The 56,086-nt window shown below is 38.1% G+C and overlaps 1 protein-coding gene, 3 long non-coding RNA genes and 1 pseudogene across 7 annotated transcripts; 3 read left to right on the forward strand and 2 right to left on the reverse strand.

Moving 5' to 3' along the window:
* The first annotated feature begins 2,547 nt into the window (after positions 1-2,547).
* LOC125480051 lies at positions 2,548-4,620 on the forward strand. The gene is made up of 2 exons (XR_007260457.1): positions 2,548-4,085; positions 4,192-4,620. It is a non-coding gene; the product is annotated as an uncharacterized LOC125480051 (long non-coding RNA).
* A 2,928-nt stretch (positions 4,621-7,548) lies between these two features.
* On the forward strand, positions 7,549-16,010 carry LOC103962111 (LRR receptor-like serine/threonine-protein kinase EFR). 2 transcript variants are annotated; one of them, XM_048590284.1, is made up of 9 exons: positions 7,549-7,850; positions 8,002-8,067; positions 8,993-10,301; positions 10,503-10,844; positions 11,876-12,373; positions 12,552-12,623; positions 12,904-13,263; positions 13,367-15,367; positions 15,464-16,010. In XM_048590284.1, the coding sequence occupies exons 4-9, from the start codon at positions 10,721-10,723 to the stop codon at positions 15,829-15,831; spliced, it is 3,423 nt and encodes a 1,140-aa protein (XP_048446241.1). In that variant the 5' UTR covers positions 7,549-7,850; positions 8,002-8,067; positions 8,993-10,301; positions 10,503-10,720; the 3' UTR covers positions 15,832-16,010. The 2 variants fall into 2 exon arrangements, with proteins under 2 accessions (XP_048446241.1, XP_048446243.1); XM_048590286.1 differs by lacking the exons at positions 7,549-7,850; positions 8,002-8,067; positions 8,993-10,301 and having other exon boundaries at positions 10,503-10,816.
* Positions 16,011-16,103: 93 nt separating this feature from the next.
* Positions 16,104-20,406, reverse strand: LOC103962129 (annotated as a pseudogene).
* Positions 20,407-21,103: 697 nt separating this feature from the next.
* On the reverse strand, positions 21,104-25,669 carry LOC103962110. 3 transcript variants are annotated; one of them, XR_007260455.1, is made up of 6 exons: positions 23,261-25,669; positions 23,087-23,224; positions 22,679-22,901; positions 22,331-22,396; positions 22,104-22,147; positions 21,104-21,634 (listed from the first exon to the last, which is right to left on the reverse strand). It is a non-coding gene; the product is annotated as an uncharacterized LOC103962110 (long non-coding RNA). The 3 variants fall into 3 exon arrangements; XR_007260456.1 differs by having other exon boundaries at positions 23,138-23,165; positions 23,267-25,668; XR_007260454.1 differs by having other exon boundaries at positions 23,087-23,165; positions 23,267-25,668.
* Positions 25,670-32,088: 6,419 nt separating this feature from the next.
* On the forward strand, positions 32,089-35,407 carry LOC125480052. The gene is made up of 3 exons (XR_007260458.1): positions 32,089-32,424; positions 32,976-34,359; positions 35,273-35,407. It is a non-coding gene; the product is annotated as an uncharacterized LOC125480052 (long non-coding RNA).
* Positions 35,408-56,086: the final 20,679 nt, after the last annotated feature.

Raw genomic sequence — 56,086 nt, forward strand, 5'->3', positions numbered from 1 at the left:
GACTCTTGTGAAGAATTTGGACACTGAAGTTCTGTCTAGATTGTACCGAGGCAAGGAAGGTGGTGGAGTGTCCCCTCCAAGTGGCGTGGCGGCATTGGTGGTGGAGGCAGCATGCATTGGGCACCCAATTATCCTCATGCCAATCTAAAGTAGTACGACATTGATATACGATAGTGATGCAATTCTATATTTGTTGTTTGGTAATATCAAATTATCAATTGTAATCCAAATTTCAATAAAACGGAAAATGATTATTGATCAACATGTCATATGTTTCTTCTTTATTATCTGGGTAAGACAACCCAAATAAAACTAAAGATATACCTCAGAATGAATTATAAAGGGATACTTTGGATGAGGTACCTAGTCCATAACACTCTTTAACTAAAACTTTTTGGTATTCAAAGTTTGATTAAAGTCCCTTTGTGACAACCCATCCCAAAATTTATGTTTTTATTTATTTTAGGATGTGCTATCCACACACCCTTGATAATTTATGTCTTGATCTTCTTCAATTCATCCGATCCGACGGTTGAAAATTAAAAAGGTGTGTGAGAAGTAAAATGGGGTGTGTGGATATCACACCCCTTTATTTTAATTGAGAGAATTGACGAAAATGCCCTAGAGGCAAAGACTTTGACTTCCGTTGACTATCGTCTAGAGAAACGTATGACTTATTCTTTCAGCGTATTTGAGTAGCACTTGTTGGTATGAACGCATAGGTGCCGTTTTGCAAGTTCGGATTATAAAGGTATAGTTATGGACGTTCGAAGTTGTTTTTCCTTATTTTTTTTATCTTAATCCTTTATTTAAATGAATTCCCACCAGGTGGGAATTCGGCCCAATCACAAAGGAAAGGTAAGGGAACCAATGAGAAGGTGAGTTAGTGACCAATCAAATAAAAAGGTTAAGGGACTAATTAGAAGAGGAGTGAGAAATGGTTATCTCCCTTTCAACCCGTGCATACCATGAACCCAATTTCGATTCAGCCAAAATTCCAGCCAATCTCCATCATTTTTTAGTTGAAATTCACACATCCATCATCTGCAACCTACTCCACCACCTCCCATCTACCATCTCCTCCTAATTTGAGGGTTTTTAAGTCCTAACCTGCAGGGAACTTCACTGGAGCACTGGAGGTGCTTGACGACGATTCCTCCATTCCAGCGAGTTGCACCACCCACCACCACCTTAATCAACTTCCCTTGGACCCAAGAACAAGACCCAACCAGTGGTAGGGGTGTTGGAACACCGAGGAAAGAGAATCACAGAACACCTACCTTAGGGTTTCTGGCGGGTTCGAGCTAAATTGGGGCTTTTCCCGGCCAAATTGGACTTGGTCATAGGCATAAAATTTTCTCTACTCATTGAGATCTTCATTTCTATAAAATTTGAGAATTTTTAGAAATAATTGATTTTTTCTGGCAAGTTGGGGCGGCCGAATGCTGTGTGCGGCAGCGCGTGTGGGTCGAGACCACACCTGGCCATCCTAGGCTAATTTGGATTCCCTAATTCCATATGTGAAGTCCGATTAACGAAATTTCATTGTTTGGGTACAATTTCGCTAAGGTCTGCCACTTGGTCATTATTTGAATCGACGATCCAACTGTTGGATCATCACCAAACTTTAGTAGGTTATTATTCATAATATTGGTGATGAGTGTTCATGAATATTTATGCTTTACTATTGCTGTTACAGGAGCAAGTTGTTTAACTAAAATCCTAAGAAGATTAGGGTAGAGTATGGAGGACAAACGAATAAAGAACATCTTGGTTGTCTCATTATTGATTATCTGAATCTCTACAATCTTTGAGATATATTTGGGATAATTTTACAGTGATATTTGTCAGGGTTCAAGAAAAACTTAGCTGCACTGCTATATAAGAGTATTTGGTTAAAGAATTTTTTCTGATTTAAGCACTTAGCTCTTGGATTGCATGAAATCAGTATTTAAAGAAATTTTTTGTATGAGAATGCATTACTAGAATATTTTTTGCCCAAAAAATTAACTCATAAAGCTTCTTGTGAGTTAGGGCTGGTTTGATATTGTTGTGATTTGAAAAAAAAACTATTTTTGCTGTGCTATGAGAATAAGCAGTTGTGAAATAAAGCAGCAGAGTGTTTGGTAAACTTTTTTGTAAAACTGATTTTGGAAAAATAAGCAGTATTATAATGTTTGGTAAACTTTTATGTAAAACGGCTGTGACTGTGTGAAATGACCAAAAATGATATAATACTAGATGTGTCATGAATTTAATTTTCTTAACAAATAAAGGTGAATTACTAAATATACTTTATTTTTAAAAGAAAAATATTTATAAATTTTATCTTAAACATATAATCCAACTTTTAACAAGAAATCATAATCTAACATTCAACATATAATCCAACATTTATAATATCTATTTACTATACAACTATTACTCTTTATCTTAAGCGTCTCCAACACTAATGGTTATTTTATAAAAAAATTAAACTAGTTTATTATTTAAAATCCCTATCTTTTTATGTTTTATTATCATAATTAAAATCAATCCACATTTTTCTAGAAGCATCTCTCAAACCCTCTTTCTCTCACATGGCTCTCTTTTCTTTCCTGTTCTCGTCCTTTCCTTCGCTCCAACCCATTTCACATTTTCTTTCTCAAACCCTCGTCCTTCCCGTTCTCGTCCTTTCTGCCGCTTCAACCCATTTCACATTTTCTTTCCTGTTAATCTTCCTCTCTCCATGCGATATCTTTCTTTCTCAATTGAAATCTTAAAATAAATTTCCTCTATGCTAGATGGTTCGTTGGCGGGTCAGATCGCAGGTTCAAAAACCAGTTCGATAATGGAGGAAGGGCTTGGGATAGCTTTGCTTGGTCCAAAAGCTCAAGGTCCACCGCTCCAAGTCTTAAAGTATGGCCTCATGATCTTGAACAACCTCAAAAAATATCTAGTCTCAGCATGGAAGGTGAGTGTTTGAGCTTCGGATTGTTGGTAATTCCACCTGGGATTTTGTTAGTTCAATTGGGTTGTGGGGATATTACCATCGGAGGTAGACTGGATATCATCATCGAGAGAGGCATCTGGCACCGCCGTGGACAGAGAGGGTTGGTGCAATCTTGCCTGCTGCATCACCGCCTCGACTCTCACGGATTTCGAAACAGCTTAGCTAAAAAAAATGGAAGATGATAAAAGCATCTTGTGTGATTGTAAATGGGGGTCATTTTAGGTCATGAAAGTTTCATTAAAGCCCTAAACGCCTCTTAGAAAAGAGGTTTGCACAGAAGTTGAAAAGTCAATTTTTCAGAGCTACCTTTTGCTGCTTCTGTTTTTTGGCTTTTTTTCATTCAAATCTGTGGAAAAAAATTGAAGTTGAAAGTTTACCACACATAAAAAAGTTCCCAACTCTTTTTGATACCCACTTTTTTTAAAATCACCTTAATACCAAACCAGGGATTAGTCTTAAGCGTTTGATTTAAATTTCTTTAGAATTATTGTCATTGTTTTTTATCCCTGCTGTTGTTTTTTATTTTTGATTTTTATGCGTTGTTCATCTGTGTAGGCACTCCAATTAGTTTTTGGAGTGCATCTTGATCAGACCACCACAAAAGAGAAAACGGAAACAAAATTCAGAGCCATCAAAACAAACAAATGCTAGTCTGTCCTAAAAAAGGTTGGTTTGTGTACTTTTGAAGAATATATGGAAAAAGAGAGTATTGATAATGGTGTAGAATCTGATGGTGATGTGGTTGAAAAAGATAAAATGTTGCATGAAAAGATCTCGGAACTCATTGACGAAATATGCAGCGTGAGCTGAGTTGATAAGGAGAAACAAGGAGAAGTGTGAAACAATTGAGTGGCCTTTGTCCCATGTGCATAAGCGAACGGATGAGAACAAAATTTTGAGGATTCATCTGGGAATCCATAAGGATACTACTGATCATACAATTCCAATCCATAAGAATGCTACTGAACATACAATTACAAGGCAAAACAAGCCTCAGTTTTCAAGGTCTAAGTCCACGGGGCCATCTTTCCTTGGAAGGCTCACTGGATGCACTGGCACCTGATCTTAATTAGCAACTTTTCAACTTAATTAGGTAGCTTTATAAGTTTTCAAATGTATCTGTTTATATGCTTTCATAATACAAATGAAGATTCCGAGTAAATTATAACATATTTCAATTTTCAATTTGCTGTGCGTAGAAATGGAACTGAATGCTTCGTTATTTTGATCTTGCATCTGAAGCCGAGTCTGGATTAAGAGAAAGATCTCATGGCAGGAATCATGGACTTGAGGAAGGTGAGGTTAACGAAGTGTGCTTTAGCACCAAGATTGAGTTTTGTTTTTTTACGATTTTTCTATAATCTAGATGCTGAAATACTTGGAGTTGGAATTAATAAGAATCGATTGAAACATGGATTTTTTATTAGATTGGTATGGCTGACATAGTAGTTTAAGATGCACTGCAGTGATTAGGGAATTTCTTTAACTGAACATATTTGTTTTCATGAGGTAGGTAGAATCCTCTGTAATTTAATTAATTAGATTGAAATTTGGAGCCATGTCTGGAGTCTTACACTATGGTGGTTAATGTGGTTTTTAGGTGATTTTTTCAAGTGGGGAAAAAGAGGTGGGTGTGGGATTTATATTGTTATTCTCAGTTGGTATATAAGTACTTGAATGTGCAAGACATGGATACCATACAAGAAATGCAAGAATTGAAATTAGAAGGTATGAAGGCATTTTGCAGAGGGTGGGTTCGAGTATGGTAAAACTCGCCTAGGTGGCGAGATTAATGGTGATGGTTTCGTGACAGTGTAGTTCGCCGTGAAAAATGGCTACGGTGGTCGCCTTGCTGTTTCTGTGCAGCGAGCACAGTATCGAGAGAAAGAGGTGAGGGAAATAGGGAGAGTGGTAGAGAGGGAGTGAGACATGAGGGTGGTGGCAAGGTGGTGCCTCGCCGGAGTGGTGAGTGAGGTGGTGATGGCTGCTCGAACGGGAGATTGATGGTGCACTGGAGAACTTGACTCCTCTCTCAGTCTAGTCTATGGGGAAGAAAACCAAACAGAGCTGTGCATTAGCAAAGTTTGAAATGAAGGGTTTTAATCTTTGGCATGCTCTTTATTTAATCTTCTTTGAATAAATTCCGATGGACAAGTGAAATAAACTGAATGAAAACTTGGAGAAGAAGTACTGATTTTTAATATCTTCAGTCGGGGATTATTGCGATGCCTTTGACAATTGAAATGTGAATACATTATGTTGCTTAGAACACAAGTCAAAAATTTTTAAACTGGAACAAAAGTCCATTATCTAGACTCGAGTTTTTCTAAAATTGTTTTATAAATTCCAGTGTAGTTAACAAAAAGAATAAACTTATGAAAAATGTTAGCTTGAGGTTGGATTGTAGGTAAATACGTGCTATCCCAGACAATGGAATTGCATCATGAGTTTCTATATTTTCTTGAACAAATTTACTAAAAATGTTTCCAACACCTAGGGGTTCAAAGATATTCAACTAGAATTTTAATCTTCAGACTTTCTCATTGTTGCAGTCTCTAATGGTTTAGTTAATCCTATTAGGCTATTGTTAGATCAATTAAAAGAGTGTTTTAGCCTATTGATAGTGTATTGTCTTATATACTTTCTCATTGTTAGATCAGTTGTGATTCTGTGTAGTTTATGTTTCTGGGTGTAAATTGTTCATACAATCTCACTTTTTCATCTAATTAGTGAGCCAAAAAGAAAATTTTTAACATTTTAAATCCTAATTATCTCCATTTCAGCCAATGCACATTTTTTCTACCTAAAAGTCTTTGATGCATGTCCTTTTTTTTTTTTTTTTAAGCATTGAAACATACATTGTTCGAAATTTGTTGAGCACTTGAAACTTTAGAAGTTAAGTTTTTCATTCCTTCCTCCTCCACCTCTTCATCCTTGCTCCACCACGAATTGAAACTAAAAGTTGCTCATCCAAATCAATTTCGGTTAACTCAAATCCTTGGAACCCTAAAACCCAAATTTCTCCAGATCATTCCAAAATTCAACGGCAAACACAAAACCCAGATCCTTAAACTCACTTGATAACGTGTCAAAGGCTGGGCATCCAGTTCTCATACGTGGCTCCCGTTGGATCCAGTATGCTTTTGCTGCTGCCGATCTACAGGTAAAGCTTAAATTTACATACAATTTTTTTTATTTTTCTTGATTGGAATTTGGGCATTTTGTTCGTCCCTAATCCCAAAGTTCTGTAATTTATGCAACTTCAATCAAAAGACATGTTTTTTATTGTTGAAAATTTTTAACCCCAGTTTAGATATCCATTTGCTCATTAAAATAGTGTTTTGGGTTCAGTAACCGAACCTCCTTGCTCGGAGGCAGATTGTCTACCCTCCTAGTTGTGGTGCCCTTCCATGCCCTCTTATTTTGTACGGTCACGGTTAAGCCACGTTAATATTTTATATTTTTATTACTTTGTGTCTTATTATCTCTATTAAAAAATTAATATAAAATGTTGATGTGGCTTAATCGTGATCGCACAAATAGGAGGGCATGAAAGGGCACCACAACTAAGAGGGCAGACAATCTGCCTCCCTCCTTGCTCCTCTTTTAACTCTAGAAGGTTTTGCTTTGAATTTGATAAACCTGACACGCCCCAACCCCGATATCCCTAAATATCAGGGTAGGCATATGTTGGCTGACACTCGAGGGTGACGAAGTCATTTTAAACATGCATACAATTAAAACAAATATGCAATTAGAACAATTATACCAAAGCAGAAACGTATTCAGAGCGTACATCTATTAAGAATAATGTGGGAAAATTACTAGGAAATTGTGCCAACCCAAAAATGATACATATACTGAGAAGACTCGAGAATAACTACGCCAAAGTGTCCTAATGCCGGGATCCTGTGCCTCGAATCTAAATCCTAAGGGGGCACAAAACAGAAAAGGTGAGTGGACCATAATCTATATTAATACTAGTAATACCAAAAACCATTTTAATGTGAACATAATAACCCCTTGTTTTGAAAACATATATAATACTACATAGTAGATTTCCTAAAAACCCTAGCATGTTGTGCATTCATTAGGAAAACATATATGTGTAAAATGATATTCGAAGATGGTAGTAAAACCACCCGAAGGCAAATCTGTAAAACCTCTGCCCAAAGGCAAATCCATACCTCTCAATAAAATTATACTCTTTACAGGTATCATGGTCGCCCGAAGGCAATACTTGTCCATCATCCAAAGGTGAAGTTGTACGTTACTGGGTTACGCCAGTGAAGAAACATGGTAGGCCTCATCACCCGAAGATGAAGTTGTACGACTCCGAGTTATGCCGGAGAAGAAACTCTATAACATCTCACACCAACACTAGCAGTGGCTAGTGAAGCTGTCCGACACTGCTTTCAGTAGTGAAGCTTAACAAAGCCCAAGAATTTGGGCCGAGTGAACAAACCCATTTCTATGGCAAACTTGTAAATTATCCTAAAATTTTAAAACGGGCTATGTAAAACCTCTCTGTGTTCGTGAGCTGATACAGTTTTTGGGTGCTAAGTCGAAATTTTGTTGGATAGGAACCCATAAACAAATACGAGGAAGTATGCGAATCATCACTCAGCAAGGGTGATTGGCGGTAGAAATTGGGTTATTCCATTCATTACTGGCTTTATCATATTCATTACCCTCTTTTTCTTAAAAGGGTTTTGGCTTTGGAAGGCGATGGAGATCAGTGACAATGATCAGAGTTCGTCACTGTGTGGATGATCCCAGTGTAGCGCTGGTTTTCAACTCTGGTGCTTTGTATGGTTTTGGGGGCGTGAATTTTTGGGGATTTCGTTTGGATTTCTGGGTAGGCAACACCTCTATTCAACTTAAATTTATTTCCCTCTTTTTGTTTCTCAAGTTTGTTTGATGGAAAGTTTGTTTTATCCTTTACTAAACAGTTGTTAGGATTAATAGTTTTGATTTCTTTTGAATTTATTTTTTATTTTATTTTGAAGCCCTGATTTTTTTCAAGAACTGTCTACCCTGTATGTACACCAGATGCTCCTGACATTTCAAATAAGGTAACTTCCCAAACACTGATGTTTCGCTTTTTTACTGGTATATGTAATCCATTGAGTTCTGTAACTTTACTAATATTCGTTTACTATGCAAGTTAAATTCTTATTTTTCGGTTTGTCAATAATTTTGCTTTTCTACTCTACATCCTGGATTAAGAGGTTGCCACATCAAGGAGTTCAAGTTTTGCTTAATAGATAACAGTTGTTTTTAAGCTAGTCTGTAATCTGTATGGTCTTGATCATGTCTTCTATTTTGGTGGCAATTAGGTGTCACTAGATGGTCTACTAAAGCAGCTAAGGGTATTGAAATCAGTTATTGTTGATTGGTGGTGGGGAATTGTAGAGGGATATGGTAGACATAAGTATAATTGGAATGGATACAAGAGGCTCTTTCAGATGGTACATGCCTGTTTTTTCACTTGCAGAAGCTTTTTTCTCTCAGTGGGCATATAAACACCACCTGTGGTTAATTGTTTTGCAATCTTTGTGGTCATTTTTATTCTTTCCATGGTTTCCTGTAATGCTTGGCAAAGTTTTGAGATTTAGTCTCTACAATGTGGGAACCAAGGAACTCACTTCCCTTTCATGCTCTGAATTCACACTCAGTCTGGAGATTATATAATCATTTGGGCATGGTTTCTCTCTAGGATAAAGCTTCTGTCTGGCTATATATATGGAATTGGGTTTGTGTAATTAATGTCAAATAATTGAGTTCAATATAGTTATATTCCTTGGCTTAAGCTTTCATCTTTCTTCCTTCATTTTTCAAAAGAGGTTAATTTTATACTCATTTTTTAAAAATTATGCATAGTAGTTGTTAAATAATTGGGGCATTTGAAAGTCCTTGCTTCTGTAATTGTGAGATGATTATTGTGCTTTGATTTATTTAATTATACTATAGGAGTGATGGAAAATTTAATTTATGCAGGTGTTTTCATTTTTTCTTCCTAGCTATCAATTTGGTTTTGCACATTATGCCAAAAAGAACTAGGAATAGCAAAAGAAATCAGATGGTACAAGATCATACTTCTAGAAGTCCCCGCAACGGAACACGGGCATTTTTGCTAGTGTACTCGAAAAGGCTTATAAGGTAAGACCACCTTATCCTTGGAAACAAATTTCTTTTTTAATTTAAGATCTGGTTTTCATGCATTTTATTTTCATGTTGTTTTTGCTGTTGTGTTTAGTTGCTTCATTATACTTGTTCCTACTTTTCCTTCCAAGGACGTTGAAAACCTGTTTGTTGTGGTTTAGGAAAAAACAATTTCTGATTAGATACATTCTCTATATGTCTTGAGGGTGCAAGTGTAGTTTTTTTTCTCGTCCTCCATTATGAAGTTGCTCTCCTCATATTGTTCTGGTTATTTCATACTATCCCCTATGCTACCACCATACATTATGTTAGTGTTCCGTATGATAACAAGTTATGCACTTCATTCCTGACCAGTAAAACGCTCTGCCTCGGTTCAATCAACGTTTAGGTTCTTAACATAAAACTAAATGCAATCTATGTCATTGGGTATGGAGGATGTTCTTCCTGCATATATTGGGAATGAACATGCAACTATTATTTCATAGTTGGAATCTGTCTCGTATGACCCTTTGGTTCTGGACAATTGATGGCTGTATGCACCTTGTCCATGTCACCAAGCCGTACTCGCCAAGTTTTAAATCCCCATTTCTTGTCGATGACAGCTCTCATTGAAGGAGAGTTCTCTTTACCCGAACTCCTTGTCCATGTCTAATAATTGTTTCTTCCTTTTCGGGGTTTTTGTTCTTTCCTAAATTAAAAGCTGAACAGATGGTACCTAATTCATGAAGGTTGATACGTTTCTTAGTATTTGACACTTCGTTGGTGTCTGGACGTTTATGGACGTGTTTGATCCCTGCCAGTGAAAACAGTTGTTTTTGATGAAACAGGGACTCTGACAGTTGGGAAACCCGTAGTAGTCAATGCTGTGCTCTTTACTCAATGGAGGAGTTGACAACTCATTGTTGTTATGCTATTGTAAAATTATTTTGTCAATCATGCTAACATGTCTCTATTTGAGAAATATGTAGGTAAATGGTGATTGGTGAGGTTCATGTGGGAAAATAATGTCCAGGTTGGTCCTGAGGTTGACTAGCATGTTTCAGAACCTGATAATCTGGCTCGAACATGTGTGTTGGTTTCCATTGATGGAAAGATCGCTGGGTCTTTTGCTGTAACTGATCCAGTGAAGCCAAAGGCTGCACAGGTCATCTCTTATCTTCACTCGATAAACATTACAAGCATCGTGGTTCTGGTTTTGAACGCAGATTGATTATATTTCAAATGACTTATCTAGGGTAAAATAATGTCTTATAGAAATCTTCAAACTCATTTTTCTATATTAAGTTTGTTTCTGACTTGATATGTGAGTCATCTATCTTACATAGTGTTTTCTGACTTGTTAAAGTGGATTTGGATGCGGATGAAAGGAATGGCGGTGGCAATGATGGGAGATGGAATTAATGACTCTCCAGCTATGGTTGCAGGAGATGTTGGCATGGCCATTGGTGCTGGCACCGACGTGGCTATGGAAGCTGCTTATAGTTCTGATGAAGAGCAACTTGGAAGATGTAGTTACTGCCATTGATCTCTCTAGAAAGACCATTTCTCGAATTCGATTGAATTATGTCTAGGCCCTGGGCTACAATATCCTCAGCATGCCGGTGGCGGCTGGAGTTTTGTTCCCTTTCACTGGAATTCGTTTACCACCGTGGCTTGCAGGTGCATTCCTGCTTCATCTCTAATCGTGGTATGTTCTCTCTTGTTGCAGTCATATAAGAAGCCTTTGCATATTCAGAGCGTCACCAATGGCAAGTCTGCATGATAGTGTATGTACATATCTGTACTAGTTTTCAACTTCTGGTTGTTACTTCCCTTCTTCGTATTGCTGCAATGAATTTGTACATGCGATCGTGATTAATAATTGAGAAGCATAAGACCGTAACTCTTGGACCGTTTGCATATCATCTTTGCTTTGTTCTGTTCAGAAAAACTGATTAGCCAAGTTTAGATGATTTTCGAATCTGAAGAGTGTTCAACTAGAGCTTGATTATATGTAAACGTCGTCAAAAACATTTCATCCGGAAGAATGCAACTGTTATGTGTTTGGTCGCATTTGCATTTGCATTTGCATTTGAATCAAAATGTATGTCATCATTAAATATCAATCTTGAAATTTATGGTGTTGTTTGTTTTGATGGTGAACTGAAGACTAAAATTCCACATTTGGGCATCTCCAGCTGTGCCCACAAAATGGACAGAACTCGTCGGCTAGCAGCACCAATTACCAAATATCACCATCAAGCTATTAGCAAAAAATGAATGGTGATAGTTACGGCGAACGTCACCATCAAGCTATCAGCAAAAAATGAATGGTGTGTGTTTGATATGTAAAAAATCCAAATCACAAGCCTTCGTTCCACTACTCTAAGTCTCCTCACTTCGACAACAAAGTTGGACTTAGACTATACCTCCTCACCTAGCTAAGCTATCAGCGAAAAATGAATGGTGTGTGTTTGATATGTAAAAAAAATCCGAATCACACGTCATCGTTCGACTAGTCTAAGTCTCCTCACCCTGACATAGAAGCCGGGCAAGTCTTGGTTTGTTTCCCTATTTATGTGAAAGTAATGAGTTCTAGTTTTCGATCGGATTTAAACCGAAAGACAAAAACTACTACAATTAAGGAGAGAAGTCGTTTCCTACTGCTGAGAATGTTTTCGATGATACACTGCTTGTGTTATATCTATATGATGATTATGGCTAATTACTTAACTGCAGGTGCATTAGCAATAGCTCATACCAATTTCAGCACAGATCAGTCTGCGCTTCTTGCTCTCAAAGCTTACATCACTAGTGACCCTCAAAACATCTTGACCGCCAACTGGTCGTCTGCCTCCAATTCCAACATTTGCAACTGGGTTGGTGTTACCTGCAGTGCTCGCCACCACAGAGTCACGGCCTTAAATCTCTCGTACATGGGTCTTGCCGGAGTTATTCCTCCGCATCTTGGCAACCTCTCATTTCTCGTTGCGTTGGGCCTTCAGAATAATAGTTTTCATGGTCCCCTACCGCAAGAATTGTCTCATTTGCGCCGGTTGAAGGCGATTAACTTTGGAAACAACAACTTTATGGGAACCATTCCTTCGTGGTTTGGGTCCTTTGCTAAACTTCAAGCCATCAAATTGTACGGTAATGGCTTCTCGGGTTTCATACCGGCTGCTATCTTCAACTTATCTGCACTCGAAACAATTAATCTGAAAAGGAACCAACTATCAGGTGCGTACGTACAACACCATTACCAAACACGTAGGAATATAAATTAATATTGCTTACTTCATCATTACATTTTAACATCTTTGTTACATTTTAACATCTATATATAAGATGTATAACAATCATCTCTTTTGGATCTTTTTTCCTTCATTTTGTTGCCATGCGTGCACATATTTAACAGGTAGCATACCCAGAGAAATAGGCAACTTAACAATGGTGAAGAGCATATACCTTGACTACAACAAGTTCGAAGGTATACTACATGACTTAGGTTTTGTTACATCTATACATACAAGACCCTTCTTAGCAGGGATCTCGTTCCACTTTAGCAAAAATGAGACGAGAGGACTATCGTAGGATCGTATATTTACTGTGTAAGACCCTTGTATTCGGAAGCAAAAAAGGGGTCCTATATAGTGAGTACATGATCCTTATAATGTTATCCCTCTTTTGCTACAGTACAACAAGATTTCTACTAATAAGCTGCTCCTATATGTCTACATGATTTTAATATATACGGATTGATTTTATAGAACTTCCAAACGAGATAGGCAGTTTAGGTCAGCTGGAGGAGTTGTTTGTGCAAAACAATGCCCTAAAAGGCTCGGCTTTTGTGCCTGTCCTCAACATATCTTCTTTGACTACTTTGACTCTATCCGGAAACAACATGAGTGGCAGTCTTCCGGACAATATATGTGAGCATCTTTCGAGTATTCGACGATTGAATTTGGCTCAAAACCAGCTTGATGGTCTGATTCCCTTCAAACTGTGGCAATGCAAAGAGCTTCGTCAATTGGTATTAGCGGTTAATGATTTCCGTGGAAGCATACCCAAAAGTCTTGGCAATTTCACCTACTTAACCGACATTATTCTTTTTGACAATAATTTAACAGGTAATAAATTTAGGACCGTTTGATAATCATTTCGTTTATTGTTTTTAGTTTTTAGTTAAACTGAAGTTTCAAATTTAATGCAAATGTGCTAAAATTGTGACAGGTACAATACCGGATGAGATTTGTGATCTTCCACAGTTAGAGAGATTAGACCTGTTTAGTAATAATCTCAATGGCGTCATCCCATCCAAACTCTTCAATAACTCCATGATAAGACAAATAGGGCTTTCTTTTAATCAGCTCTCAGGTAGCCTCCCAGCAAACATAGGTCTTAACGTTCCAAACCTAGAAATCCTTGATGTAGCCAAAAATAACCTCGTGTCCGAACTACTCCCTAACCTCTCCAATGCTTCCAAGCTCAGGGTGCTAGACATGAACACAAACTCATTTACCGGGTTTCTTCCTAGCACGCTCTGTTCCTTGAAAAACCTCGAGCGTCTTTACTTGTACTTGAATCATTTGACGATTGATGCTTCTACTCCACAAGCAGCAAGCACTCTCCCTTGCTTGTTTAATCTTAGAAATTTGAAAGACTTCGACTTGGGAGACAATCCACTAAACACCACGATTCCAGCTTCTCGCAGGAATCTCTCTACGTCACTCCTATATTTTGATTTAATGCGTTCCAACATCAGGGGCAACATTCCAGTTGATATTGCCAACTTTAGCAGCTTGATAGAGATAAACTTGGGAAACAATCAGTTGAGCGGAGCAATTCCAACTTCAATACAAAGGCTACAAAATCTCCAAGCTTTGTATTTGAATGATAACGAACTGCAAGGACATGTTCCGTATGAACTCTGTCAACTAAACAACCTAGTCGAGTTACTTTTGGCTGGTAATCGTCTCTCTGGTTCTATTCCTTCCTGCTTGGGTACTTTGGCAGGAGCTCTAAGAGATTTATCGTTAGACTCCAATTTGTTAACTTCAAAAATACCATCTTCCTTGTGGGAACTCAAGTATATATTGTTCCTAAACTTGTCATCCAATTCTCTAGTTGGACCACTCTCAGAAGACATCGGAAAGTTGGAAGATGTGGTGGAGATTGATTTATCAAATAACCATTTCTCCGGAAACATTCCCGATAGCATTGGGGGTCTTCTAAATATGATTAATTTGTCCTTGGCAAACAATTATTTAGAAGGCCATATTCCCAGTTCATTTAAAACCTTGCTAAGCCTAGAATTCTTGGATTTGTCCAAAAACAATCTATCCGGAGTGATCCCAAAGTCATTGGAAGCACTCTTGTCTCTCAAGCATCTGAATTTGTCTTTCAACAAACTCCAAGGAGAAATTCCAACCGGTGGGCCTTTCGGAAACTTCTTTGCTGATTCATTTGTATCAAACGATGCACTCTGCGGTGCTCCCCGATTCCATGTTCCACTGTGCAAAAATAGAACAAAAGTTAAGCCAAATTGGAGGAAAGCTAAATATATCATCTCAGGGGTCACATCAGTAATACTCCTAGTGGCCGCTGCATTGATTCTGATACTACGCAAGAAAAGGAATGTCGAAGTTGTACGAGAAACTGCCTCGCTACATCAAGTTCTTTGGAGAAGAGTTTCGCACCTAGAACTTGTAAAGGCAACAAATGGATTTCATGAGAGTAACTTACTAGGCACGGGGGGTTTTGGCTCAGTATACAAAGGAACACTTTCAGATGGGATAGATATCGCCGTCAAGGTCTTCAATTTACAGCTAGAAGGGGCATTCAAGAGTTTTGATAAGGAATGTGAAATACTAAGCAATATCCGTCACCGGAATCTTATTAAAATCATAAGTTGTTGCGATGAACTTGATTTCAAAGCCCTGATACTTCAATTGATGCCTAATGGAAGCCTCGACAACTGGTTGTATTCTCCAACCCGCTCCATGACTATCCTGCAGAGGTTAGACATAATGAAAGATGTTGCATTGGCACTAGAATATCTTCATCATGGTTACTCGATACCTATCGTTCATTGTGATGTGAAACCAAGCAATATACTACTAGATGATGATATGGTTGCACATGTTGCTGATTTTGGCATTGCAAGACTCATCGGCAGTGGAGATTCGATGACAGAAACCATGACCCTAGCCACAGTTGGATATATGGCTCCAGGTGATGTATTTCCTCAATTTTGTATATGTTGGCCTTATTAGGAGTTATAATTTTCTTTTTATCATGTATAACTAAATTCACATACAAATTTTGCAGAGTATGGGATGGAAGGAAGCGTTTCAACAAGAGGGGATGTGTATAGTTTTGGTATTGTACTCATGGAGACATTCACAAAAAGGAAGCCAACAGACGAGATGTTTGTTGGGGAATTGGATTTAAAGCAATGGATTGCGGATTCATTATTTCCAGATGCTGCAATAGGTGAAGTTGTGGATGCCGATATACTAGGGGCGGAGGAAGATGGTGATTTCGTGAGCAGAAGGGATTGCTTATCATCCGTTATGAGATTAGCTTTAGCTTGCTCTGCAGCATTGCCGAGAGAGAGGATTAACATGAAAGATGCCGCAATCACACTCACCAAAATCAAGACCAAGTATTTGAAGGACTGTGGAGGAATGAATTAGTTCTTTTTGTTCTCTATATTTTGGGATCCATTTTCTTATTGTTGTTTTGAATCTGCAAAGACTACATTATCTTCTCATAGTAGACGGATTTGAGAATATGACGATATTCCTCAAATTAAAATGTCGTAGCTGGATTTGTCAATGCAATGAGGCCAATAGTACCAAAATTGCAATTCAAATTATTCTTCCCATATTTGGTAGTAAAGCATTCAGTTTCTACAGCCAACCAAATCCATTTCAAAAAATTTACACTTCCAGCTCAAGAACGCCTGTCATGGGAACACAAGGTTATTTCAGTCAAAATATCAAGAAGTTACAAACTTCTACACATGCCCTTGACAAAAAATTATAGGGCAGCGAGGCTGCTCCTCTAGGTAGTTCAATAAACTTATTGGTAAGTTGGACAACGAAGTTACTCCAATTTTCAGCCCTAAAGATCTTATCATTCATTTTGAAATACGTAAATGATCTTACTGCTTCGGCCTGGGAATGGTAACAGTTAGCATGTATTTTCCATAAACCAAACTACAGGAGAAAAGCAAACACGTGAATACGCAGGACATAATGGGCAAAAGAAAAAGTGGTAACTATTAAACGCTATCAGAAGCCATGTGTTTCTAGTTATATGACATTTGCAATGTCCAATATATGTGAAACAGAAATAAATGGTACCTGAAATTTGCTTTGTTATTGAGCAAAGGATGAATTTACCCTGACAAATCGTTCATCGGTATTTCTCCCGATCAAATGTACCATTTTCTTTGAAACACTCCATATCTGGTGCAAATCGAATCATGTTAGATTACATTGGAATTGTATAATTTTTAAATATACAATAAACAAAGCATAAGGCCAGACATTTTATAGAAGAAAGCCATCAGCAAGCCACCACTACCACCACCCAGCAGTGTAAATGGACAGACCCTGCCAATCCAAAGTAGTACGATACAGATATACGGTATAGTGATGCAATTCTATATTTGTTTTCTATTAATATCAAAATCGTATTCCAAATTTCAATAAAACAGAAAATGATTATTGATGAACTCGTCATATGTTTCTTGTTTATTATCTCACAATGAATTATAAAATACTAAAGATTTACCTCACAATGAATTATAAAATACTAAAAGAAACCTAAAAAATTGATCAATAATACCCAATATCTGTAATACTAAAAAAGCTCATATTGGCCCGTTCCAAGCCCATGTTGAACACAGATACCCTGCAATACCTGCTGTGCCAAGCACAGCTGCATGGGCTAGTCCTACCTAACTTAAAAGCTTGAATTTACAAAAAATATCTAAAGTAAGTCCAAAATAAGTGCCAACAAAGCAACAACCTAAGGAAGCATTATTTATCAACAGGCCTCGTACCTGTTGGAGTAATCCTTCTGGGCTACAAAGACAGGATGCTGGGTTATCACCATCCATCATTTCTCAGCAGCTGCAATAAGATATTTATTATGTGAACTTGGTAGAAAAGATAAATTTGAAATCAAGCGGATGTCTAAGAAACCCTAATTATCAAGTTGGACAATGAACAAAATTCCAGTCAGAACCTTAAAACTTAGAATCTTAATGAACATGCAAAGCAGCTCCATGATGAGACAAAAGTGAAGCAATAGGATCGTAACCATCTCTAACAGCAGTGTTGTAGTATCCTGCTGTAAGTTCAGCAGGGTGTGCTATCACCTGATACCACCAATATATTCCACCAAATTTAGCCGCCAATATAATTGAGGTTTGCTTGTTTTCTTGATATTTCTTCAAAATGTTAGCTGCTTTGCAAGAATATCATCTGCATGATGAAGCAACCTACCACTGTACCATTCCTACAACGAGTCAAGCCACTGTCAGATTTCCAAAGCTCCACAGTGTTTTCCAATAAGTTTAATCATGTTATGCCAAGTATTGCATGACAAAGAACCATAATATAATTCAATTTTCCACTCATACTCCATAATTGTCCTTAGGTTACTAACCAGTACATCCTATGATGATTTTTTTTTTCTCTCTCTAGAAGACAAGCATCAATGCATTTTCATTCTTAATCAAATTGTATTAACTTAGTGCAGTTTCTTAAAAACCCATTCCCTTGTCATGACTTCATATTATATCATTAAAACATATCTACTTTTTAATCATGTTGCGTAAGAGTAGTTAAGACTTAAGCAGCAAACACTGCAAGTACAACCCCTAGAAGCAAATAGAGATAGTTATAAGAAAAGTTCCAGTAAAGATTGAAAATATATATTGCAGGCCCATGTTGTTTACATGCACCTACACAGAAATGTTGCATGGCTAAAGAAACACAACTTCAATTCAGCATTTGCAGTTTATTTTAAGTGGTAGTTCGAGGATGAAATGTGCATGAACAGAATGATAAAAGCAATATGTCATGCAAGTTACACTAGGCTTTAGCTATGCAGAAATTTTTCATGGGAAATAATTAAGCAAGCCGCTTTCATCAGTTTCATACAAGGAAAAAACACCCATAATCAGAAAGAAAGCTTTCCTCTCCCTCTCCAAAGAAAGGAACTTCAGATGGGAGACTGTTGTAACAGCCAGCCTTTTGTGGTCCCTTCTCTTCCCGCTGAGGTTTTCCTTCCGTGCGTGCAGCCATCTTTAGGTCACCCATCCTAAAAGGAACAAGGTTGTAAATAGTAAAAATTCAATAGCAACCAAATTTCCGTCAGAGGAATGAAAGATTTTTAACATACATGTACTTGTCATAGCACTGGAATTCACCAATTACAGGAAACTTCCATCTACCATCACCAAAAGGATGTGCAGGATATCTGTGTGAGCAATGTAACAATGTTGCATAAGAAATCATTGGACTGGCTTCCTACTCGTAGTTCTAGTGTAACTATAACATACTTAAGTTCACCAGAAGGACCAAGACCAACACTAATTTCTTCTATTACAGTTCCGATTAAGAATTCAAATTTCTTAGCAAAACTTGACATGAAATCTTCATAACATTGGAGGGCAGTCCATCCGCAAAAGAGAGGAACATGGTCAACTCCCACTGTAAGATAATCATCATTGGAAAATCCATTTTGGTCCCAATAATATATATGTTTATTCTGATCACCAATCTGGGAGGAAAAAAAGAAGAGGTCAACTTCTTTATCTAGATTCAAGATTCAAACTGATAGGTGTGTAATGACGGCCAAAATATAGTTTTTCTTTCACATCCCTTTGCATTGATAAACTTTTTAAGCATATCAAAGCTAAAATCAAGTATGCCACTAGGGAACACAGTACCATAGCACGTTGCAGAGCACGAAACTGAAGAAACATTGATATTATCTCTAGTCATCCAAATGGGTTATGTTTCTTAAAGTATGACCGGCTAAATTAAGTGTTCCAATACAGCCATGTGCATTGTACCAGACTAATAACTTCAAATGGGATTTCAATATATCAAAGAAGACAAACCTCTATGATCCAAAGTGGAAGAGTTACACCCCCTTTTCTGCTAGAAGAGTTAACATTTGAGTGAAAAGACAAGGCAACATGCAACTTCAAACCTAACCTGTGTCAGATATCAGTTTGAAAAGCTCTTCATATAGAGACCAATCATATGCAAGAGGAGAGAAATGCTCTATGATTCCCCACCAAACCTCAACTGCAATTCGGTGGACACATGCCAACTTGAGGGCTTTTAGAGCTACAGTTAAGGCCTTGATTCTGAAACAACAGTGAATCCAGCAACATATAAGGAGTTTCTGTCTCACTTGAAAGGAAACTAAATTAAAAAAATAAATTTAGAAACATTTTGAAACGTACATTTATAAAACTTGAATTGGGAAGAGACCAAAATAGTTAGCTGCAACCTTGTTGCTAACCATACTCCGTCATTTAAAAGTGTGTAACAATTAAATTAAGAATGAAAATGCATCATAGCCTCATCAACAAAAAGTCATAGACTCATAATAAAACTTACTTCCTAATCCTTGGATGCCCCGTACCATCACTGCAGAAGGCATCGACAGGCATCATCACATATATCTCGGGAAGATGGCAATATCGAGGACCTCGAATTCTCTCGTGTATCCATGCTGCAAGCAACAAATCATCTAATTATCACACAGACACGTTTATACGATCCAATTTGAACATTCAAAAGCAATAAACTAGCTCAAAAACTTCTCGTCAAATCGATTAAAAGCATTCGCGTCTAAATTTCATTGTTTTGAATTTATCAGCAACCCAACTGAACCTAGTCAAGTATTCACTTCAGTAAACTCTACAGAAGCTCAAAATTTTTATAAATTTTCCTACGTTTTCTCGTGAACCAAACAGACCGTGCAACTCACAAGAAAACGGAAAAAAACCGTAATTGTGTGAGATAAACCTAATAATACTGTTTCCGGCAGGGGATGGGCTGCAGCGAGTGAAGAGGCCTTTTTTAAAGACAGGAAGGGTCGAAACGTTTCGGAGGAGGTTTCGGCGGTCGGGCTTGTCGTCGAAACTGACTTCTCTGAAGCAGAAGAAGCTCCTCCTCGCTGTTGTGCATTTGCAGACGACTGCCATTGTCCGCCATTGCCATCGCTCACAGAGAATCTCTCAGCGATAGAGAGAGCAAATCCTAGTGTATGTAATTTTCATTTGCAACTGAAATGTACTGACTGACTGTGTTGTGGTATTTTTGGGTATCTATTTAGTTTTGTACCCCTTTATATACTTATTTTTACTTTTCATATATCACTTATTAATTTATGCCATTTGACTGTTTCAACTGATTGACAGCCGGTAAATAATAAAGGTATGTGAAAGGTAAAAAGAAGTGTGTGGATATTATCACCCAAAATGATCTTTGTATGTATTTTTTATTTGTCAATTTGGGACAAGGAGATTTTATTGACAGAGCTGTTTGCTGTCACTTTGTTCTAACAAAATCTGGTTGATAACTATTATCCTCTTGATACTTGATACAATTGTGAGCAGATGCAAAAAATCGATGAGTCAATTGGTTAGATGTGAGCTGAGCTGAAGTATGTTTTCAGGGAGCAGAATTGTACTGCTCATCAGTTGCCAAATTGGAGTTTTAATATGGATCTCGGCAGTTTTGTCTTCAATAACCATGCGGCCTGTCTGAATTGGATCAACTCTCGTAGATGATTTTCTTGGCGTTGCTAAGCTGTGTTTTGCTTGTACAGATGTTTTACGTTAGGTTCTTCGATGTCTTCATTATTAGCTAGTTTGAATGGAATTAAGGTTAAAATGGAATGACACCAAAATACAATTGGAAAGTAAAGACAGTTGGAACAAAAAATAAGTATTACACACTTATTCATTCCAAGGTACATTTCCATGAGCGAAACACTACTAGTTTTCAACGCTGGGACGCTACATTGTATTCAAACAAATCCACGATTTCCTCAGGTCTTACTTGTGCATATAATCGCCAACTTACAAAAGTAAGACTGTCTAATAGATTCCTAATCTCGGGTTTAGCAGACTGATGATGGTAGTCATAAGTAGCAGCTCCATGGGACAACATAAAAACCTAGGAAACTGGAAATTACGAGAATGAATCACTCCGAGAAACAGTTAGCACGCAATGTTTACCATTCATTTCCCCCATCTTGAGAGGATAAGCAAGCCAGCAACTGGCAAACATGGTGCAGCCACGACAGAGACAAGCAGCGCAAATGCATTAACAAGACTGGGAAAGTTGAAATATTTTTGGATCTTTTTAAACCCTTGTCAATCAGGGGTGCCAATGCAGCTTCTCCAGCCACTCAAAATGGCCTTGTTACGTTATTTCCTCTCCACATCTAGATAGCAATCTGCAGAAGGCAAGAAACAAAACATATTAGCAAAAACATGACCTTCTTTCAGAGTAGCTAAAACCTACTTCTTTGTTTTCTTAAAAGAACAATCAAAGTGTAAAATTTGAAATTTGATCGATTTCCTTCTCTCATTTACTTCTTAGTAACCACAAAAAATTGACAACCACTCCCTCATCGGATACAAAGATAAGCTATATTCTCAATGTGTATGCAGCTATCAACAACTCATACACATCATGTAAAACCTAACACCCTTGTGTTTTTAGCATGCGAGAGCCTCAACCTAAGGAGTTTGACCCCTCCCGAACTTTCTTAGTAGCTTAACGAAACCTTTCAGATATGTTTTTGCAGTTAAGCTTTTATACCAAAACCAGACCTTTTCTGGTGTAACAAGTAACATCACCTAACCATTCCCATCCAAATGAAATTCATAAAAGAGAGCAAAAGAAAATTAAGCATTTGTTACCCCTAAAATTGCTTTCATATAGCATGTATTTGGCATAAACCAACCTGCAAGAGAAAAGCAAAAGCGTGAATACACAGTACAGAATGGGCAAAAGAAAAAGTGTTAACTATTAAACGCTATCAGAAGCCATGTGTTTCTAGTTACTAGACATTTGCAATATCCTATGTCTAGTAGAAATAAATGGTAGCTGAAATTTGCTTTTGTTCTTGACCAAAGGATGAATTTACCCTGTCAAATCGTTCATTGGTATTTGTCCCGATCAAACGTACCCTTTTCTTTCAAACACTCCATATCTAGTGCAAATCGAATCATGTTAGACAACATTGGAATTGTATAATTTATAAATATCCAATAAACAAAGCATAAGGCCACACATTTTATAGAAGAAACTAATTGACTGATAGAATTATAGATAGCAGCACGCCACCACTACCACCACCCAGCGGTGTAAATGGACAGACCATGCCAATTCAAATTTGAGCATATGATGTATTTTCTATCACATTTTATAGCAGTACAAATTACCAAGTAACAACATATGCACTTCCTTAGATAATGTCCAATGATGACAATACCTGAGAACTCCCAAGGAGAAGCTTGACGTCAGTTCTTCTTTGTTCTGCACAAAACAATAAGTTGGTTGTACCACAGTACTTTTTTTGCTTTGAAACAAAAAACAATTCCTAATACATGTTCTTCTTCTTTACGAGCGGTTGTAAATCCTTCCTCCCACAGATCAACCACAAAACCGCAAATCTTGCATACTGTCTTCTGATGGTGAAGCACTAATCCCCGGTGCTGAAAACACAATTCAGAGTCTAAAGTAAAAAGTAAACTGCATAAAATCCTATAAAGATAAAACCCCAACAAAATTAGCATATTTATATTACATCTAAAGCCTAAAAACAACTATCAAACAAATTTTAAGCATAATTTCAAATTCAAGCTCCAAATATTTAGTGCGAAGAAAGTAAAGCACATACCATTTCAAATTATATCTCCAAATTTGGTGGGAAAAAGAGTGAATCACTCACCAGGTTCACCGAGAAGACACTGAGTTTCCTGCGGGATCAAATACAGAAAAGAAAAAAATGTTAAAAAAATTACAGAAAAAAAAAAAACTAAAATTGTTAAAAAAAATTACATAAAAAAAAAACAATTACCCAGTTGGAAAAAGATGAGGACGACGAGATCGATGAGGACAATGGCAATGAAATCGATGAGGATAATGGTGATGAAATCGATGAGGACGATGGTGTGATAAGATCCAAATCTCTAAGCCCTCAATCAACCTGCAAGTAACATAGAGGCTAGAGAGGAAGAGGGAAGGAAGAGAGAGAGAGCAGAGCTCCTGAATTGTTTTTGTGTTTTTGTATTTCTTTTGTAAATTCTGATATGCTTACAAACCAAAGAGCAAGTGCTCTTATACACGAAGTAAAACCCTCAATTACAACTAACTTGACTCTTAATTTGTGATTAAGATAATCACAATCCTAAGTTCATAATATTGCCCTTCCCTTGAAGAACAACCTTGTCCTCAAGGTTAGGATTAGAACTTGAAATCTGGAACCGTTTGCAGTGAAATTCAACTAAGGAGTCTTGCAACCGAAGTGTGAATTTGTTGTTCTTGGAAGGAATGTGAGAATTTTGCCGAGTCAATGCTGCTTGTGGGGAGACTTTCTGCACTAGACCTTCCTCTCTGCTCAGTAGCAAGGTGGTGGAAGGCTCAACTTTGGGAGCTAAGGAAGAAACATAAGACCACCAATTATGAAGCATAAGAACTTGCAGCAACACACTTGTGATAGGACATGTTTTCAATTCAATTGCTATGTTTCCAAAATCTGAGTGATGGATGAATTGCTGGTAACTTTTTTCCCACGAGGACTGCAGTATCTTCTTGTAGTCCTCTAAACTGCCGTGGAATGGTTACATCCTACCTTCTGATACCAACCATAGCACATCCATACTTCCAGAGACCAGATGCTCACCATGACTAACCACGAGAATGCCTCCTTGGAAAAGAACAAGACCTTGAGTCAGTGCCTCCAAAGCATCCAAATCCCAATGATTGGAGGGCTCAACCAGCAATATTATGTGCGGTTTCTTGGAAGCTATCTTGGCAAATGCAACTCTGCTCTTCTGACCACCAGATAACATGTACCTAGGCTGAAGTGCAAGATTTTCAGCGACATCAAAAGAATCCACAACTGGGTCATTTTTCAAAAACTGGAGAACCTGCTTCATATAATGTCATTCATTGCCCTGGCAATCAAAGCATGTCGATTCCCTTGGATCAGAAAAATAGCCACCATTCCAAGTAGGCTGCCAACTACAATCGATCCTATGAGATCATAAAGTGCATTTCCTGTTTTATTCACTGCAATCAATGATGCCACAGCAATCGCAAGACCAGTTACAGCTGCGCCATCCTCCACCAAGACTGCACCAGATGTGGGATCATGTCCGCGCCATATCAAGTCTCTCAACTTTATGCCCTCAGCAGCTGCACCTTTCTTGACATCTTGTATGGAACAAGAAGAAAGACACCTTCAATAATAAATGAGCCACCAATCACAAGAGGTGCATATTGAATAGTTGGAAGAGGCTGTGAAGTCCACAAGTTTTGAACTCCATGAACGATAGTCGCACCAGAACCGAGATAAAAGATACCAACAGAAGATATCAAAGACCAGACAAATCTTTCCTTGGGAGTATCCATAATCGTACAAGCATGCATAAGTACTAGAAATAGCTCTATATAGTAATATTCGAACCAGTCCCAACCCGTCCAAAGCCTCTATGATTTGTTCCAAATTCTACTTTAATTGACTTTGTAGCACCAATGGGGTGCCAATCACGGTCATGAATTTGCAACACCAAATGATGCATAAGTTTGAGCATTCCACATCTCATATGAGCATTCCAAACAGCATATGAGCAGCTATGAGAATTCCAGTTGTAATTATGTCTCTTAGACATTCCATCAACTAGTTCAACTGCACTCAAATCCTTCTTCACGAATTTGCCCACAAGATACCAACTCACCCAACCCCATTTATCATTCAAATGCACTCAAATCCTTCTTCATCAAATCGATAAGGACGACGACTACTCACTCCTTCTCCCGACTCGCACCCGCCCTTCCCTCACCACTGCCTACCAACCCGACCCACCTCCTTCCCCTGATCCCTCCCTACCAGACCCGGATCCTAACCTGATTCCCGATTCGGACTCTCCATGCGCCCATCTTCCCAACCCTTAACCAGCTTCGAGTATTGGGACGAAGAAGAGTGCCTCCCTCAGAAACCGCCCCTCGATGACCCCGCAATTATCGATACTGCCACTCCTGCCTCCGATTTCGATTCCAAACCCTCCGCCGATCCCAAGCCCACCACCGCTCCGAGATCCTTTCTTGTGGAGATTGCGTGCGGAGGGTTTCTCAGCGGGTGTGGGTGTGGGTGACTCAGTGGGTTGTGGGATCAATAAAAACCAATACTTAAATATGATTTTGTGTCCAGACTTCAAAAGAAGACACGAACTTGGTGTCTTTTAAGGCCAAATGATTTGTTTTTTCAATAAACGATATTATCAACAATAGGTTGGGGAGCAACTTGGACGTGTTGGGTGAGTTGAAAGGTCAATTCAATCATAACCCTACTTTTAAAGTTCAGGCTCGAGTTCGGGTTAGGTTTCATTCGAGTTTAATTGAGTTAAGGTTGGATTTGGGTTGCCCAACTTTTTCAAGTTTTATCTTGTAACAACTTAGTTTTCAAGAATTCTTAAAAAAATTAAGCCAAGTAGCATCAAAGCTAGCTAACTTTAATTTCATAAATCCATCTACTATAAAGCTTTAGGATTTAGAGACTACAAATATGGGTTTACTAGTCAAAGTCTGTTAATCTCCCTAAAAGCTTAAGTAATTATAAAAGGTAATTTATTAAAAAAAAATATTAGAAAGCGCGTTGGTTTTTGGACTTGACTCACTTGGGTGCAATATGAGCATTAATTGATATGGGTTACAATCTGGTTAGATTGAGTTTGGTTAGTCGGGTTGGGTTGGAAATGGACGGGCAAATGATCAACCCGACTCAACCCAATCAATGAACGGGTTGAAATTGAGTTGGGTTTAGATGGGTTATAACTAAAAAAGCCCACTTGTTCTGGTTTAAAGTCGGGTTGGATATGGGCGGGTTCGGATTGGCTCAACCCAAGTTGCACCTCTAACAGTAAAGGGTGGGGGAGTGCACTAAGTCTCACAATGAGTTAGTAATAATGTGGTTCAATTTATTTTTTTGCAAGAATCGAATATAAAACATTTCACTTACAAATGAAGAGAAATACCACTAAGACCAAATAGTTTAAACATATTTTTTGTATGTTTGTAAATTAATAAAAGATTATAATTACTGATATATGTGAATAGTGACACAGTTTTTTGTGCTCAAATTTTAAGAGGCACAAAAACACTTTTTTAAGACACCAATGTGCCTTTTTCTTTAGAAGACACATTGAGATAGTTTTGTGTTCATTGACATTTAAAAGCACAAATACATATATGTGCTCAACGAAATTGAAAAGAACAAAAATCAATTGTGTTCTAAGCCTCAGACCATATTTTTTGTAGTGTTTCTTTTTTAACTTTACCTTTTTCATGGTTAGATTATTTGTGTTTACAGAAACAATGAATACTGTTTATGATTCGTTGCTAAAATTCATTATCTTCATAGAAACAACTAGAAAAATGCCCGCGCGTTGCTACAAGACTTGAATGCACGAATCTTAACCACATGAATTAGACACTTGTAACTTGAAAAAAAATTCAACAAAATCATGAACGAATAAAACAGATAGATCAGTGAAAGGTGAAAAAGTAGGTTGTTTTTGTTTTAGCAGCTAATCTTTCAAGCATAAATGTTCAAAGCAACAAAGATGTAGTATGTTTGTTCCCATAAGTTACAAAAGGAAGATGCAGTCCACACATTAAGTAGTTAAAAAAAAAAAAAAAAAAAAAAAAAAACCCAAATGTTCAAAGCAATAGAGATGTAGGATGCTTGTACCTATTAGTTACAAGAGGAAGATGTAGTCCACACATTTTGCCTCTGAAGTTAAGGTGGCAAAATACATGCCCTGCAGCACAGGCACCTATTTAAGCAGTTACAAAAAAAACTCAAAAAAATGTTCTGTTGTTGTTTCAGCAACTAAGTTTTCAGCTACACATGTTTTAAAGGCAAAAAAATGGAGAGCAGCTTTGTAGCAATTCACAATGGAGACTGCAGTCATTCATATTTTTTTTTTTGTGGGCAAACATCTTCAACACTATAGTAAAAAACATCCATAAGTTACAAAAGGAAGATGCAGTCCACACATATTTTGCCCCTGCAGTTACGGTGGCAAAATACATGCCATACAGCCTAGGCACCTGTTTAAGTAGTTACAAACAAAAAAAAAAAAAAAAAAAAAAAGAAGCCCCAAATGTTCAAGGCAATAGAGATGTAGGATGCCTGTACCTATTAGTTACAAGAGGAAGATGCAGTCCACACATTTTGCCTCTGAAGTTCAGGTGGTAAAATACATGCCTTGCAGCACAGGCACCTGTTTAAGTAGTTACAAAAAAACTCAAAAAAATGTTATGTTGTTGTTTCAGCAACTAAGTTTTCAGCTACACATGTTTTAAAGGCAAAAAAATGGAGAGCAGCATTGTAGCAATTCACAATGGAGACTGCAGTCATTCATTTTTTTTTGTGGGCAAACATCTTCAACACTATAGTAAAAAACATGAATCATCGTTTAGCAAACATTGGTATAATAGATGTTATGCAGGCGTGCATGCGTAAAACAAATTCTAATTTACCTATCTTTTGTTTTTTTGGCTTGAGACTTTGTTTTGAGCGCAGCTATCAGCTCTTTGTCGGCAGGGTCAATCTTAGGGCCAACCTATTTGTGGAATTCTTTGGCAATTCTAGTAGAATTGGTTGTCTCTGTTTGCTCGTTGTGAGTTTTTTTGCTGTGAATGAAGGTACAATTTATAAGGTCAGAGAGAATCGTGATAGGTATGCAAAAAAATGTCAAAGAGTGGTGCAAAAAGATTGGCTAATAGTTTTTGATCAGTTGCATAACACATATGTACACCCAAGATAAGCAACCATATTTATTAAGATTTACACATAAGACGATAATTGAGAGGAAAACTTAATCTGTCAGGTTTGTTTGCGTGATCAATGAACAATGCTCTCTTTGAAGTTTTGGGAGTTGCAACCGATTGGGGTTGGTGATCTGGCTACTGGGAAGGAGTTGCTGGGGCGGGAGTCGCTTCACTCATAATTTGTTTTCCTACGACAATAGCAGGCATTTGTGGGTCAATTGAGACAATCGCTGGGTTCAAAGGCAGCTGATCTTGAAGCAATCCATAAATGATGAAGTCCGTTTTCGGAAAGTCACTATTTTGATTGCCAAAAGATAGCAAAAATCTTTTTGTCTCGCCCACCAATTTTTTCAAAGGTGGTGGCTCCATGAAGGGATCGTCATATATGTCCTCTATTACCAAAGTGTGGCAAGAAACATGAAGTATCTTTTCAGCGTGCCTTCCTAACATGAGGAAGTTGTGCTGATTTGTGCTGTCTTCCACTATAAGATTGATTTTGAACCTAAGGAAGAGTTGGATATTTTCATGTTAGGCAGTTATTACTACCATTAACATTCTGAAAGTATAGATTGCCAAAAGCATGTTAATAAAAAATTAAGAGAAAAACCCATGTCCCTATAGACATCACAATAAATGAAAACAAAGTGTACCTAAACGATAATAGTTTCGCAGATCTCACATTTCTCCTTTTTTTCTAGATGGGATGCACAGTAAATGCAAAACCATAGTAAAACATGTCTTTAAATCAAATATATGGACAGTCAAATAAGCCTTTGGATTTCAGCGCAGTTAAAAAAAATTAGGCAAACATAGATTCCTAATTCATTTATTCTATGCATTTTTTTCATGCAACATTCTTGAGTACCAAACACCACCAAAACTAATCTCATCAAGCCAACAAATTTAACCAGATACCAAATAATGGGTGTAAGAATGTAATGATCACAAAATCCTAAAAAAGAAAAAAAAAAAAAAACCACTATGACTAAACTATCTTGAACTAAAATATGGAATGGAAGCTGCCCAAAAAGCAAGGAACCAATAAAATACCGCATTATATTCTATCTTAGGTACAGATTAACAACCTATAACATGCAACATTAAATGTCCATGATTGTGAAACTTGCAAATATAATGAAAGGGGAAAATTCCATTTCCTTCAACAACACAAATAGAAAATAATCCCAAATTGACATCCAGCATGTAACATGCAACTTTGTCATTCATTTATCAGCAATCTAGTACCTTTCTCACCAATTACCCTATCTCACCAATTAGTTGTGATCCAAATACAAAGATGCTTTGTTTACAAAAACAACTTTGAATAAAAGTCCATGAGTATTCCAAAACTTTGGTCAACCAAAGACACTCCCATCCATATGTATATCAGAGGCAATTCAAGAGGTTGTAGATTAAGTCACGAAGTATAAATATAAATCAAAAGACACATAAATTTTATAATTGCAAGAAATTTAAAAATGACTAAGCAGCTTAATACAACAGTTAGCAGTAAAATAATTGTAAAAGAAATTACCATGGTTCAGGTAATCTGTTTAATAAACCATATTCATTGCACTCAAATGATCTGGAAGTTTTCTTGACAGCTTTATGGCAAAATGGGCACGACTTGTACCACCAACCTCTAGTCAAATCGAATCCAACAATAGTCGCTTTGCATGCAAAACTTGCATTCTGTTATGGAATCACACAATTTTTAAATAATGAAATGCATTTAATCATCATCTTGTAAACATGAAATATAAATGAATAAGAAAAAAAGCAATAGATAGCCAAGCAGGAGGAAGCGCTAAAATTTATTATTAAAAAGATGTGATCTTTGTTAACAGATATGTGATAAGAGACTAACTTTGTGTAAAGCAGGATCAAGTAGAAGGAGCTCATCAATCGTTTTGGACTCAAAATTAGGATTAACAGCACGGTCTACATACATCTCAGCTGAGGTGCGCAAGATTCGAAGATTCGAACAGGTGATCTCAAATGCTCAAACCTGTGTCGTGTATGTTTAGGTTGAGAAAGATAAATTGAAGAAATATAAACAACAAAGTTATTAAAGGAAGGTTGTTGATTTACCTTTTTTTGTATTGAGTGAGTTGTGGAATCTCTAGATTGAAAAAACAAGCAGTTGATCCAGTGTTTCCAAAAATAGGATTTCCTATATATAAAACATAACAATCAACAAATTGAAGGTATAAGTAGCCAAAGAAAGGACGTTGAGGTACAACCTTGGTATTATCTGACTTTGAGGCTTGTTAAAGTAATGAAGACGGGTGGTAAAAGGGATTGCATTCCACTATCCTCAAAAGTCGTTGCAACTTCTCCCTATAAGATGATCCTAACTGTTTCGTCCCTATAATTTTAAAAAATGTGATGTTTTATATGTCATAAATACGACGCCTTATGTATAAAGCGTAATTTGAACTTAACACAAACATGAATGACCTGATATCTTGTAGGTTAAGATCCCTCTTCTTCTCAATTCTTGAGTTTTGGATAGTCACATCTTCAATCGGCTGCACAGCCGTTAAACAACCAAACACATCTGCGAATGATATTTAGCGGTGAAAATGATTGCACACAAAAGGCAATGAATAAATTATAATAATGATTTCAGATGTTAGTACAACACGTAAAACCAAATTTGTTACCTGTAAGCTTAACATCGTTGTTGATTCGCTTATGAAGTTGATCAAGGTCAATCAAATTGAACCACTGCTTTGGGATTTCCTGGTTTGTTTTGTCAATGGGAATGATTGTGGTTTTCCTATTTAATTCAACTGAGGTAGGATGAAGGACAACTTTGCTCGATGTCCTGTTGTGAACAACACGAAATTTGCTAATCTCGTATGCATTGCCAACTCTCAGAAGGTCAAAAAAAAAAAATTGGATGTCTCGAGCTTTCATAGTTGCGCGAACTGCATTCCCCTGTTAGAAGGAGAAAATTAAAATAATACCTATTATTAAATGAGCGGGAGAATATTTAACATATGTGGTTTAAGAAGCTCAAAATCAGTGAGGATAGCACAACTGTGGCCATAAAGACATCATTTATGATAAAATACACCATAACAGTAAAGATTAGTTTATGAATTGAAATGACAGCAACTGAAGCAACCTTGTAAATGAACTTTTAATTATATTTTTATGGGTAAAACAAGAAACAAAACAAATTAAGAAAAAGAAGAATAGATGGTTTCTACTTAGTTTTGCTTACATATGTAAAAAAAAACTTTTTTAAGCAAAATTAAATATAATATCTATAGTGAAATGCAAAGAGAGCAAAAAGTGTCAAGAACACACTCTAAATTTTGTTTTTCCAAGAATGAAATTTATTGTAACACATGCCATTATATGGAGAAGATGAAATTTTGATTTCTTCTGGATTTGCATGAATGTAGTGGCCCAGTATAAAAATTGATATCGAGGCCCATGATAAACTTCTTTGGTAACTACTTTTTTAGTTTTCAAAATTTAACCTTTAGTTTTTAGTTTTTTTTTTTTTTTTTTTTTTTGAAAATTGAAAGTAGTTAAAAAACAAAAAATAAAAGCCAAAAAAAATAAAAATAAATAAATAACCGAAATGGTTATCAAACGGCCCCTTAATTACCAAAAAAAATGAAAAATTTTAATAAACTTTTAAAGTGCATTGTAGAATCACAATTCTATGTTGTTTGTTTTGATGGTGTGTGAACTGAAGACTACAATTCAACATTTGGGCATCTCCAGCTGTGCGCACAAAATGGATAGAACTCGTCGGCTAGCAGCGCAAATTACCAAGATCACCACCACAGACCAAAACATCCTTACCATTGATTGCTCACTTGCAAGTTGCAACTGGGTTGGTACGCCATCTTCAAGTCGTGGCCTTGAATCTCTCTTACATCAGTCTCATTGCAGTCACCATTCCTCCTCACCTAGCTACGCTATCAGCAAAAAATGAAGGCTTATTTTTAACTACGCCTCTTTAAACTTGATTTTAATCTCACTTTGCCCATGTAGCTAAGCTATCAGCAAAAAATGAATGGTGTGTTTTATATGTAAAAAATCCAAATCACAAGTCTTCGTTCGACTTGTCTAAGTTTCCTCACTTCGAAGTAGAAGCCGAGCAATGCAAGTCTCAGACGTAGAAGCCGGGCAAGTCTAAGTCGTGCACAAGTCTTGGTAACACCAACTCGTTTCCCTATTTTATGTGAATGTAATGAGTTCAAGTTTTCTATCAAATTAAAACCGAAAGACGAAAACTACTACGATTAAGGAGAGTATATATATTGTGTATGGAGAGAAGTCGTTTCCTACTCTCGAAAATGTTGTCTATGATACACTGCTTGTGTTATATCTATGTGATGATTATGGCTAATTACTTAATAGCAGGTGCATTAGCAATAGCTCATACCAATTTTAGCACAGATCAGTCTGCGCTTCTCGCTCTCAAAGCTCACATCACTAGTGACCCTCAAAACATCTTGGCCACCAACTGGTTGTTGGGGTTTAAAGAGGCTTCACTATCTTGAAGATATTTATCCCATAAAGAAGAATATAATGCAGCGAAAATTGATAGAAAAGAAAAAAAGAAACACTCAAGTTAATACACAAAAACTTTTTACTCTCACACAAACTAATACAAGAAGGATCACTCAAACACTCTTAGAAGCTATGGGTGCTTCTTCTACTTACTCTCACTTCTTACTACTTCTAACTGCTTGCTCTCTTAGTTGTTACCAGAGGTGGATCTACGAAGAGACCAGGGTGGTCTCGGGACCACCCGGAAGCTTGGATAAATGGTTGTGAGAACCTCCTAGGACCACCCAAGTCTGGGAAGTGGTAGAGAAGAGCAGCAGCCATGGTTGCTGCGCTGTGCAAAACTAGAGGAGGAAGAAGAAAGCTTTTTTTTTTTTTTAAATGACTTGGCAAAACGACATCGTTTTGAGCCAAGTCATTAAAAAAAAAATTTAAAACCCACGTGATAACAATTTGAAATTTAATAAAAGCCCATGGCTTTTTATTGGTCTGCTTTCAATCAAATTCAACTTTATCAAATATAATATACCTAATTGCATGCCGCTCCTATTCCTCATGCCACCCAAGCCAACGAAGGCCATCAACAGAAATTTCAGAATTTCTGTAAGTTTTCTAGTTTAGTGTCAGTTCATACTTATTTTTAGTGTTAGTTCATACATATTTATTGTTAATTTGTTTGGATTTTTAGTTTTATTTTTATTTTTTTAAGAACACTAATTAAAAACAAAAGGATGAACAGTGAATACATATATGTAAGGGTCTTTGATAATGGTTTTTGGTAAGGATTTTTGATAAAAAGTCAAACAATCAACACTAACGGGTTTTAAACTAAGTTCAGCCTTATTCTTTGTTAATTTCTTAAGATTTTTTCATATCTATTTTAGTGTTAGTTCATACATATTTAGTGTTGATTCGTTAGGATTTTCTAATATTACTTGGATTGTGTTACAATGTATTTTTTTTTTTTTTTTTTGTCGAAGATTATGTTACAGTGTTAGTTCATACATATTTTTTGTCGAAGTTGTATTTTTCCATTTATTTTTAATGTTATTTTCATATTTTTATTTTTGAGCTTTTATATTAGGACCACTCTGTGTTAAAATTATGGATCCGCCACTGGTTGTTACTTCTACTATTACAACACATACCCACCGCCTTTGGGCTTTGCATGACAACCACGCAAATTTACAAGCAACTAGACCTTTCTAGCATGCACACCGACTTAGGCTTTGCCTAATGTCCTCACAATTTTACAACTTCCAATATGCATTTCCACTAACAAAATTTCTAGAGTTTTCTAGCATGGTGCCACCGACATTGTGTATTGTTAGAATTCTCTAGCGTGTGCATGAATCTTTCTTTGTGCATGGGCTGGATCCATTGTCTTGGGCCAAGAGAAGATTAGCATTCAACATCCCCCCTTAATCTTGTCTTGTGACACCGATTGAGTTCCTCAATCTGACAAAGTCTTCTTGCCTGAGTGGCTTGGTGAATATGTCGGCGGCTTGGTCTTGAGACTTCACGTATTCAACTTGCACATCCTTTCTTGCAATGCACTCTCTTATGTAATGGTAGCAGGTATCTATTTGTTTGCTCCTATCGTGGAATACCATATTCTTTGCTAGAACTATTGTAGACTTGTTGTCGACATAGATCTCAGTTGGTTGTTCTTGTGGCATGCTTAATTCTTTCAGCAAGTTTCTCAGGCAGATTGCATGACAAATACATGGGCGTGAACTTAATAACATAGAGTAGTTTTGCAAGGCTACATCGAAATCCCCAACTATGAACTTAATTACACAACATGATCACAAAATATGTAAATATGAAGAACAACATAAGTGAAATTAAATCCATAGAAGAAACCCCCTGAAGCAATTTTGATGTGGAACTCCTTCAAGAATAGCGCAGCTGCGTGGTTTCTTTGATTGCAACACATGGTGAAGGAATAAGGTTTTGTTTTTGGAAGAAAGGCCAAAGAAAGAGAAGAGAGCTCTGGGTGTCCCCAAGAGAGGGCCTATGTAAAAGTGGTTGAAAAGTTAGGTTTTATAAGGAAAAAGAGGTTGTTACATAATGGCAACACATCCCAGTAATTAAGCATTTATTTCAAACCTCTTTCTTTTCTTTCTGTTATTGGTCTCTTAAGGGCCATATTCATCACCATCTTCAATGGTTCTCTCTCTACATCATAATCCTTATTCAATTCTCCACTTTCAACATCATTTTGCCTCATTTGCCCCCAAATGGACTCTAAAATACAATTGACCATACATTAAAACAAAAGAGGGTAAAACACAACTAGTTTAACTCAAAAATATCACAAAGAGGCTAGGAATTGATGGTATAATTGTATGAAGTATATGAGTTATCATAATGTCTTGCAGAAATCTTCACACTCATTCTTCTATATCAAGTTTGTCTCCGACTTGATATGTGAGTGCAATCTATCAAACATACGTTTTCAGACTTATTAAACTGGATTTGGATGCAGATGAAAGGAATGGCGGTGGCAATGGTGGGAGATGGAATCAATGACTCTCGGCCTTTAGTTGCAGGAGATGTTGGCATGGCAATTGGTGCTGTCACCGACGTAGCTATAGAAGCAGCTGATATAGTTCTGAGGAAGACCAACTTGGAAGATGAAGTTACAGCCATCGATCTCTCCTGAAAGACCATGTCTCAAATTCGATTGAATTGTGACTGGGCCCTGGGCTACAATATCCTTGGCATGCCAGTGGCGGCTGGAGTTTTGTTCCCTTTCAGTGGAATTCGATTACCACCGTGGCTTGTAGGTGCATGTATGGCTGCTTCATCTCTAAGCGTGGTATGTTCTTCTCTCTTGTTGCAGTCATATAAGAAGCCTTTGCTTATTCAGAGTGTCTCCAACGGCAAGTCTGCGTGACAATCTAGGTACATCTGACTAGTTTTCAACCTCTGGTTGCAATGAATTTGTAGTTTGTACATGCGATCGTGATTAATAATTTAGAAGCATAAGGCCCTGATTCTTTGACGAAATCCGAAGAGAGTTCAACTAGAGCTTGATTATCTGTAAACGTCGTCGAAAACATTTCCTACAGAAGATTGTAACTGTTATGTGTTTGGTAGCATTTGCTTTTGCATAAAATCTGGAAAGTTTACAGACCATAACAAATGTTGCACAATTCTAACTGTGCTTGTACAGTTCGGTAAGATTCTGCAATGGTTTGTTTTGAATCAAAATGCATGTCACCATAATCAATCTTGAAGTTTGTGGTGTGTTTCTCGACTTTGGCTGCGTTGCCGAAGCAATAATAAGATAAACTGCGGGATTTAGTCCCAAATTATTATCGAAGTGAAAATTAGGTTCTTAAATTATTTTTTTGATACATTCTTAAACACATTAGACACTGCTACTTTCATCTCTACTATTATATTTGAAGCAACTAGGATTCATGCCCGCGCGATGCGACGGGTCGAAAACTTTGTCATGTAATTAACAAATACATATAAAAAGGGGCAAGTAAAAGAGTCCACGAATTTCCATAGTGTAAATGTACTCCAACATGATCAGGTCAAAAGGAGATTCCTTCACTCTCAATATGGTTCATCAAAAGTAGTGTCTTATTTCTTCAAGTCAAACATGTAGGACAACACCTCACAATTGGTCTTAAGAATTGTTTTTCCAAAGAGACCCATTACAACGCGATATGAAAGAAAACAAAACATGAATAATATCAAGGAAAGTACATTCTCTGTCAAGTAAAATCTACGTCAGGTAATGAAGAAAATACAAAGTTTTCAGCTTTAATTTAATTATTATCAAATATTGAGGGAAATTAACAACTACCCATAAATGTTTGCTCAAAATTAATTGACAATATGAATAATTTAATTACACAACATTTACAAAACCCAAAGTTCTTAAGCTTAATTTGATCTTACCATTTAAGTGGAAGAAGTAAAAAATTACACATAAATGTTTACACACAATTAATTGATGAAACAACCAATTGGGTAATCAAAAATTTCAGATGAAGAAATCATACCAATGGGTTTCCATTAATTTCGATATTGAAGTTTAACTTTTTGAGTCACTTGCTCTAAATCGTTCTCCTGCCAAAAATGTAAACAAACCCCCAAAATAAGGAGCTCTGTTGGTTCCCAAATATTAACAACTGCTTCACGTGTACCTTTCATGAAACAGGTGGTGATTGCTGCTACTAAGCAGGATTGAAGATTGAGTATCTGATTATTATAGGAATTAGAAGTCATCTTCCAGACAAAATCAAATACACAGGGATAGGCAATCAAACTAATGGTGCAGTGAAGACAATAAAACACAACCTACTACTCCCTCCCTCTCTCTTTGTGCAAAGGCGGCATGGCTCTCATTCACCAAACCCTCATTGAATGACAGCCACCTAGACCCATCCCAATCCGTCCCAAAACCATAGGACAAAATTAACCTTCCTAACTTAGCATCCTGACCGCTTCGGATCTAAAAACTTTTGGCACAGAGAGTGCACATGCATAATTTAAATTCACAGATCTAGTGCATGCAAGCGTACATTAGTAAAGGGAGCCAGAGATTATTACATTTTACCTTGGGTCCGAGATACTTAAGTCGTGTGCTCTCCATTTTCCAAACAGACTTGAGCGTTGCAGTAGCGTCCTGCAAAGAAATCATAGATACATTAGTTGGCACAGAGAATAGACAAATTTTTTTGTTTCAGACCGCAGATCCAAGAACCACACTTATTTCACCGATTATTGGCTATGGACAGAAAAGCGAAGCAAGGGATAGGATGTTTACCTTTGGAAATTTTGTACTCTCTAATGAAAGAGGGGAACCCAGAATGAAAAAAACCAAAGGGCAAACAATTAAATAGACGCCCAGAAAATCCCCCAACCGATTAAAAAAAATAACAATAAAATAATCAAAAACCATGCTGCCTAACCTAACAAAACCAGTACAAAAAAATTTGGAAAATTTTTTTTGGGCTTTTCAATCACCATATTCACACAGATATAAATGCAAGAAACAATAAAAAAAAACAGATTTTAGTACAAAATGTAATTGAAAAAGACACTTATTTGAGCATGCAATACAGTATGGACAATGAAGAGTGACTCCCGGACTAAGGGACCATACTCGCGCTTGTTCACCATCACCCCTCTCTCTGTGTTTCTCTTCCTGAAATCCCGATGATCCCCCTCTCTTTCACCGTCACACTCTCACTCACTGAATCAAAGATCGACACTGACATCCTCACCCCTCTCTCTCTCTCTCTCTCAGAAACAAACTAAATGAACAAAGTCCCTGACCCATCCCAATCAGTCAGAAACCCTATGGACAAAATTACCATCCAACCCCCTCTCTCATATCACCTGACGGCAAGATCTGAACCCTTGACGGGGTAGTGTGGTCATTTTGACTCCCAAACTGTAGTGATCCCCTGCAAAAGAAACCGGCAAACAAAGAAAAAAGAACAAACGATGAGCAATAAAACTCACAGACCATAATACACAAAATTCCCTATAACGTAAATTGATAAAGCATTTTACCCAATCTAATTGAATTCCTGATCACAACACATAAGATAAACTAATAAACCATTTTATCTAAACAACCATTTAATTTTAAACATTTAAAATCGAAGAGAACCAAACACGCATATTTGGGAAAAAATGGAGTGTTTTGAGCATCTAAATCTCACCCTCAACACTTTAAAAATGCAGCGGTCCCAATGGAAGGAGAACTTGCAAAACAGCGTCCCAGGACAAACACAACATATAAAACAAACATACAAAGACAATTTTTTTTTTTTAAAAACCGATAATGAACAATAAAATTAAAAAATCCTAGGATACAAAATCGCAAACGACATAAAAATTAGTAATAAAAATTATGAAAAAACAGACACCACTTGACACCAAATGCTTGACGCCAATGATGACCCCAAAGGCAAGAAAAATCCCAAACCAGTTAAGGAAAAATTAAGAGTCCATTGCTCTGTCATATTCTTTTCCCCTGTTTTGCTACCCCTAATCCCAAATGTGTCTTCGATGCTCTTTGTCCCCTTTTTCTCTCACCCTAATATCTCACCTGCAAAATCTTAACGCTGCTGCCTTCCCCCACCAACAAACCCTCAACACCCTGTAATCTTATTTTCTTCCAAATCTATAAAAAAAAATGCATGCATAAACACGATAGAAATTTGCAAAAACCCACAACACAACCTAACTAAAAATCTCACGGATTAAAAGTTTCACCCAAAAGAATCCCCCATCTCTCTTATCAAATGAAAACTCCAAAAGCAATTCAATGGTTGATAACAACCCATTTAAAATTGAACCCTTCTCTCACATTGATTAGTCGTTCATTCTGCACCTGCATTTTTCTAGTTCTACGTTATGAGTTCTATGTACAACTCAAAAAAGCAGATTTTAACAACTAAAAGGATGGACAGTAACACCATATGACCATGTTATGATAAAAAATGATAAACAAAGATTCGCTCAAAAAGCAGAGCATAAAAAACTCCCAAAAACAAAGATCAGGATCTCTTCATCCGAATTATAAGTATTGTATATAAGTCTTCAAATACAGGACTAATGTGTTATAAGTATGGTGTGTGAAAAGTATTTACATAACGTTGTTCCAAATCAATAGTTGGACAGAATAACATGATAAACTTTATTTTGAGCAGGAACGTGAAAAACTATCTAGCAACACAATCTATCAAGAGATGTAAGTTCTCTATATACATATATATTTATACCAACTTGTCATATTTAATAAAACTAAAAGCATGACAATAAGGGAACCTTGGCTGCCATAAGTCATATCCAGCAGCTGCTTCAGCCACCCCCACTGGAATTCAGGGTTGAGTGCATTTCATTCGAAAATCCATCACCATGAAAAATGAAAACAAAAATTCAATTCAAATCCAACATATCCAACAACCCAAATATTATAATAATCTAATCAGACAATAAACAATTAGAGATGAAGCTCAATTACCATAAAGAAATGAGGGGTTGTCTAGTAGAAGCCAGTTGAAGCTTCATCAAATATATAGAGGATGATCAACCAATAAGAGACTAATCTCAATTACCTTTCCTGTTCCCGGAAAATCACTTCCAGGTCCGCTACGAAATATTAGAAGGTCCGTAAACTCATAAGGCTAATATATAAATTAAGTCTCCCTCTATCCCTTGCAACGCAAAGCAAAAGAAAGCCCCTCCTTTTCATAATCCCACACAGGTGAGGTTAACACTTGCAGAGAGGGAAAATGGCTTATCACTTATGCCATATCTATTGTCTAACATACCTTGAACTGCCAACTCCACCATTCCCCAGGCTAGCAGATGCCATACCGACGTCTGATCCCTTCACTACTGCAACACAGCAGATGATGATACTACTTCCCCTCCTCGCAACACTCCCTGCTCCTACGTCCACTCCCATCCAAGCACCTATCTTTCTATTAAACAACATAAAAATTCAAATTTCTTTCCACAAAAGCAATAATTAAAATTAAAATTCATAAAACATAGAAATTGAGCTGAAATTGCTGAAACAAAATTCAAATGAAAATTTTTAAAAATTGCAGAGTCAGTTAATTACTTAATTTAGCTCGGATCCACACCAAACTCACTCCAATTTTTTACAAATACAAATAAAAATTTAAAAACCACCACCGATCCTCCGAAATCAATCGGACTCCAACAAAACAATTAATTTTTGGCATTTTCAAATGCAATACATCCAAAAGTCAGAAATCGGTTCAGACGACTGACCTGCAAGCGTTTCGAGGAGGCCCGGAAGCAGAGCTCGCGCATTCCGCTCCGCTCCTGGAATTTTTTAGATTTGAGCAGAAAATTTGGGAAGGAGAAGAATTGGATCGGAGAGAGGGAAAATTCAATCTACTTCAGATCAAACTGTACACATCGAAATTTCAGTGAAATAAATGTTAACCAATGTATTAAAATTACAACATTTATTTATTTCACCCACATCACACACTCATTTCACCTACAACTCCCACTCATATCACCTACAACTTCCACTTACTTCACCAACCTCACACACTTACTTCACCTACCAACTCCATTTACTTCACCTACAACATCCACTCACTTCACCAAAAAAATGAATGGTGGTGATTCACTCTCAAAGCCTATAAATAGGCTTCTCCATCAAGAGGAATAGACACACACTAAAACCTTGAAGCCTTAAAGCTCTAAAGCTCTCAAGAAAATCCCGAAGGATCAAGAATGCAATTTTCGTTCTTCGTCAAATCCTCCTTCAAGATCAAGCCCCAACGGCCCTTGAAGAACTCCCACCAACTCAAGATCAAGCCCCGACGACCCCTTGAAGAAAGTGTTCATCATTCATCATCCGTTCATCCTAAGATCAAGCCCCAACGGCCCCTTGGATCAACAACCTCAACAAACCCATACACCCATTCTTCAAGATCAAGCCCATCGCCCCTTGAAGATCCATTCATCAACTGTTCATCCTTAGATCAAGCCCCGACGGCCCTTTGGATCAACAACTCATCCACAAACCTACACCCTACGAAGATAGAATCAGAGGACCAAATTTGAGAGAGATCGTAACCCAAAAATCATTAAACACAAAATATTATTTTTGTACACGTATTCTTGTTTCTTGTTTCAGGAATTTTTTGTGTTTACAAATTTGGCACGCCCAGTGGGACATCTCTACCTCTCATCTCTATCCTCAAATCATCGAAAAACGCAAATGGCATCAAGAAAGGATCAAGCTGTTCGTGCAATCAAAGCAAAGAACAAGAACATCATCGCTGCAAGTGGTGATATTTCGGGCATCATAACCCGAAGTAAGGCAAGAGCTCTTTTTGCCGCGGCTTCCGCCCCTGCATTAACTCTGTTAAAGGAACAATAGCACTTGAGGCACGAGCCTGTGATCACCCTAGCCTCGCTAAGGGCATCAAGAGGGGAAAGCCCGAGGAAATACTCAGAGTCCCTACTCTCCGACGCTGATTCGAGCGGCAGTACAACCATGCAAGTCATGACCACTGGAGCAACTTCAATCGAGGAGCAGCTAGCTCAGATGAATGAAGCAATCGCAAAGCTCACACGGACTGTGGAAGAGAAGGACTTGCAAATTGCCGCACTCGTCAACCAACTAGATGCGCGGCCTGACGTGAAAGTCGACCCAAATGATAGCCTAGTAAAGAAAGAAGTCGACGAAGAAGAGGAGCCTCCAGCAGAGAAAGTCGAAGAGAAGCTGAAGCTAGACTAAGCAACGGCGTTCATAGGATCTCTCTCTATCCAGCAACTACAGAAGATGATTGGAAGCACTATCAAGACACAGTACGAAGGAAGTTCACATGACTCTGTACTGTACTCAAAGCCTTACTCCAAGAAGATTGATGCTTTGAAGATGCCAAGGGGTTATCAGCCCCCAAAATTCATGCAGTTCGATGGAAAAGGCAACCCGAAGCAACATGTCGCCCATTTCATTGAAACTTGCAACAATGCTGGGACAGAGGGGGACTACCTTGTTAAACAGTTCGTGCGTTCACTGAAAAGTAATGCTTTTGATTGGTACACCGACCTCGAACCCGAGTCTATCAACAATTGGGACCAGCTAGAAAGGGAATTCCTTAACCGCTTCTACAGCACTCGTCGTACTGTAAGCATGCTAGAGCTGACCAGTATGAAACAGTGGAAAGATGAACCTGTCGTCGACTACATAAATAGATGGTGCTCCTTAAGTCTGGATTGCAAAGATCGGCTTTCTGAAACCTCTGCCATTGAGATGTGCGTTCAAGGCATGCACTGGGAGTTACATTACATCCTCCAAGGCATAAAACCAAGAACATTCGAAGAGCTAGCAACTCGTTCCCACGACATGGAGCTGAGTATTGCTAATCACGGGAAAAATGAGCCGATTACTAACTTCAAGAAGGACAAAGTATTCGCCCCAAATGTAGACAAGACTGGGAAGAAGCCCGCTAAGGAAGCTTTCACCGTCAACACTACCCCCATCAAGACCACCTCAGCGCCCATCAAGATCTCCTCCAAGAAGAAAGCGAAGGAGATAAAGACAAGTGAGCCTTCTCGCACCCAAGACAGATACAAAAGCACCTTGGGAGAGTTGGAACAGAAAACGTACCCTTTTCCTGACTTTGATATGGTTGCCATGTTAGATGACTTGCTGGAAAAAAAGGTGATTGAGCTACCCGAATGCAAGCGTCCTGAAGAAATGAATCGCACAAACGATCCTAGGTACTGCAAGTACCATCGTATTGTGAGCCATCCTGTTGGCAAGTGCTTCGTTCTTAAAGAACTCATCATGAAGCTAGCACAACAAGGGCAAATTGAGCTCGACCTTGAGGACACGGCCGCAACGCATACCATTACAATTGCGTTTGGATCGTTTACTCCTATGCCTCTCCAAACGACACCTGACCATTCCCGTGAATGCTCAAGTTGTACGGCACCTCCTACACAACCATCACTGAAGGAAGCGACCAAGATGCACATGCTGATGATGAAGAAGGATGGATATTGGTAACCTACAAAAAGACAAGGAAACCAAGACCACGAGTCATACAGCCAAAGGTGGAACAAAGAAGAAATCACCATGGCCGCAACAATGCGAAGCCTAAAAGAAACATAAAGCATAATAAGACAACATATGCTGGGGAACCTATGGAGCAGGAGCCACGCATTCCCGTTTCCTTGCATGAGTACTTCCCGAACGACTTTTTCCAACAGTGCACTACTGTGGCCTGTCACATGGTTGAAGTAGAAATAGAAGAGCCCTCAAAAGGCAAAGCTATCGCCACTGAGGTAGAAAAGACCCTCACACCCGAAGAAGGTCTGCCAACACACTTTAGCATCGAGGAAGCGCTACCATTGCCAAAAAAGATACGAAGAGCACTAGCAGCAGTCCTGGCAGGTCCCTGCGACCACGAAATGCAAGAAAGTAACGACGAAGGCTCGGAGCTTCAGCCACATGAATGTGCCACATGTTGTGCCACCCATGACGCAATTAACTTCACTGACGAAGACCTACTGCTGGGATCAAAGCCTCACAACCGTCCTCTCTTCGTCTCAGGGTACGTAAGGGAATACAAAGTCAACCGCATGCTTGTGGATGATGGGTCGGCCATAAACATCATGCCAAAATCAACAATGACCATAATCGGCATCAAGGTGAATGAACTATCCCTGAGCCGTCTGCTGATCCAGGGTTTTAACCAAGGAGGACAAAGGGCGATGGGCATGATCCGAGTAGAGATGACCATTGGTGAGCTCAAATCAAGCACGATATTCCACGTGATTGATGCAAGAACTTCCTACAGCTTGCTCTTAGGAAGACCTTGGATCCACGCACATGGGATAGTGTCGTCCACCCTTCACCAATGCCTAAAATTTTACCGAGAAGGAGTGAAGGTGATCCAAGGTGCCACCAAGCCATTCACCAAAGCCGAATCACACTTTGCAGACGCCAAGTTCTACATGGACGAAGACATGGTACCCGAAGCTCTTCCGGAAGAGATCAAATCCACGGGCAAAGCAGCACCTAAAAAGCAGAAGTGGCAAGCCATGCCTAAAAAGCAAAAAGAGCAGGCCGTGCCATCTTCAAGCAAAGACAGTGACGAGTTTGCTAAACCTGCAACAACCAAAGGGAGTAGGATGCCGTCAGAAGGACCGAACGCACCCATATTCCGATATATCCCGATGTCAAGAAGAAAGAATGGTCAATCTCCATTTGAAACTGGAACAAGAAAAGCCAACACACAGTGGCACACGGATAATGTAAAGTTGCTCAAGACGAATGCAGTTTTGCCTCTGACACAGCTAGGGGGTGCTAAGGCCGCAAGACTACCACATGGCTTCATAAAAGCTCTACCAAAGAAGGTGGAATCAAGCTTTCTTCCAACCAAGAGAATCGAGGAAGGTTTCGACCCAAACGCCTACAAACTCATGTCAAAGGCCGGGTACGACTTCGCTTCTTCTAAGGCGGCTGGAAAGAAGGTTTCAAACACTGTCAATGACAAAGAATGTAACCTCACCAAAACTCAAAAGAAGTTAAAGGAGCATGGTTACGGAGTTGACAACAACAAAGCCGGACTTGGCTTCACACCAAATGCACCTGTGATGATTTCAAACAAAGCGAAAAACACTAGCACTCAATATGTCAGCATGAGCATTGAACAAGACCAAGAAGAGCCTAAACCCGCCCATCGGACGTCGGTCTTCGATAGGATGAGCCATTCAAGCTCCAGAATTTCAGTGCTTAATTGCATTGGTAGTCAAGACCGAACCTCTGTCTTCAAGAGGCTTAACACGCCAACATCCCAAAGCTCTGTTTTTGAAAGGTTGTTAAAGCTTAAGAAACAAAGCAACATAGCTATCTCTCCTCTGCGACGATCAGCTTTGGAAAGATTTGAAGATAATGAGAAGCCTTTTGGAAAGAGGAAGACAACACCAAAGGAAGAAAAGTTCGATGGGTTAGCAGAAAAAGGCGACGTTCGAAGCTTGATTCCTTCAAGGATGAAGCGCCAAGCAATCCTAGAGGTCGACACAAAGGGACCACTGAAAGTAAGAAGGCGTACTATCATCCACACCAGACAATCCTTTTCCACATCACGGTTCAAGAAGGTAAAGAAGACGAAATCCCCGAAGAGGATGTCACTGCTGCACCACCACAGCTCGAAGATGGAGGGCAAGCCACGGTCGATGATCTCAAGGAACTCAACTTCGGTACAAGTAAGGAACCAAAGCCTATCTTCGTAAGTGCATTATTAAGTACGGATGAGATATAGAAGTATTATCAGCTGTTGTTACAGTACAAAGACGTCTTTGCTTGGACCTACAAAGAAATGCCCGGCTTGGACCCTATCATCGCTGTTCATCATCTTGCGGTCAGTCCTGGAACACGACCGATAAAGCAAACTTAAAGACGCTATCGATCTGAGCTTATCCCACAAATCGAGGTCAAGATCGACAAGCTAATCGAAGCAGGCTTTATTCGAGAAGTGCAATACCCCAAGTGGATCTCCAACATCGTCATTGTCCTTAAGAAATCAGGACAAATACGTGTTTGCGTAGACTTTCGAGACCTCAACGATGCTTGCCCAAAGGATGACTTCCCCTTGCCAATCATTGAAATCATGGTGGATGCAACCACTGGCCATGAGGCATTATCATTCATGGATGGCTCTTCTGGGTACAATCAAATTCGCATGGGCCTCGAAGACGAGGAACTAACAGCCTTTCGTACTCCAAAAGGTATCTACTGCTACAAGGTGATGCCCTTTGGTCTAAAGAACGCTGGAGCTACATATCAACGCGCAATGCAGAAAATCTTCAATGACATGCTACACAAAAACGTAGAATGTTACGTAGATGATGTGGTGGTTAAGACAAAGAAAAGATCAGACCACTTGAAGGATCTGCGAATAATGTTCGAAAGGCTGCGAAAATACAACCTCAAGATGAACCTGTTAAAGTGTGCATTTGGCGTCACCTCTGGAAAATTCCTCGGCTTCATCGTCAAGCACCGTGGTATTGAAGTAGACCAATCAAAGATCAAGGCCATTCAAAGCATGCCCGAGCCAAGAAACCTGCACGAGCTAAAAAGTCTACAAGGACGGCTAGCCTTCATCAGACACTTCATCTCCAACCTCGCAGGGCGTTGTCAACCGTTTAGTCGCCTTATGAAGAAAGATGTTCCATTCGTATGGGACAAAGCATGCCATAATGCTTTTGAAAGCATAAAGAAATATTTGTCAAGTCCACCTGTCCTGGGGGCACCTGTGCCCGGGAAACCGCTTATATTGTATATTGCTGCTCAGGAGAGTTCAATCGGAGCACTCTTGGCGCAAGAGAATGAATCCCAGAAAGAAGGAGCACTTTACTACCTCAGTCGAACTCTCACCGGCGCTGAGTTGAACTATTCCCCAATAGAAAAGATGTGCCTCGCTTTGGTGTTTGCAATTCAGAAACTCAGACATTACATGCATGCTTACACCATCCACCTCGTTGCTAAAGCCGACCCTGTCAAATACGTCATGTCCAAGCCAGTCTTAACAGGGCGACTCGCCAAATGGACTTTGCTTCTTAATCAATATGAGATCATTACGTCCCAGCTAAAGCAGTCAAGGGACAAGCGCTAGCAGACTTCCTTGCCGATCATCCAATCCCGGCTGATTGGAAAATCTCAGACGACTTGCCTGACGAGGAGGTGTTCTACATCGACATCTTCCCGACATGGACGATGTTCTTCGACGGATCCGCACGAGCAGGCGGAGCGGGGGCAGGAGTAGTATTCATGTCACCACAAAGGCAAATACTACCTTACTCCTTCCAACTGAGTGAGCTATGCTCCACAAATGTTGCTGAGTACCAAGCATTGATCATCGGGCTCCAAATGGCGATCAACATGGAAATCACAACTCTTGAGGTATATGGCGATTCTAAGCTCATAATCAATCAGCTCTTAACTGAATATGAGGTGAGGAAAGATGATCTTGTCCCATACTTCCGGCTGGCAACTCAACTGCTACAAAAGTTCGAGGCCGTGACACTAGAACATGTGCCAAGAAAGGAAAATCAAATGGCAGACGCTATTGCCAATCTAGCCTCGAGTATGACACTAAGAAAAGATGAAGCTGCAGACGTGCCAGTTTGCCAAAGATGGGTGATTCCGCTCGTTAATGAAATGTCACTAGATGATACAAATGTCATCTCAGTACTTCCAGTCGATGCTGAAGAGTGGAGACAACCGCTGATCGACTACTTAGAGCACGGAAAGCTTCCAGATGATCTTAGACACCGTTCCGAAATACGTCGACGAGCACCTCGCTTCCTTTACTACAAAGGGACACTCTACCGACGCTCTTTTGAAGGAGTGCTCCTAAGATGCCTAGGTGAGGAAGAAGCTAATCAAGCCATGGAAGAAGCACATTCAGGTGTGTGTGGGGCACATCAGTCAGGACCAAAGCTACATTTCCAGCTTAAAAGAATGGGTTACTACTGGCTGAGCATGGTGAAGGACTGTCTGGAACACGCCAAAAGGTGCCAAGCCTGCCAATTCCACGCCAACTTCATACATCAACCGCCTGAACCATTACACCCTACAGTTGCTTCATGGCCGTTTGACGCATGGGGATTGGACGTTGTAGGACCAATTACGCCAAAGTCATCTGCAGAAGAAGCTTACATCCTAGCTGCAACAGATTACTTCTCCAAGTGGGCTGAAGCCATACCTTTAAGGGAAGTCAAAAAGGAAACTGTTGTTCGTTTCATCAAGGAGCATATCATCCACCGATATGGTGTGCCTCGCTACATTATCACTGATAACGGAAAACAGTTCTCCAACCGACTCGTGGACGAGCTTTGCGACAAATACAAGTTCAAGCAGCACAAGTCTTCCATGTATCATGCTCCGGCCAACGGCCTCGCAGAAGCATTCAACAAGACGTTGTGCAACCTCCTAAAAAAGGTAATCGGCCGAACAAAGAGAGACTGGCATGAAAGAATAAGTGAAGCACTTTGGGCATATAGGACTACATACAGGACTCCCACCCAAGCTACGCCTTATTCTCTTGTATATGGCGTGGAAGCCGTGCTACCGCTCGAAAGTCAAATCCCCTCACTAAGGATGGCTATACAAGAAGGCTTGACTGATGAAGAAAATGCAAAGCTGTGCCTTCAAGAGTTGGAAATGCTGGATGAAAGAAGGCTTGAAGCTCAACAACACTTGGAATGCTACCAAGCACGACTATCCAAGGCATTCAACAAGAAAGTCCGCCCAAGGTCTTTCCAAGTCGGAGATCTCGTGCTGGCATTGCGTAGGCCTATCATTACAACCCACAAGACAAAAAGCAAGTTCACATCAAAGTGGGATGGACCCTATGTAATACAAGAGGTCTACACCAATGGCGCCTACTTAATCATGGCAGAAGACGGCTTGAAGATCGGCTCCATCAATGGCAGATTTTTGAAGCGCTACTACCCCTAAAGCAAACGCACCACGCTCCTGGCCCGCAAGAGCGTAAACTGTGTACGGCAAAATCATATCAAAATCACCAAAAAAAAAAAAGAAAAAGGGCAACAGAATTATTGCAAAGAAGAAAATAAGGGAAGGAAGGTGCACGGCACCACTTGCAAAAGTGAAAAAAAAAAAAAAAAAAAAGAAAGAAAGGAAATAACACATCTTGGTGATATATATGTTTTATCTCTATTTAGCATAATACACTGAATAAAATAAAGCATGTCCATTGATCTCCGAGAAATTACAAGTGCGTACAAAAAAAAAAAAAAGAAAGATGGAGCTTTCACAAAGGTTGTTCACGTGAAGCCGCACTACTTGGCAAAACTCCAGGAGCGGGAAGCATCGAAGATAGATCATTCGAGGCCTCAATACTTGGTGGAATGCTATATGATGAAGGAAAAAGATGCCTCTGGAAGAAAGCCGCAAGCCTTTGACCGTCACTTTGAATTCGACCTTCAGATTCTTGCAGCTGATCAAGCTTCCTCTTCATGCTCGTCGAATAATTATTTGCAAGCACGTGCAAACCTCTATTCTCGCGCTTAAGCTGTTTGATCTCTTGTTTAAGATTTTCCACCTCCGTCATCAATGATTCAACTTGACGGGATCGAGCAAGTAGGCGTTGGCCCATGTTGGACACAGAGCCCACACACTGAACACTGAGAGCTAGGGACTCTTGAACGACCAACTCATCGGACCGTCCTGAAAGCAGCCTACTATCTCTAGGAGTGAGGAAGTTCCTAGCTACTATGGTAGCTGTTGTTGCATCCTTCATCACGGAGTCTTTGTTGGAAATGTGCCCTAAAACCAATCATATGATGATACTTTATGGACATTTCACATGTTAAACTAATCTAGTTTAATATTAAGGCCAAACATTATTGTTTGAGCCGTCTCATATAAATGTTATATGCTTAAACGATAAGTCCAAGGAATATGTGATTGGAAGAATGCGATCTAAAGAAGTTAGATTCATGAGACCATTCTTTCGTTGACATATCCTAAACGTTCCTGATCATAGGATTGTCAATTGGGCATTGACAGTCCGTTAAGATCAGTACGTGCTATGTCTTCTCTCAGGGAGAGTGACTAGTCTCGAGTCATAGGTGTGTGTGACATCAAGACAAGTACGTAGGTGCTCAATAGAGAATGAGTTCACTGAACACGATCAACGAAGAGTTCTCATATTCATGTCACATGAGAACTCATGGTTGGGATAATGCAAATTAGTCTTTTGACCTGAGGCATCACAGTTGTCTTGTGGTTAGGTCCTTAATCTTTGATTATGTCAAAGTCACTCCATCATGAGGGTGTCCATGGCATCGTTGGGGTTAAGCCACTTAGCCATGGAGGCAAGTGAATGCGCAACAAGGGATCTCTAACCTTCAAACTGTTTGAGGGAGAATACTCTATGATATGATTAAGAATCTTTGGCCAAAGTATGAATGAGATTTAGGAATGTGTTCCAAATCACATTCAAGGTAATCATATAAGCACAAGACTCACATTGGATAGTAGACATGAATAAACTATCAAACCAAACAATGTGGTCAAGAGTATTGTATTAGAGAAAGACCGTATTGCATTTGTAATCCTAAAACTGAATAGGTTCTCCACCTCTTCTGATTAGCTTGGGTAACCATGACATGCTGCTAGGCGTCAACCATGGTTTGTGGAAGCCCTAAAAGTGTATTATCACTAACGGGAGAATTGAAAGTAAGTTTCAATTCACAATCAATTAGAAAGAGTTTTAATCGCCCATTGCCTCGCTAAAAGGAACCTAATGGATCGTTCACCGAGTAAGGTAGAGTTTGAAGAAACAACGGAGATGAGTAAGAATAATTAAATGGTTTAATTATTTATCTAAGGCTAGGATTAATTAATATGTTAATTAATCAAACGAATAAGTTCGTTAAAGACCTCGGGTTAGTTTTGGGCCGCAAGGCCCAATGGGATTTGAATGTCAAGCCCATTAACTCAAGTTGTATGACAACTTGAATAAACAAAGGGCTTGAAATCCCAATAAACCCTATAGGCTTGCCATGTTAGAAGAATAGGGCTTTTGGTCCATTAGGTCACTTATTTGAAGGGACTATATAAAGGACTTTATAGCCTAAAATTTACATATGGTAATTTTTTGGGGAAAGGATGAGAACACAAGCTCTCCTTTCTCTCTAAAATTTAGGCCACCTTGGAGGGATCATCTAGCAATCAAACTCCTCCAAGGTCACTCATTTCTTCTTCATTATGCCTTGGTGATGAATCATTAGAGGTTCTCAATTTTGGGAACTTGGAGAAACTTTTTTCATCCATCCAAATCCATGGATCTAAGATGCAAGGAATGAAGGCCCTCTCTTTGGGTGATTAGCCTTTGCTTTTGCAAAGAGGAATCTACAAAGGTATTGATTTCTCAACTCACTTTGTTTTGAGTTGAGTCTTGGTTCACCTATCTACTAGGCTTTGAATTTCATGGGTAAATGTTTTGTTTTTAAGTGCATACAAGCATGATTCCGCCTTTAATTGTTAATTGCATGCTATTGATGTTGCTTAAATGAACATGTTTTTTACAAATCTTCCTTCAAGTGGTATCAAGAGCCTAAGTCTAGTAGTTGGTGAATCCTTTTGGGTTTTGTAGTTCATAGTTTGTGATTTGAATGTTGTAATTGTTACAAGCTTTATTCTTGCTTCTTTGAATGTAAATTTTGTTAGAAAATTTGCCATCTCAAATGTTGTAGATGTAGTTCATATGAGCATGAATTTTGGAGCTAAAATTTGGTGCCATGTTTTTGGGGAAATTCGGCCAAATCCAAAGGGTGGAATTTTGGGTTCTTGTTTGACTTGTTAAAAGTGTTTTAAAGTGACTTTTGGAACCCCTATGTACCCTAGTATGGTTGTATGTTATTTCCCTTAAGTTTGAGTGGTTTTGGTATGTTTTTGGGTGAAGAATGTTCATGGAGCTCTTATAGGTTTTCATGAATGTTCTTCATTGTTCTTGATATGTTCTTGCCAAGAACAAAAGGTTTGGTGTTTTGATTCAAAGTTTTGATTTATTTCATAAAGTTTTTGTTTTGAAATATTTCTTATGTTTAAATATATTAGATATTTATTTTGAAAAATTAAAGAAATTTTAGTGGGTTGGTGTGTAATGATTTATTCCATTACACACACCCCACTTACAAAAACTTTGAAATTTTTATACATTTTGTTTCAAATGGCCGGCCACCCTAATCAATTAGGGTCCTTGTGGGGCTTATGCGCAATTATATAAAGTTTTGATACTTTTGTGTATTTGCATTTTGACCCAAAAGTTTACGTTTTTACGTAAAGGTCCAAAATCACTAAAAGGACAAATTGTTTTGCTCCTTTAATGAAGTTTTATTTTTTGTGGAAATTTTTGGGTTCTAGTTGTAATTACATGAAGTAGTGGACTTTTGTGTTTTTACAAAGTGACCCCAAAAGTTTAAGTTTTTGCAAAATAGCCCAAAAATTGAGGTTAATTGCACTATGGCCCAAACAAGTTGAGGTCATAGCATTTTGGCCCAAATTAGGTAGAGAACAAAAATTGTTTTGTCTCTTTAAATGAGAATTGGATTTTCATTTCATTTAGCTCCATTTAAATCAATTCTATGGATACAAAAACCAAATGAAAATGTTGCATTCAAGTTTAATTAGTTAAAGCGTTAATTAATTAAAGAAAGGATGATTATGAACCTAAGCCTACGATAATTGAGCTATGTGAATGGCCGTTTCAAATTTGTTTGAACCATGGGAATGTGTAGATTAAATTTTGGTTGTAATTTGATATGATCAATTGTTGTAAAAGAGCATAAGCTCTTCTTTACTTTAAAGTAATTTGATTTGATCAATTGTTGTAAAAGAGTATAAGCTCTTATTTACTTTGAAGTACTCCTTTCTTGTTTTATTTGATATGCATGAAATTGGAGTAGTTGGGTCCAACGCCCAATAAGACAACACGCCTTAATGTGATTAAACGCGTAACTAAAATCAATCACCATCCCTAGACCGAGATTCAACACTAGGCTCGTGTTGAATCGAATCAAAGGTTCATAGTCATCCTAAGGCCCTAAGGCAACTATATAGTCCATCAATGAATGCAAATCTTATGTTAGTAGTACCATATAGTCTTGCTTTAAAACCCGTTTTAAAAGCATAGTGGGAGTATTATATACTACTAAATCAATCATATGGACCAATAGTTGTAATAGGACCAAAATGTTTTAATTGGATTAAAATGTATGTTTATATGTGATGAGACCTAAAAACCCTCAACCAAATCAATATTAAGTTGATAAGCGAGAGATGCTTTGAATATCTCTTCGTGGCCTTCCACCGTGGTAGGCTCCAATCGTTTGTGACTTGTACACCGGCTTCACCCTATAATGGGGGAGTACAAAGTGCATGCTTACATTCAGGAGGAGTCTATACGCATATGATGAGGTGAGTGTAGACAACGAGTATGACCAACATGATATAATTCTGAGGTTGTGCTTGAACCTCTACATAAACTAAGCATGGTGGGAATAACTTAACTAAGTGCAATGGTGCCAACATGATATAATTCTGAGGCATTCATTCTTTAGAGGCCAAACTAGATGGGTAATTACAAGAGTTGTAAATGACTAAAGTGTTATTCTCTCATCATTATTTTTGCTAACCAAAATGATATAATTCTGAGGTGGGCTGGGTAATGGTGAGTCTCCCATACCCTGCTAAGAGTTCAACAAAACTCTCGAATTCCGATGAGGGATATGGAATTTGCCAAGAATAGTGGGTGGTGCTATTTGATTTAAAGACCCGAATCAAATGGCTTAAAATCAATCAATTTATATTCGTTATGTATTTGTTTACCAATATATTTGCAAACGCTATCCAAAACTTGACAAAGAAAAACCGAACGCTTTAATTTCCGGACTTAGTTCTACAATCCCATAGATTGTCTTTAATGGCTTGTAGATGTAACTAAGTAGTCTCATCCTCACAATCTTCCTATTGATAATGTATCATTGGAAGAATATGTTAGATAAGTCTAAACATGAGAAGAACAACACTTTTAATGTCATAATTCTTCAAATACAAATTATTGTATGAAGAAATAAGAGTTGCTTTGAACAACCCTTAATCAACACAAACTTTAGTGCTTGTTTCTTTGTTACATAAACAAGGAACTTTTAAAGTAAGCACAAGGGCATGGACGCTTTATGTGCCATGATTCTTCACTTACAAATTGTTGTATGAAGAAATGAGAGTTGCCTTGAACAACTCTTGAAAGTTTGTTATTATGTTTAGAACATAATGGTTGGTTGACAAAAATAGTCCATTTATATGGACGTATGATGATTTTGAATCATTGAGTGTTGAAGTGTTAAACCACTTAACGAGACGGAAACTAGGCAAGGACTTCACCTTTGTGTCCCTATCCTAATGGTTCACTAAGTTTATTGTAAACTATATAGTGAACAATAACCGCACGCTCTCCAAATCGTTTGATGTGTATAACACATTTGAAATAAGTTTCAAGAGAGATAGTGGGAGTTTAGGGACCATGACTATTGTAATCAAAAGGGAAGTCAAATGAAGAAAGCAAAATAACTCCAAGGGAACAAACTTTCTTTATGAAAGGATGGACATTGGAAGAGGTATTTGCAAGAAATGTCTTGCAAGTGTCAAGAACACACCTTTTGAAGGTGTTGTAAAACGTTCTTGAAAAGTTCATAACAGTTGGTTCTTCTACTTGAATGCATGATTCTGTATTAGTAACTATGTTTTACAATTGTTGTAAAAGTGTGCTAATAAGAAGTAGAAGATTAATGAGAGAAGAGAAAGTACTTCACATTCCAAACGTGAATCGAATATAGATCTCTGCGAAAGCGGATTGTACTTACTTCCTCATATGAACTACCAAAGAAATTGGAAAAACCAAAGATTGTCTTTATGTCCCAATTTTAAAGGAACATAATTCCGTCACAGTTGTAGAGATGGATGAATGTTTTGTTTGACAAAACATTGTTCTTTATTAATGAATGATTAGATTATGGTAATCTAATTAATTGTCTCTGTAGTAGAGATGATGTGGTAGTGTTAACTGTTTAAGAATATAACGATGCTTAAAACCCAAAAGGTTGCAAAGTAGTGACTAATCCCAACTGAGTTGTGATACCTCTAAAACATAAGTTACGAGTTGGTCATAGATGGATGCTTTGGATCGTTAGATCCGGATCCAATACCTTCTTGTTAAAATTGTATAGAGGCGAAATGTTCGAATCTTTATTCTTTTGGAAAGAAGAAAGAATCACAAAGTTGTTGAGGTTAATTCACTTAGATGTTAGTGGCACTTGTCCACAACATAATACTACTCATGTTGTATGACATTCACCGAAGATCACTCTCGGTTGGACTATAGTTTATTTTGAATAAACACAAGTCCGAATACTTTGCAAAAGGTTTCAAAGAATTCAAGAAATGTAAGTAGATGAGTAAGACGTCTAAAGTATTTACCTCCTTAGATTTGATCCAAGGAAAAAGTAACACTTTAGATTAATTTCCTTGAAAAATATCAAGGAAAGTAGCATCGTAAGATAATGAATTTCTCCATTAGGAGAAGAATGAACATAAATAAGATTTAGTTCGTTGGACATTATCAATTACCCATATATATATGATATATACTTCTAAGACATGTTAGTTGTAGAGATCCATCCATCATGGATCTTAGCAAGCTAGTGGGAGCTATAAGCGTCTTATGAGAAAAGATCAATTGTTTGATTTCTCATAAAGATGTAAATGAATCTTTTGTTTACTAGGTTTACAAAAGATTAGTGGGAGTTGATCATATTCCTAAATTTGAATATATATACATGATATATATTAATTTTGAAAATGAAAGGAATTCTTCATCGTTAAAGTTATGACTTTAAACATTCTATAATGATAGAATGTATATAGGAGACATAGTCTATATACATGGGATGGAAATCTATGATGATAGATTTCAAGATATAATTGGATTATATCAATCCCTAAAATAGACAATGAGATGCTAGGAAGTTTCTCATATGATGATAAACTTCAATTAGAATGACAATTCTAGTGAGACTAGGAAGTTGTTCTTCTCAAAGGGAATGTACCCTTTGACTCCCAAAGAAATAATGCGTAAATAGAATCCTTTATGCATACGCAGAAAGGTGATTTATGTATTTCATATTGTATGAAAACATTGATATAAGTTGTACCTAGAACGGTACAAGA

Source organism: the organism of the source record quoted next, unplaced genomic scaffold, assembly GCF_019419815.1.
Source record: "Pyrus x bretschneideri cultivar Hongxiangsu unplaced genomic scaffold, Pyrus_bretschneideri_v1 Contig31, whole genome shotgun sequence".
Classification (NCBI taxonomy): Eukaryota; Viridiplantae; Streptophyta; class Magnoliopsida; order Rosales; family Rosaceae; genus Pyrus; species Pyrus x bretschneideri.

Excerpts from the sequence above, each read along its gene's own strand:
- LOC103962111 (XM_048590284.1), top strand. The coding sequence starts at position 10,721 with ATGTCTAGGCCCTGGGCTACAATATCCTCAGCATGCCGGTGGCGGCTG. Across the intron at positions 10,845-11,875 it reads CTGCTTCATCTCTAATCGTG|GTGCATTAGCAATAGCTCAT; the intron begins GTATGTTCTCTC and ends ACTTAACTGCAG. Across the intron at positions 13,264-13,366 it reads TTTTGACAATAATTTAACAG|GTACAATACCGGATGAGATT; the intron begins GTAATAAATTTA and ends AAATTGTGACAG.